This window comes from Crinia signifera, chromosome 12 (assembly GCF_055691185.1).
Source record: "Crinia signifera chromosome 12, ASM5569118v1, whole genome shotgun sequence".
Taxonomy (NCBI): Eukaryota; Metazoa; Chordata; class Amphibia; order Anura; family Myobatrachidae; genus Crinia; species Crinia signifera.
Window position 1 is genome coordinate 89766083 of NC_139228.1, and position 71012 is coordinate 89837094.

The following is a 71012-nucleotide window of genomic DNA, read 5'->3' on the forward strand; positions in this document are numbered from 1 at the left end:
GGGGACCCGGGAATACAGTCTCGGGTTGGTGTCTTTTACCCCTTTCACACTCGCAGAGCCGGGTCATACCCGGGAATGTGTTCCCAGATGCTTCCCGGGAATGTACCCTTTCACACTGCACTCAGACCTGGGATCGACCCTGGACAGCCCCATTCACACTGATCCCGGAAAATCCCTGCAAATACATATGCATGTCATTAGAAATGGACTACATCAGCATTTGTGAGCCCAAGAAAGCTCCAATCAGCAGCTTTTTTAAAGTTCCGTGTACCAAATCCCGGGTACGGGACCATTCACACTGACCGCATCCCGGATGTTCATCCCGGGATATTCTTTCAAGACCCTTTCGCACTGAGCTAAATCCCGGGTTGATGCGCGTTCATGTGCAAAAACCCGGGATATTTTTGCAAGTGTGAAAGGTTTATACCAGACAGAACAAAATCCTGGGTTGATGCACGTTCATGTCACAGGATTTTGGAGTATGTCTGACAGGGGTGTTAGTGAGCCTTGAGGACAGAGTTTGGTAAGCTCTCGTTCATAGAGTCTTCATTTTCTTCAGTATGAATTTACCAAGTTGTCTGGAAATCACCATTTGCTTTTTTTTTTTTAACTAACTTTGAGGAATACGCTACAAAAGAGATGTGACCAGTGCTGCAGCCAGGGACAGACTACGGCTGTTATACAGCAATTGCATGTAATTGTGCGGCCACCTCTGTCTCTCTGCGTGGGGCCGGATCTGCCAGATGGGCCGTTTGGTTCTGGGGCTTCATTTGTGAGCTACAATCCTCAACAAGGCCTTGACCAATCACAGCAAAGCCACTCTACTTACCGACTTGGCAAACCCGTATCAAAGGGTGTTTATGTAAATGGAATACGTTTGCAGCCCTCGCGGTGAGGGAGCCTATGGTCATAGGACTGAACCCGGCATCCCAGTAAGGAGAATCCCAACAGGGGCTCCGTAAGGGATCTAAATAGAGCGGCCAATCCCGGGATCGGCAGGATCCCGGGATTAGGCTCCAGAAACGCCGGGATTGGAGTTTCCAATTTAGGAATTAGTCTGGCTGTTCCTGATGCCCAGCCTGCGGTTCTGCACAGAGTGACAGTCAGAGGTCAAGCTGAACAGTCGCACCGCATCGCTCCCCGGCCCAACTCCAGCAACACTGCAGCTCTCCCCGGCTCTAATCCCAGAGGCTCCACCAGCACCGCATCCCTCCCCGGCCCAACTCCAGCAACACTGCAGCTCTCCCCGGCTCTAATCCCAGAGGCTCCACCAGCACCGCATCCCTCCCCGGCCCAACTCCAGCAACACTGCAGCTCTCCCCGGCTCTAATCCCAGAGGCTCCACCAGTACCGCATCCCTCCCCGGCCCAACTCCAGCAACACTGCAGCTCTCCCCGGCTCTAATCCCAGAGGCTCCACCAGTACCGCATCCCTCCCCGGCCCAACTCCAGCAACACTGCAGCTCTCCCCGGCTCTAATCCCAGAGGCTCCACCAGCACCGCATCCCTCCCCGGCCCAACTCCAGCAACACTGCAGCTCTCCCCGGCTCTAATCCCAGAGGCTCCACCAGTACCGCATCCCTCCCCGGCCCAACTCCAGCAACACTGCAGCTCTCCCCGGCTCTAATCCCAGAGGCTCCGTCAGCACCGCATCACTCCCCGGCCCAACTCCAGCAACACTGCAGCTCTCCCCGGCTCTAATCCCAGAGGCTCCGCCAGCACCGCATCACTCCCCGGCCCAACTCCAGCAACACTGCAGCTCTCCCCGGCTCTAATCCCAGAGGCTCCGCCAGCACCGCCTCACTCCCTGGCCCGGCTCACAGTCGCCCGCACGGCTCCCGGTCGCTCCCACCGCACCCAGCCATGAAGGTCAATATGTGGGGCGGCCTGGGACTGAAAAAATGCTCCGGGATTGGCTTCCCTAGATCTAACCTTCTCCCCCTACCCCCCCCCCCCCCAATCCTAGCCCTTACGATTGCAATGTGTGGTGCATTCCCATGAATATTTCTTACAGCCCGTAGCCCTTCCTAGGATCACATACGATACATTGTATGCAAAAGGACCAAATACAATGTATCATATGGATTTTACAATCTATCTGACTTTGCCCACACATTACAGATTTATTTCAGTGATCGGCAGATTTTTCCATCTAAAGATTGCATCTTCATATCTGGAAATTGCCCAATCGATTGTCATTTCAGCTGTTCATAATGTAAATAGATGAAGAAGACGAATTGGGAATGCCCACACATATAAAAAAGATCTGCAGATAATACCAGATTATTAAGCATGTTTAAAAACCTGATTAAGCAATCGATTGGCGATTTTGATTGGGATTGCCAAAAGGGGGAGCCCACGCATCTAAAATTCATTGTGGCAATCATCTCCATATCTGAAAATTGTCACAATTAATTGCTGATGTATGGGGCCCTTTACAGTCAGAAGTAGACAGTACACAGGTAAAGAAATAATACACGTGTTTGTTTGCACAATAGAAAGTTTTAGGGTCATCCTGTGTTTGTGTGGGAGGGGGGTTAAGGCCCAATCCACACAAACACAGGATGACCCTAAAACTTTCTATTGTGCAAACAAACACGTGTATTATTTCTTTACCTGTGTACTGTCTACTTCTGACTGTAAAGGGCCCCATACATCAGCAATTAATTGTGACAATTTTCAGATATGGAGATGATTGCCACAATTAATTTTAGATGCGTGGGCTCCCCCTTTTGGCAATCCCAATCAAAATCGCCAATCGATTGCTTAATCAGGTTTTTAAACATGCTTAATAATCTGGTATTATCTGCGGATCTTTTTTATATGTGTGGGCATTCCCAATTCGTCTTCTTCATCTATTTACATTATGAACAGCTGAAATGACAATCGATTGGGGCAATTTCCAGATATGAAGATGCAATCTTTAGATGGAAAAATCTGCCGATCACTGAAATAAATCTGTAATGTGTGGGCAAAGTCAGATAGATTGTAAAATCCATTTATCTGGCCAAAAAATCCCTGGATCTGGAAATCCATAAATTGTGATTGCTGATGTATGGGGCCCATAAGCTTTAACCAGTCGGTCCATTTATCACCTGTCCGTTTGCCTGCTGGCTTGTACAGCTATGCACAATATGCGGTCACTATAGAGGACACAGGAATAATGTAAGTGGTCATGGAGTTTGTTCACTACTAGCCTATGTACAAACTCGCTGTCCAAGGCTTGAGCAGTCACTGGTGGACTAATCGTGTATTTACTGGTGAGGGGGTTAACGTTCTATGAATGGATGAAGAGCCGTCATCTGCCAGAACACACTGTGAGTGGGAGGTTCATATGAAGTGGAAGTTGGCAGCTGAGCTTCATTTAATTAAAGTGGTCAGTGGGGAGCAGATGGGTAATTGTGCATAAATGCTGGATGCTCAACACAATTAAAGGAGGCTCACCCCTCTCCTAAACCCTCCCAGGGGGGCAGGATGCTAGTCTCTAGAACGTGTCCTTTTGATTACAGCGCCGTGTTCTTTAAATAAGGACATTCCAGAATGTCCTGCTGAGTTAATGACATATTAATATTCGATGCAGTTTACTCCAAAGAGCAATCGTGATTTGCAAGTTTAATCGGCTTCCCGTCTCCTGTGGAGTTTTTGGCCACCCAGGTGAAAGGTGACGGGGACTGTACTATGGGTGAAATGTAATAGGATGAGAGATTCAGAAAGTGAGAGATTCGGAAAGAAATCTCCAGTTTTTAAAAAGCGGTGATCATTTACACTGCAAAACCAGTTTGTTTTTGCAGTGTAAATGATTGCCACTTTTTAAAAAAAACTGGAGATTTCTTACAAAATCCCTCACTGTCTGAATCTCTCATCCTATTACATGTCACCCTATATTTTTACTATGAAATGACTGGAGGTATCATGTTCAGGGAACATTCTGTAGTTAGAGGTATACAAAGCCTTTCACTTATTCGGTATAAAGTCAGTACATTACATTACAATATAGTGTCCACACCACAGCAGACAGCGACACCCCAGGCAGGGAACAGGAACTGCATGGGTTTTCAAAGTTGGCGGGTGCTAGAATGAACACTAGAATATTCAGTACATGGGCGGTATAACATTTAAAGTGAAGGGAAGAGTCAGTCTTTATATTGCAATGTATACATCATTAAAATGGAAAATAAACCAGTAAATAATGGACAGACAATGCGGACAACTAGTGTTAAACATGTCAACCAAGGATGGGCAACAGGGCCGCTGGGGCATCTAATTACTTTGTGCCGGGGATTATTGGGCAGTGGAATCTGGCAGGCATGATCACTGTGGTGGGGAGAGGGGTTTATTTACTAATACCCCTTTCACACAGCAAATTAAATTCCCTGGTGAAGCAGTTCCGCCTGGGAATTTCATTAAATACACAGGTCATTTTTCTGTATGACAGGATCAATCCGGATGCCGCACACAGACATCCCTACCCCTCCTGGCTCCGAGGCTGTATGCGTCCCTTGTCCAACCTCTGGACTGACCGCAGGAAACTGCAGTCAGGAGGTATGGGCTCCCCCATTGGTGGAAATGGGTCCCAGGTTGGGTTCTGTTTTTACCCCATTTACACCAAGCAGTGACCCGGGTTAAGTCGGTAACAACCCAGATTATTGCTTCGGTGTAAAAGGGGTATAGAAAAGCTGTGGTTCCTCTGCCGTGTCTTTAAAACATCTGGGGAACTGGCTTTTAATTCACAGATGCTTAAGGGCAGTGATGAAGAACCTTGGCACTATAGCTGTTGAACTACACATCCCAGCATGCCCTGCGACAGTTTTAGCATTGCCAAATAGCAAATCTGTTGCAGGGCATGCTGGGATGTGTAGTTTAACAAAAGCTAGAGTGCCAAGGTTCCCTTTCCCTGATTTAGGCCTACTTTTACTGCACCCACTGCTGCCACTGTTTATTGCTCAGAGCCAGCAGGTATTGGGACCAGTGCGGCTCTCTCCAGAGGTCTGACCTCCGACATACACGAATGTGCATCTTTCTCTGGAGAACTGCCCCAGTGTTACTCCTCTATAACATGGCAATATGGGCGGTGTAATGGTTAGTATTACTGCCTCACAGCGCTGAGGTCATGGGTTCTATCCCCACCATGTGTTATATATACGGGGCAGTACGGATGGTGTAATGGTTAGCATTACTGCCTCACAGCACTGAGGTAATGGGTTCTATCCCCACCATGTGTTATATATACAGGGCAGTACGGACGGTGTAATGGTTACATTACTGCCTCACAGCACTGAGGTCATGGGTTCTATCCCCACCATGTGTTATATATACGGGGCAGTACGGACGGTGTAATGGTTACATTACTGCCTCACAGCGCTGAGGTCATGGGTTCTATCCCCACCATGTGTTATATATACGGGGCAGTACGGACGGTGTAATGGTTAGCATTACTGCCTCACAGCGCTGAGGTCATGGGTTCTATCCCCACCATGTGTTATATATACGGGGCAGTACGGATGGTGTAATGGTTAGTATTACTGCCTCACAGCACTGAGGTCATGGGTTCTATCCCCACCATGTGTTATATATACAGGGCAGTACGGACGGTGTAATGGTTACATTACTGCCTCACAGCACTGAGGTCATGGGTTCTATCCCCACCATGTGTTATATATACGGGGCAGTACGGACGGTGTAATGGTTACATTACTGCCTCACAGCGCTGAGGTCATGGGTTCTATCCCCACCATGTGTTATATATACGGGGCAGTACGGACGGTGTAATGGTTACATTACTGCCTCACAGCGCTGAGGTCATGGGTTCTATCCCCACCATGTGTTATATATACGGGGCAGTACGGATGGTGTAATGGTTACATTACTGCATCACAGCACTGAGGTCATGGGTTCTATCCCCACCATGTGTTATATATACGGGGCAGTACGGACGGTGTAATGGTTACATTACTGCCTCACAGCGCTGAGGTCATGGGTTCTATCCCCACCATGTGTTATATATACGGGGCAGTACGGACGGTGTAATGGTTACATTACTGCCTCACAGCGCTGAGGTCATGGGTTCTATCCCCACCATGTGTTATATATACGGGGCAGTACGGATGGTGTAATGGTTACATTACTGCATCACAGCACTGAGGTCATGGGTTCTATCCCCACCATGTGTTATATATACGGGGCAGTACGGATGGTGTAATGGTGACATTACTGCATCACAGCACTGAGGTCATGGGTTCTATCCCCACCATGTGTTATATATACACGGGGCAGTAAGGACGGGTAATGGTTACATTACTGCCTCACAGCACTGAGGTCATGGGTTCTATCCCCACCATGTGTTATATATACACGGGGCAGTAAGGACGGGTAATGGTTACATTACTGCCTCACAGCACTGAGGTCATGGGTTCTATCCCCACCATGTGTTATATATACGGGGCAGTAAGGACGGGTAATGGTTACATTACTGCCTCACAGCACTGAGGTCATGTGTTCTATCCCCACCATGTGTTATATATATACACGGGGCAGTACGGATGGTGTAATGGTTACATTACTGCCTCACAGCACTGAGGTCATGGGTTCTATCCCCACCATGTGTTATATATATACGGGGCAGTACGGATGGTGTAATGGTTACATTACTGCCTCACAGCACTGAGGTCATGGGTTCTTTTCCCACCATGTGTTATATATACGGGGCAGTACGGACGGTGTAATGGTTAACATTACTTCCTCACAGTGCTGAGGTCATGGGTTCTATCCCCACCATGTGTTATATATACGGGCAGTACGGCAGGGGCGAATTTAGGGATGAGGGCGCCCCTAGGCACAACAATAATGTTTACTAAGTAGGACAGTTTATAGGGGCAGTATCTGCATGTCCTATCCATTTACACTCTATTTAAGATGGAATATAGTACAGTACAGTGGATATTTTGCAGTAATTGGTACATTTTGGGCTGACAGTACTATCACAGGCATCCAAGTGCCGCCCCCAAACATGTGCCGCCCCTAGGCACGTGCCTCACGTGCCTAATGGGAAATTCGGCTCTGCAGTACGGATGGTGTAATGGTTACATTACTGCCTCACAGCGCTGAGGTCATGGGTTCTATTCCCACCATGTGTTATATATACGGGGCAGCACGGACGGTGTAATGGTTACATTACTGCCTCACAGCACTGAGGTCATGGGTTTGATTCCCACCATGACCTCAACTGTGTAAAGTTTGTATATTCTCCCCGTGCTTGTGTGGACCTCCTCCTGGTACTCCGGTTTCCTCCCACAAACCAAAAATATACTGGTAGGTCAAGTGGCTTCCAATAAAAATTAACCCTAGAATGTCTGTGTGTGTGTACATGTGGTAGAAAATATAGATTGTAAGCTCCACTGGGGCAGGGACTGATGTGAGTGTTCAATTATACTCTCTAAAGCGCTGTGGAATATGTGTGCGCTATAAAGGAAACTGATAAAAAAAAAAACCCCACAGGTAATCTGCATTATTGGATGGAGATTTCACATCGTTTGGTCTATAGCCTATGTAATTATTATTTCTTTGGTCTCTTCCCCGACCCCAAAATGGTGGTGTAACAAGTCCGTTTTCACAAATGGAGGCCGTTGCCACCACCAAAATGGCTTCAGACTGTCAATTACTGACAGTCTGTTGCCAGTCTGCTTACTACATCGCAAGACGATTTTTGTTTGTTCTGGCTTCCCGGGGGGGGGGGGGTTCAGGCCAAAACTAGTACTGTATACAGGGGTGGATCCAGGAGAAAATGACAGGGGAGGGGGGGCAGCATGATAGGAGAGGGTTTGGGACGGTGTTAGTGGTGCCAGTTTACATGCTAAGAGAGCGGCAGAGAGAGGGCGGGAATGGGATTAAAAATAGGCTGTGGTGTTTAAAGTACACAGGCCCACCATGGTGACAAAAGCGAAAGTTGTAGTTGTGCGCACACCGAAGGCGCGCTCCAGAAAAGGGGGTTTGGCCACTCAAAAGGGGGAGTGTCCTTGAGTGTAGTGTACAACACCGTATACAACTTCTACACATTATGCAACAAAATACTAGACCCCGTTACACATGATGCCACACGGATTGAGCCAAAACTCACATAATGCCACACGGATTGAGCCAAAATTCACATAATGCCACACAGATTAAGCCAAAATTCACAATACGCTTCATAAACAGGGACATTGCACGCCAAAGGCATGCATTAAAAATTGACACCATAATGCCCATTACATGTTAAGCCACACACCTTAATGTCCATTACATGTTAAGTTACACTCCATTATGTATTATGCCAAACACCATAATGCCTATTAAAAATGATGCTACATAAGTGCTGCTTATCTACATGCTCATTGCCAAGGGTTCCATGCTCATTGCCAGAGGTTCCATGCTCATTGCCAAGGGGGAATACATGCTCACGGTAACTGGGGGACAGCCGCCGCCGGGCAGAAGTGACACCTGGGCAGAGTTCGGGAGGCTGCAAGGCTGTATTCAGAGCACTGCAGGTCCCATCTATTTGACATAATACCCCTTACCAGAAAATGTAGGGACTTACCCAGGAATATGGTCCCAGGATCATGCAGGGACATTCCCGGGTTGGCCCCTTTTACACCAGCCTAGTCCCTGCATTTTCTGGTGTGAGGGGGAGAGAACCCCCCTTTAACCGGCTATATCGTTTAACAGGCTGTATCTTCCAAACCAACTGACCCATTTACATGAGACCAGTATCACATTGAAGAACTTTTGAGTGGGCTTGGAATGATTTTCCCGTGAAACTGGGCCATTTGGTTCCAGAGAAATCTGCCCTCAAAGAACATAAACAGTCATGAAATAAAATTTCAGAAATAAAAAAAATCGTTTTACCCTCAATATCTCTGGAACCAATTGACCATATAGACCAGCCTGGTATCGCATTGAAGGTCACGAGCTTCTGCGATTGGGGGGGGGGGGTCTGGGGTCTGGCAGCCATCGGAACCTACTTTACAGGGTTGCCTACTCTCCCGGATACCGCCGGACCCCCGCATCTCCCCGGTGAAAGAGTAAAATTGCCAAGATTCGCGGCTTTTGGGAGGGGGGGGGGGGGGGATTGTGCCCTTTTAGCCCCACCCTTCCCCCACCTTGAAGATCCGCAGAATGTGGTATTTGCATTACTGGGGCGGGGCTTGATGAGGTCAGGCCCCGCCTCCAGAAGTGCTGCTGACAGTCTCCTCGCCAGGGTTCTTCCGGAGAGGAGACTTTAAAAGTAGGCAAATATGATTTTAATAAAGGCTGTGGCCACGCGTCACTTGGATTCCCCACACACACACACACCTCCAAACCATTATACACGGATGCTCTCTGTGTTCCTGAGTATAACAAGCCAATATCACTCCATTGGTGGGTGGGTGGGGCAGTTGGGAGTCCCCACTATTTCCAGTTGCTCTGCTGAGAGAACAACAGGAAGAGATGCTGTGCACATAGCATCTATTCACAGCAGACAAGGGGCATGGCCAGCAGCTTACATAGAGCTGGCCATGCCCCACAGCGTCAAAAGTCTTGGACATCCCGCGAAGCCACGCCCATTTTCGCACCAGAGTCCCGACTGGGGACCTCTCAATGTTGAGAGGTATGGTGTTGCAATGGGCACGGCCACATTACACTGACATAATGGTGCCCTTTGAGCCACACAGTGATACCCCATGCACTATATTATGCCCCACACAGTAACGCCCCATGCACTATATTATGCCCCATGCACTATATTATGCCCCACACAGTAATGCCCCACACAGTATCGCCCCATGCACTATATTATGCCCCACACAGTAACGCCCCATGCACTATATCATGCCCTACACAGTAACACCCCATGCACTATATCATGCCCCACACAGTAACACCTCATGCACTATATCATGCCCCACACAGTAACACCCCATGCACTATATCATGCCCCACACAGTAACACCCCATGCACTATATCATGCCCCACACAGTAACACCCCATGCACTATATCATGCCCCACACATTAACACCCCATGCACTATATCATACCCCACACAGTATCGCCCCATGCACTATATTATGCCCCACACAGTAACGCCCCATGCACTATATTATGCCCCACACAGTAACGCCCCATGCACTATTTATGCCCCACACAGTAACGCCCCATGCACTATATTATGCCCCACACAGTAACGCCCCATGCACTATATTATGCCCCACACAGTAACGCCCCATGCACTATATCATGCCCCACACAGTATCGCCCCATGCACTATATTATGCCCCACACAGTAACGCCCCATGCACTATATTATGCCCCACACAGTAACGCCCCATGCACTATTTATGCCCCACACAGTAACGCCCCATGCACTATATCATGCCCCACACAGTAACGCCCCATGCACTATATTATGCCCCACACAGTAATGCCCCATGCACTATTTATGCCCCACACAGTAACGCCCCATGCACTATATTATGCCCCACACAGTAACGCCCCATGCACTATATTATGCCCCACACAGTAACGCCCCATGCACTATATCATGCCCCACACAGTATCGCCCCATGCACTATATTATGCCCCACACAGTAACGCCCCATGCACTATATTATGCCCCACACAGTAACGCCCCATGCACTATATTATGCCCCACACAGTAACGCCCCATGCACTATTTATGCCCCACACAGTAACGCCCCATGCACTATATCATGCCCCACACAGTAACGCCCCATGCACTATATTATGCCCCACACAGTAATGCCCCACACAGTATCGCCCCATGCACTATATTATGCCCCACACAGTAACGCCCCATGCACTATATCATGCCCTACACAGTAACACCCCATGCACTATATCATGCCCTACACAGTAACACCCCATGCACTATATCATGCCCCACACAGTAACACCTCATGCACTATATCATGCCCCACACAGTAACACCCCATGCACTATATCATGCCCCACACAGTAACACCCCATGCACTATATCATGCCCCACACAGTAACACCTCATGCACTATATCATGCCCCACACAGTAACACCCCATGCACTATATCATGCCCCACACAGTAACACCCCATGCACTATATCATGCCCCACACATTAACACCCCATGCACTATATCATACCCCACACAGTAACGCCCCATGCACTATATTATGCCCCACACAGTAACGCCCCATGCACTATATTATGCCCCACACAGTAACGCCCCATGCACTATTATGCCCCACACAGTAACGCCCCATGCACTATATCATGCCCCACACAGTATCGCCCCATGCACTATTTATGCCCCACACAGTAACGCCCCATGCACTATATTATGCCCCACACAGTAACGCCCCATGCACTATATCATGCCCCACACAGTAACACCCCATGCACTATATCATGCCCCACACAGTAACGCCCCATGCACTATATTATGCCCCACACAGTAACACCCCATGCACTACAGAAAAATACTAGCTAAGTTAATTTAACTGTAACGCTGCTTGTGCTCCACACCATGAAATGTGCGCATGCAGTGACCCAACTGGAACACATTGTCAGGTTGTATAATAATAAAGCAATTTTGAAAAGTGCCTGCACTTACCCGGATGGGGAAACCGCCTGGTCTCCTATACCCCGGCCCTGGTAACAGCACCCCCCCTTCTCTTCACTGGCCGCCCACAGGGTGTACTAGTGCATGTACTTACCCGGATGGGGAAACCGCCTGGTCTCCTATACCCCGGCCCTGGTAACAGCACCCCCCCTTCTCTTCACTGGCCGCCCACAGGGTGTACTAGTGCATGTACTTACCCGGATGGGGAAACCGCCTGGTCTCCTATACCCCGGCCCTGGTAACAGCACCCCCCCTTCTCTTCACTGGCCGCCCACAGGGTGTACTAGTGCATGTACTTACACAGATGGGGAAACCGCCTGGTCTCCTATACCCGGCCCTGGTAACAGCACCCCCCTTCTCCTCACTGGCCGCCCACAGGGTGTACTAGTGCATGTACTTACACAGATGGGGAAACCGCCTGGTCTCCTATACCCCGGCCCTGGTAACAGCACCACCCTTCTCCTCACTGGCCGCCCACAGGGTGTACTAGTGCATGTACCTACACAGATGGGGAAATCGCCTGGTCTCCTATACCCCGGCCCTGGTAACAGCACCCCCCTTCTCCTCACTGGCCGCCCACAGGGTGTACTAGTGCATGTACTTACACAGATGGGGAAACCGCCTGGTCTCCTATACCCCGGCCCTGGTAACAGCACCCCCCTTCTCCTCACCGGCCGCCCACAGGGTGTACTAGTGCATGTACTTACACAGATGGGGAAACCGCCTGGTCTCCTATACCCCGGCCCTGGTAACAGCACCCCCCTTCTCCTCACCGGCCGCCCACAGGGTGTACTAGTGCATGTACTTACACAGATGGGGAAACCGCCTGGTCTCCTATACCCCGGCCCTGGTAACAGCACCCCCCTTCTCCTCACTGGCCGCCCACAGGGTGTACTAGTGCATGTACTTACACAGATGGGGAAACCGCCTGGTCTCCTATACCCCGGCCCTGGTAACAGCACCCCCTTCTCCTCACTGGCCGCCCACAGGGTGTACTAGTGCATGCACTTACACAGATGGGGAAACCGCCTGGTCTCCTATACCCCGGCCCTGGTAACAGCACCCCCTTCTCCTCACTGGCCGCCCACAGGGTGTACTAGTGCATGTACCTACACAGATGGGGAAACCGCCTGGTCTCCTATACCCCGGCCCTGGTAACAGCAGCCCCTTCTCCTCACTGGCCGCCCACAGGGTGTACTAGTGCATGTACTTACACAGATGGGGAAGTCGCCTGGTCTCCTATACCCCGGCCCTGGTAACAGCACCCCCTTCTCCTCACTGGCCGCCCACAGGGTGTACTAGTGCATGTACTTACACAGATGGGGAAACCGCCTGGTCTCCTATACCCCGGCCCTGGTAACAGCACCCACCTTCTAGTCACTGGCCGCCCACAGTGTGTACTAGTGCATGTACCTACACAGATGGGGAAACCTCCTGGTCTCCTATACCCCGGCCCTGGTAATAGCACCCCCCCTTCTCCTCACTGGCCGCCCACAGGGTGTACTAGTGCATGTACTTACACAGATGGGGAAACCGCCTGGTCTCCTATACCCCGGCCCTGGTAATAGCACCCCCCTTCTCCTCACTGGCCGCCCACAGGGTGTACTAGTGCATGTACTTACACAGATGGGGAAACCGCCTGGTCTCCTATACCCCGGCCCTGGTAATAGCACCCCCCCTTCTCCTCACTGGCCGCCCACAGGGTGTACTAGTGCATGTACCTACACAGATGGGGAAACCGCCTGGTCTCCTATACCCCGGCCCTGGTAACAGCACCCCCTTCTCCTCACTGGCCGCCCACAGGGTGTACTAGTGCATGTACTTACACAGATGGGGAAACCGCCTGGTCTCCTATACCCCGGCCCTGGTAATAGCACCCCCCCTTCTCCTCACTGGCCGCCCACAGGGTGTACTAGTGCATGTACCTACACAGATGGGGAAACCGCCTGGTCTCCTATACCCCGGCCCTGGTAACAGCACCCCCTTCTCCTCACTGGCCGCCCACAGGGTGTACTAGTGCATGTACCTACACAGATGGGGAAACCGCCTGGTCTCCTATACCCCGGCCCTGGTAACAGCACCCCCTTCTCCTCACCGGCCGCCCACAGGGTGTACTAGTGCATGTACCTACACAGATGGGGAAACCGCCTGGTCTCCTATACCCCGGCCCTGGTAACAGCACCCCCCTTCTCCTCACCGGCCGCCCACAGGGTGTACTAGTGCATGTACCTACACAGATGGGGAAACCGCCTGGTCTCCTATACCCCGGCCCTGGTAACAGCACCCCCTTCTCCTCACTGGCCGCCCACAGGGTGTACTAGTGCATGTACTTACACAGATGGGGAAACCGCCTGGTCTCCTATACCCCGGCCCTGGTAACAGCACCCCCCTTCTAGTCAATGGCCGCCCACAGTGTGTACTAGTGCATGTACTTACACAGATGGGGAAACCGCCTGGTCTCCTATACCCCGGCCCTGGTAACAGCACCCCCCTTCTCCTCACTGGCCGCCCACAGGGTGTACTAGTGCATGTACCTACACAGATGGGGAAACCGCCTGGTCTCCTATACCCCGGCCCTGGTAATAGCACCCCCCCTTCTCCTCACTGGCCGCCCACAGGATGTACTAGTGCATGTACTTACACAGATGGGGAAACCGCCTGGTCTCCTATACCCCGGCCCTGGTAACAGCACCCCCCTTCTCCTCACTGGCCGCCCACAGGGTGTACTAGTGCATGTACCTACACAGATGGGGAAACCGCCTGGTCTCCTATACCCCGGCCCTGGTAACAGCACCCCCTTCTCCTCTCCGGCCGCCCACAGGGTGTACAAGTGCATGTACCTACACAGATGGGGAAACCGCCTGGTCTCCTATACCCCGGCCCTGGTAACAGCACCCCCCTTCTCCTCACCGGCCGCCCACAGGGTGTACTAGTGCATGTACTTACACAGATGGGGAAACCGCCTGGTCTCCTATACCCTGGCCCTGGTAACAGCACCCCCTTCTCCTCACCGGCCGCCCACAGGGTGTACTAGTGCATGTACTTACACAGATGGGGAAACCGCCTGTTCTCCTATACCCGGCCCTGGTAACAGCACCCCCTTCTCCTCACCGGCCGCCCACAGGGTGTACTAGTGCATGTACTTACACAGATGGGGAAACCGCCTGGTCTCCTATACCCCAGCCCTGGTAACAGCACCCCCTTCTCCTCACCAGCCGCCCACAGGGTGTACTAGTGCATGTACTTACACAGATGGGGAAACCGCCTGGTCTCCTATACCCCGGCCCTGGTAACAGCACCCCCTTCTCCTCACCGGCCGCCCACAGGGTGTACTAGTGCATGTACTTACACAGATGGGGAAACCGCCTGGTCTCCTATAACCCGGCCCTGGTAACAGCACCCCCCTTCTCCTCACCGGCCGCCCACAGGGTGTACTAGTGCATGTACTTACACAGATGGGGAAACCGCCTGGTCTCCTATACCCTGGCCCTGGTAACAGCACCCCCTTCTCCTCACTGGCCGCCCACAGGGTGTACTAGTGCATGTACCTACACAGATGGGGAAACCGCCTGGTCTCCTATACCCTGGCCCTGGTAACAGCACCCCCTTCTCCTCACTGGCCGCCCACAGGGTGTACTAGTGCATGTACTTACACAGATGGGGAAACCGCCTGGTCGCCTATACCCTGGCCCTGGTAATAGCACCCCCCTTCTCCTCACTGGCCGCCCACAGGGTGTACTAGTGCATGTACCTACACAGATGGGGAAACCGCCTGGTCTCCTATACCCTGGCCCTGGTAACAGCACCCCCTTCTCCTCACTGGCCGCCCACAGGGTGTACTAGTGCATGTACTTACACAGATGGGGAAACCGCCTGGTCTCCTATACCCCGGCCCTGGTAACAGCACCCCCCTTCTCCTCACTGGCCGCCCACAGGGTGTACTAGTGCATGTACTTACACAGATGGGGAAACCGCCTGGTCTCCTATACCCCGGCCCTGGTAACAGCACCCCCTTCTCTTCACTGGCCGCCCACAGGGTGTACTAGTGCATGTACTTACACAGATGGGGAAACCGCCTGGTCTCCTATACCCCGGCCCTGGTAGCAGCACCCCCCTTCTCCTCACCGGCCGCCCACAGGGTGTACTAGTGCATGTACTTACACAGATGGGGAAACCGCCTGGTCTCCTATACCCTGGCCCTGGTAACAGCACCCCCTTCTCCTCACTGGCCGCCCACAGGGTGTACTAGTGCATGTACTTACACAGATGGGGAAACCGCCTGGTCTCCTATACCCCGGCCCTGATAACAGCACCCCCCTTCTCCTCACTGGCCGCCCACAGGGTGTACTAGCTGCTCATTCTCAGGACAGTTTCCAATCTGATAACAGGTGATTAGTTCCCTGCTGTTAGGCATTAGCTGGCTGCAGGCTGCCATTAACTTGCTGATGATTCCTCAGATAGCCCAGCACAGGAGAGAATGATTGCACAGCTGATGTCCTTTATCAGCAGGCATCACAAATACAATAATCAGCCAAACAACTGTCTGGGAGAGGTCAGAGGTGGAGTGATGGAGAGACTGGGAAATCAGAGCACACTGACCCTGTGCACCGAGTACAGCTGGGTACACACTGGGTACACACTGACCCTGTGCCGCTTCCTTGTGCCTGCGCAAGCCGTTACAATTGTGAATCAGGCCCTATATAGCCATCGATGCACCGATACTGAAGCGATCTTTTAAATGTACGAAAGCTGACTCCGCGTAAAAATATAAAAATGGATCTGTCATATATGATGCGTGTTGCGTGTTCTACTTATGGTGTGAAACATACCCCCTGATTACACAGGAATGATCTGCGTTAGATAAATAGTTTAAAGCTGGATACACACTGACCCTGTGCATCGAGTACAGCTGGGTACACACTGACCCTGTGCATCGAGTACAGCTGGGTACACACTGACCCTGTGCATCGAGTACAGCTGGGTACACACTGACCCTGTGCATCGAGTACAGCTGGGTACACACTGACCCTGTGCATCGAGTACAGCTGGGTACACACTGACCCTGTGCATCGAGTACAGCTGGGTACACACTGGCCCTGTGCATCGAGTACAGCTGGGTACACACTGGCCCTGTGCATCGATTGTCATTTAGTAAAGGCTTGGCGTGCCCAGGACACGTGAGATTCAGGGTCTAATTCAAACCTGATTGCAGGGAACATTTTGCTTGCAAATGGACAAAACCATGTGCACTGCAGGTGGGGCAGATGTAACATGTGCAGAGAGATTTAGATATGGGTGGGGTTTGTACTTCAAACTGATATCTATATTTCAGTGTAAAATAAAGCAGTAAGTGTTTACACAGAAACAAAAAAAACTCACCCAAATCTCTCTGCACATGTTACATCTGCCTCACCTGCAGTGCAGCATGGTTTTGTCCATTTGCAAGCAAAATGTGCCCTGCAATCAGGTCTGAATTAGGCCCTGAATCCCAAGTGTCCTGGGCTACCCAAGCCTTCGACCTAAAGATGCTTTCACGCTCAGTCATGGCCAAACTGTGGCCCTCCAGTTGTTGTGAACTACACATCCCAGCATGCCTCGCAATAGTTTTAGCCTTCCCTAATAGCAAAACTGTGGCATGGCATGATGGGACTTGTAGTTTCACCACAGCTGGAGGGCCACAGTTTGGCCATGCCTGCACTAGATGAAATGCACCATAATATTGTTACCGATGGTTACCCTGTGTGTACGCACCTTTAGTTACAGTCTTGGCGTGCTCAGGACACTGAAGACTTTGGGGTAGATGTATTAATCCAGATGAAGTGGCTGGTATCACTGCCAATCAGCTTCTAACTGCATACCTCCCAGCATGCCCCTCTCCAGGAGGGACACATTGCTCTAATCCTGGACTGCCCTCTTCATTTATGATGACATCACCTGTGCTATAACAACTTTCTTATCAGTTACCCTGTTACACAGGTGACAGCAATCACACATTAAGAGGGAAGTCCAGAAACAGAGCATTGTGTCCCTACTGGAGAGGGGCATGCTGGGAGAATGTAACTGTTATTTGTCAAACCCAGCCTGTAACTTCACAATTTGGAAGCAATTGAGCCAGTGATTGTTATATTAATATTTATTAACAGTTTCTTATATAGCGCATACATATTCTGCAGCGCAGTACAGAGTATAGTTGTACAGTCACATCAGTCCCTGCCCCAGCGAAGCTCACAATCTATATTCCTTACCACATGTACGCGCGCGCACACACATTCTAGGGTTAATTTTGGTGGAAGCCAAGCCAGTCTGCCACTCACTCCATGGGCGCAGCTAACCTGCACCAGAGTGCTGCCCTCCAGTGGCCAATGCCCACAGCTGCCTAGTGGTGGCGCCGGCCCTGGTGTTACCAGTATTTTGAGGATTGGTCAGGCCCTGATACGAAGATAAAGACAATACATATGCTCCCTTGAGGGCTTAGTAATGCCTTTCCAACAAGCCTAAGCCCCTATTTGAGCACCCTTGATTGATCCATTACAAGGCAGGCTGCCTGTGGCTGCACATTACTTTGGATTGGACCCGGTCTGTACCAGCTGCCAACTGACATGTTACAGCAGTGGTCAGGGAACTCGGTCCTCATTACCCCACACAGTGCATGTTTGCTGGTAACCCAGCAGGTGCACAGGTGTACTAATTACTCACATACACATTTTATAAGGTCCGCAGGTGGAGTTAATTATTTCACTTGTGATTCTGTAAGGAGACCTGCAAAACATGCACTGCGTGGGGTAATGAGGACCGAGTTCCCTGACCACTGTGTTACAGGCTGTTTGAAAAAAGACAGTAGCTGATTAGCTCAGGGTTGCCTACCTGATCCTTCAGGGAGAACATGCTCTGTTCCTGGGCTTCCCTGGTAATGTATGATTGCCAGCACCTGTGGTGACAACTTTCTTATCAGTTACCTAGCTCCCCACAGGTGCTGGCAATCCTACATTATCCATAACTCCCAGCATGCCCCTCTCAGGGGACACAATGCTCTGTTCCTGGGCTTCCCTGGTAATGTATGATTGCCATCACCTGTGGTGACACCTTTCTTATCAATTACCCAGCTCCCCACAGGTGCTGGCAATCATACATTATCCATACCTCCCAGCATGCCCCTCTCCAAGAGGACACAATGCTCTGTTCCTGGGCTTCCCTGGTAATGTATGATTGCCATCACCTGTGTGGACACCTTTCTTATCAATTACCCAGCTCCCCACAGGTGCTGGCAATCATACATTATCCATACCTCCCAGCATGCCCCTCTCCAGGAGGACACAATGCTCTGCTCCTGGGCTTCCCTGGTAATGTATGATTGCCAGCACCTGTGCGACACCTTTCTTATCAGTTACCTTGCTCCCCACATGTGCTGGCAATCCTACATTATCCATAACTCCCAGCATGCCCCTCTCCAGGAGGACACAATGCTCTGCTCCTGGGCTTCCCTGGTAATGTAGGATTGCCAGCACCTGTGGTGACACCTTTCTTATCAGTTACCCAGCTCCCCACAGGTGCTGGCAATCATACATTATCCATACCTCCCAGCATGCCCCTCTCCAGGAGGACACATTGCTCTGCACCTGGGCTTCCCTGGTAATGTAGGATTGCCAGCACCTGTGGTGACACCTTTCTTATCAGTTACCTAGCTCCCCACAGGTGCTGGCAATCATACATTATCCATACCTCCCAGCATGTCCCACTACAGGAGGACACAATGCTCTGCTCCTGGGCTTCCCTGGTAATGTATGCAGTGACACCTTTCTTTATCAATGACCCAGCTCCCCACAGGTGCTGGCAATCCTACATTACCAGGGAAGTCCCGGAACAGAGCATTGTGTCCTCCTGGAGAGGGTCAGGTAGGCAACCCTGGATTAGCTGTAACTTTATCTCTCTCCAAGCCTTAGTACATATGCATCTTAATTAGTACCGCAGTTATTTTAATTTAACCATATGTGCTCTAACATGGATATCCTTAAAACCTGCTTTGTTAAATTGCCTCGAGGTGTTATTAATCCATAGACATCCCTTGTTAATTGCAGGAGCCCACTGACTGCCAGGCCTTTTCATTTACCTTTACCTTTGAAACGTATTTTTGAACAATCAAATTAATGTCCGGCCATCGCAGGTTAATGGATCAACCAGTTCCTATGATAATGGAGCCAAGCAGCCTGTGGCATTTTGGAGAATTATATTTGTTTACGCATTGACCGCAATTGAGACGAGTCATAAAACAAATAATGGAGCACTATGCGCCCCCCGGTGTCAATCAGATACTTCTCCCATTGTCTGCAATGCAAGTGACAGAAGCAGACAGTGCTGGGTGACACGGATGCTCTTCGGTGACTTGCACACATCTCTAGCTGTAATGAGTTATTAGCATGTCCCTCACTTCCCTAAAGCCATGGCAGTAACACAACATCTGAGGATCACCAGCCGCCCCAGACTGCCTCCTCCTTGTCACAGCTGGAGCCTCCTGATTTTCATAGGAGACAAGAAGCTATTAGCTGAGAGCAGCAGAGGTTTGGTGCTCTGTAAATGTGCAAATTGGGGTTTAAGCAGCATCTCCAGCTTCAGAAGACGCTCTGTGGGTGTATCCGGTCCTTCCAATGTCTACATTCCCAGCTTCCAAGTTTATCTACTGAAGCTTACAGAGAGTCTGGAAGGTGAAGAGTGATGGGCTCTGTTGTGTCAGGCTGGAGATGGCCACAAAGAACTTCTGTGGACCACGTAGCACCTGAACCCACGTTACCCACCTTTGACCTCTCTCTTCAGCAACGTCGCCTGCTGTCAGAATCGTGGGCACTTATTCAGCAAGATATCGCCAAAGTTGGAGTTATTCTGTTTGTCAGGTAAGGACCGAAGCCCTTGTCTTCTCCCTAAAGTATTCTCATTTATAGGATCCAAGATACCCAGTAGTATTGCTAGGGTGCAGTAGTGAAAGGGTTAATAAATAATGGCAGTCGTGTGATTTCAGGCTCTTTGAAACCCACCCGGAGTGTAAAGATGTGTTTTTCCTCTTCCGTGATGTGGATGATCTCCAGGAACTGACCCACAGTAAGGACCTGCGATTTCACGGACTCAGGTGACTCCCGCTGTCATGTGTCTTATTCACATTTCACTTATATATTACTGTGCGGTGCAGGGATGGATGTGGTCACCCGAGGACATCTGGGCACCAATAATGATTGCGCCTCTTTCAGCAACCTGAAACTGTTGACACTATGAAGGTCGACACATGATATACGTCGACATGACTAAGGTTGGAAGGTCGACAATGGGAAGGTTGATATTAGTTTTACTCTTTTTGTTATTCCCGAATGCTATGGGCGCGGTTCCTCGCTGCGATCCGCACACGATTATATTCTCCCTCCACGCCCTAGTGGATGGTAGGGTACGAAATATCGCCCGTATTGGAACATAATGTGTTCCATAGCCATGCACAGACGTACAGGAGAAGGCGCAGTGAGTGATACCTTTATATTAACATTACTTAGGTCAAATTGTTAAATAATTTACCAACATTGAAGCTAAACAATTACGTAAACTCTTTTTTGCCGTCTGATTTATCCAATAAGCTGAATTCACAGATTAGCATCTGTTCAGCTCGGTGTGACAAGAAAGGGAACGGAATTGTACTCCAGGATATTAATAAACTGCATTGCTCGTGTGAAGTTAATTTCACAGAGGTGCGTTACACCTCCCCCTCTTCTCTGCCACCTCACCCCGCTCTTCACTTGCTTTTTGCCTTCATAACAAAGATTTTAAATTGCCCAATGCAGGATGTATGTGCGCATTTAATACAAATCGAATTCATTTAATAGAAAAAGGTACGTGCAGAATTCCAAAGTGTTTCCACCCATTCCTTGTATCTCAGAGGTTTATTGTACACTCTCATTATATACACAAGACAATATTGAATACAGGTTAGAGGACTGATCAAAGCTACAGTACCACCTAGGAACTTTAGGGCGGATGTACTAACATTCTCTGCCCCACATTGCCGACATTCGCCGGGTACCGCACAGTTAATAATCGCATATGCGATTAGTAACACAAAGGACAGCTCTTGCAATATGAGCTGTCCTCTGCGAATCGGATCAGGTGATGGACTTCTGAGTCTGGTCCCAGGGTGTCCCTCTGAGCATGTACAGACAGGGCTGCCGACAGGTGGGTGCTGTGGGTACAGATGTCCCTGGCCCCGGCCTCTGGCAGCTCACTTTGCCCACCGCAACCCCCCGACTGCCTCCGCTGTGCTGCCTGCTTCTTCAATGCAGGACGCTGTCAGCCAATTAAAATGCTGCACCGGCTTTGGAGCCAATTAGAACTTGTGTACCATTAGCCAATCAGAGAGGCTGCCAGTACACAAGCTCTGATTGGCTCACCAGCCGGTGCTGAAGAAGCCTGTGTTTCGAGACCTGCAGCAGGAGTCAGGCGGTAAGTGAAGGGGAGGGGGGGCCTGGACTGGAAATCGGTCCAGGGCCCCAAAATTCCCAGTGGCAGCCCTGTGTACAGAGTGATGGCGCCCACCGTGGGGCATGCTGGAAGGGACCCGTGGCAGGTCCATAAAACACTCCAGTGGAGAGAAGCCCCTAGACTTGTATAATGACAGCTTTTTCTTGCGTTACTCTCTATTGCAAAAACACAATGATCAGGTTTTAGTACATGGGGGAAATGCAGTAACAACCCAGATAACCCACCATTGGTAGGAATGGTGGGATGCATTGCGTACAAAATACACTGCTAGATGAATCTCGCCACCTGCTGGTAAACAGCTTTAAGTTTTAACTAAGGGGGTTATTCTGGTTCACTCGCAAGGGCAAATTCCTTCTCAAATGGGCAAAACCATGTGCATTGCAGGTGGGGCAGATGTAACATGTGCAGAGAGAATTAGATTTGGGTGGGGTTTTACTTCAAAGTGAGATCTATATTGCAGTGTAAAAATAAAGCAGCCAGTATTTACCCTGCACATAAACAAAACAACTCACCCAAATCTAAATCACTCTGCACATGTTACATCTACCCCACCTGCACTACACATGGTTTTGTCCATTTGAGAATAAATTTGCCTGTGCGAGTGAACCAGAATAAGGGCCTAAATCCAGGGAAAATGTAGGAGTCTGGCAAGGAGCTGATTGGCTGGCTGTTTATCACTCTCCAGATTATCACTTATCAAGCTTAGTACATCTGACCCGGTGAGTGATCTATCATCCAGCGGCTGTTCTTTTGGGAGGGGGTGGGTGCGTGTGTACAAAAGATATGGCGTTCACAGACCTATCAGATTGGATCTGCAGCAGATATATTGGTGTATCTGGCAGTGTATACGGTCAGGACGACATAAAGGCCCTATCTGTAAATCTATATGCTCATCTGAATCGGCCACGACGACAGCATGACCGTGGGTCCGCCGACATGTCACTTTGGTGTGTGCCCTCAGGGGCAAACGCAGGATTTTCAGAAGGGGGTTTCCAGAGAGGGGCGGAGCAAAGCACCGAGATGAACACTTAGGTGACCCAGTATATGCCGAGTCAGTTAAAGTATTATAGATAGACCAAAATGTATATTAATAATAATAATAATATATATATATATACTGTACATATATATGCACACACACATATACATAACAGTAGTGTTGACCCCTGGGCATAGCAATGTATTGGGGCCCCTATCGATCCTCCAGCGGTAGGGGTGGGGGGTGCTATGAGCGGAAGCTTTGATGTCCCTGAATGAAGGGGTCCTGATACATAACTTCCAGGGTGGTAGAGGATGTTTAATATGCAGAGGAGGGGTGTATAGTGGAGTGGGCTTATTATTCATAATTTTCTGGTGGGAGGACAGCTTGCTTGACTGCAGATATCTCCAGATCCCAGAATTAAATTTCTTAGCTTTTATTGGAATTAAAAACTAGAGAATCCCACCTACCAAATGGTATTGGGGACTAGGGGATCCGAGTTCAGGAGGCAGAGCAATCTGCCAACCAAAGGTGGGTAACGTGGGTTCAGGTGCTGGGGAACCAGAGATATCTGACTTCTGATAACCAAACACTGGGCTGTCCTTCGTGCCGACACTGACCTAAAGGAAATCCTTTCTGAAAAACCTGCCCTGAGTTGGAGACGGTCCCCTAACCTTAGGGACAAACTAGTGCAGAGCCATTTTCAGAGAACAACTCAAAGAAAACCAAAACTGAGAGGAACATATCCGTGCAATACCTGCAAAGCATGCACTAACATCAAAAAAACTGATCAGATCATAGACAGATATGGCAAACAATATTCCATCAAACAGTTTATGAACTGCAGCACTACAGGATTGGTACACTGCCTGGAATGCCCCTGCAATTTACGCTACGTAGGGATGACAACTCGAGCTTTCAAACAAAGATTATTAGAGCACATTGGCAACATTCGTAATGCCAAAAAGGACCTCTCGAAACCAAGAAAGCTGACGTCAGTGGCTCGTCATTTTCTTTCCTTTCATCAAGGAAAATCAGAAGATCTCAAGGCTTTTGGGCTGGAACAGGTTAAACTCGGCATTAGAGGAGGCGATATCATGAAAGAACTTCTCCAAAGAGAAACAAAATGGATCTTCTATCTTAACACAGTCAGCCCACATGGCCTGAACGAGTACAATAATTACACCTCCTTTTTGGGTTAAACCAACCCCATGGAACGAACCATCCCAGTCCCAATCGACATAATACTATTTGAAAAGTTATAAAAAGTTAACAAATACAAGCCATATTTTAAGAAAAATCCTCTTTCCCTTGTTTTTTCAAACCCCAGAGACCCCTGAGGGAGCGCTAATCTTCAGCATCCTCAAAACGCACATGGAGTATACGCTAGCACCCATTCATCCTACTAGGAGGTGGTAAGATCCCCCTAGAGGGGAACACACAGATTTCTGTGTTCTGTCATATATTGCACTATCTGGTAATAGAGTCTATAGAAAGTCCAGATTAGGAGACCCCTGACTGTATTAATGACTAAACAATTATAGATGTTATGACTCAGTTTTTCTAGCTGGAAAATTATTGCATGATACCGTCAATTTATTAAATAAATCTTTATTTGTGGTATTGTCTTTTCTAAATTAATTCTTTTTTTCGGGGACACTTGAGACAAGACGCATCGCTCATCGCCCATCAATGCATACAGCACATGGGAGAAAGCAGCATGTGAGGAGTCTGTAGGTGTAACCAATCTAGTCTCTGTTCTATAATCACATTTTGGGTACACCCATTCGTGATTGAAGTGACGATTCCCTGCAAGGGTGGCAGCCAACCAGGGAGGTCTCTTCTCTAACATGAACAGGAGTAACCCACTGTTTTAATATCCATATCTGCAACTGTCACACGGATCCAACCCGCTCAATTGTGGGGATTGATAAAATCAATCCATCAAACGACAATCAGCAGCAGTTGCCGTGCAAACAATCACACTGCAGGGATATACTAACACATCTCTTTCTATATAAATCTATCTAACCCTCAAAACTCTAACTTATTTCTATTCAGACTACCACTCACCATTTGTCTTGTTGGTATAACACGTGCAAACCAGATTGTTACAGCCACAGAAATTACTCATGTGCATATGCTGAAAATCTCCCCCTATTTCTAAGTATACCAGGGGTACTCTGGATCTGTTTGTCAATGCCATAGACTGATATATAGCTTTGGAGATTATACATTGACAAACACAATAGAGTATATTCGCTAACTCACCCACAACATAGAGGTGTCCTCTAGTAAATTCCTTACCATTACCGCAAAATATAACAGTCTCGCTTTATTGATATTAATCAACCAGGGAATGTGACCCACAATACTAGCCAAACCCTGGGAAGGCAGACAATATTGTTTATACAAGGCGGGGATTTTGAACAAGGAACTTTTTTCATGTATATATGTTACGTGTGTCATGTATGTCCGATATCATGTTAAAATCACTTTTTAATGATTAATAATTAAACGTTAAGTTTTAACTAAAGTGTGCCCCCAAACAAAGAGAGTACTTTGCTTTTCTCTGTTTTGACCTTACCTTACTCTCTGGGGAGCACCTCCACACAGTTTATCTCTGTGCTGAGGCACATCTATTTAAAAAACCGTGGACACTTTATTGATGATATTTACCTATAAAACAACTATTGGTGGGTATTAGTGCATAGGTAAAACTATCCTATTCCCCTTTTCCCTATGTTTACACTTTTATTGGAATTAAAAACTAGAGAATCCCACCTACCAAATGGTATTGGGGACTAGGGGATCCGAGTTCAGGACGCAGAGCAATCTGCCAACGAGAATATAAAACTACATACCAGGTGTGTGGAGCTGGAGCAGTAACCAGGTGCTGGGAGGCTGATATCTCTGGTTCTGGGCAAAGTAGAGACAAACTCCTAGTGTGCGTCAAAGGGGAAGAGTCCCAGCTTTTGGAATATACCCTCAGAAAAACTGTAAGTCAGACAGAACCGGAAATATCTGACTGGGAAGAGCAATTAAAAGGCTTGGATGGGGACCACTGCTTTGAAGTCAGATATCTCTGGTTCCCCAGGGCCGATATTTTAAATTATTGTTCCCATGGAAAGAAGGAACCCTCAGCTTTCAGTCTAGGGCCCTTAGACTCCTGGGGGGTTTCTGGGTACTCAGAAACCCCCCTGCGTGCGCTACTGGCCCTGCTTAAGGTTAGTGCAGGCCTCGCTCATGAGAGCTTACAATCTAGAGCAGGCATTCCCAACCACGGTCCTCAAGGCACACCAACAGTACAGGTTTTGTAGATATCCAGGCTTGAGCACAGTTGACAATTAGTATCTGAGGGATTCTGATTAAACCATCTGTGCTGAAGCCTGGATATCACTAAAACCTGCACTGTTGGTGTGCCTTGAGGACCGTGGTTGGGAATGCCTTATCTAGAGATATTGATATTCTTACTCTGTGCTTTTGTCATTTTGATTAACCATTATGTTTCAGCAAGTATATTGCTAGGCCTGAGGCCGTTCCGGTTTCCTTGAGAACCGTGCTCTGCGTTATGAAGCTAAGGATAGATAGTTCAGTACAAAGCTCTACACATCATATTGCTGTATAATCATTGTGACATACCAGCGTACAGAGGCCCTTATTCTGGTTCACTCCCAAAGGAAAATTCCTTCTCAAATGGACAAAACCATGTGCACTGCAGGTGGGGCAGATGTAACTTGTGCAGAGAGGATTACATTTGGGTGAGTTATTTTGTTTCTGTGCAGGGCAAATACTGGCTGCTTTTTTTACACTGCAATATAGATCTCACTTTGAAGTAAATCCCCACCCAAATCTAACTCTCTCTGCACATGTTACATCTGCCCCACCTGTGGTGCACATGGTTTGAAAAGGAATTTGCCTTTGCGGGTGAACCAGAATAAGGGTATATATATATATATATATATATATATATATATATATATATAATGTGCTTCACCAATTCATACCTTATCATCAGGGTCCTGTCATTTGTGGAGAAGGTTGTTGCTCGGATGGATAATTCTGCCCGGCTGGAAGACCTCGCATTGGAACTTGGGAAGAGTCACTACAGATATAATGCAGCTCCTAAATATTATCAGGTGAGAAACCTCTTCCCCAATTTCTGTATGATGATGGCGCAGAACTCCTGCTGCTGGGATCAGTCAGTCTGTCTGTATTATTGGTGCTACTGACCTGTAATGGCCTAGTTTTGCAACAAGACAATGAGTAAAGGAGTATATGAGGATAGCAGCAACAGGATTTAAAGGAGCAATCATAAGTATAAGTTACAGCAGTGGTCAGGGAACTGGGACCTCATTACCCCACACAGTGCATGTTTTGCAGGTCTCCTCACAGAATCACAAGTGAAATAATTAACTCCACCTGCGGATCTTATATAATGTGTCTGAGTAATTAGTACACCTGTGCACCTGCTGGGTTACCAGCAAAACATGCACTGTGTGGGGTAACAGTGGCAAACGCAGGATTTTCAGGAGGGGGTTTCCAGAGGGGCGGAGTAAAGCACGGAGATGGACACTTAGGTGACCCAGTACCTATATACCTATAAGTATTATAGATAGACCAAATGTATATAAATAATAATAAAAAAAATAAAATATTTATATATATATATATATATATACACATACATACATACAGGGGCGTCAACAGCAGTGTAGACCCCTGGGCATAGCAATGTATTGGGGCCCCTACAGATCCCCCGATAGGGGTGGGGGGAAGCTTCTATGTCCCGCGGGTGGTAGGGGGTATTATATCAACCGCTCAGCATGTAGGGCCTGGATCAGTAATTTCCACGGTACTTATGTATTATCTGGGCTCCCATGTTAAATGCACCCCATTTTTTCATACCCCTACTATCCAACTACACATGGATTTGATTTTATATAGTGTGGCGAGCGCAGCGAGCCACCGTGCCCGAAGCGTGGTGAGTGGACGTGGTCTCATAAGAAAAACGGGAGCCCAGATATTACATAAGTACCATTTCCACTTTACTGCACAGATGGTGGGAGGTGGGAGAAGGGGGCATTGGGCTGAATGAAGGGGCCCTGATACATAACTTCCAGTGTGGTAGAGGATGTTTAATATGCAGAGTAGGGGTGTATAGTGGAGTGGGCTTATTATTCATAATTTTCAGGACAGCTTGCTTGACTGCAGATATATCCAGTTCCCTGAAATAGATTTTTTAGATTTTAATGGAATTAAAAACTAGAGAATCCCACCTACCAAATGGTATTGGGGACTAGGGGATCAGCATTCAGGAGGCAGAGCAATCTGCCAACAAGTATATAAAACTACATACCAGGTGTGTGGAGCTGGAGCAGTAACCAGCTGCTGGAAGGCTGATATCTCTGGTTCTGGCAACAGTAGAGACAAAAGTGTCCATCAAAGGAGGAGAGTCCCAGCTTTTGGAATATACCCTCAGAAAAGCTCTGTCAGAAAGAACCTGAAATATCTGACTGGGAAGAACAATTAACAGGCTTGGATGGGGACCACTGCTTTGAAGTCAGATATCTCCGGTTCCCAAGGGCCGATTTTTACATTTCTTGTACCCATGGAAAGAGGGGACCCTCAGCTTTCAGCCTAGGGCCCATAGACTCCTGGGGGGTTTCTGGGTATTCAGAAACCCCCCCTGTGTGCGCCACTGGGTAATGAGGACCGAGTTCCCTGACCACTGAGTTACAAAGTCATGTTTGAGAATTAATATTATTTTCCTTTTAAATTAAATGGGCCGAGAAGCAACTGATTAAAAAAAAAAAACCTTATTAAATTTACATTGGGTCACAATCTTGTCATATATGTAATGTCTATAGGGAGGATGTTATGTCGATATTGGTAGCATGTCAACATCGTAGGTGGCCTTCTTCAAAATGTGTCCCTAATACTACGGGTGGCCATACACTATGCTTTTGACCTCTTTTACACGTCATCCCCACCCAGTATAATGCCGGGCAGGTGATGTCACCAGAGGCGGGGCCTGTGAGGGAAATGGCAGATAACAGCATTTTCCAGTGCCCGCTTTTCCATTGCAGTGAACGGCTACAGGTCCCATCGACCCGGCTTACCTGTTTACATTGCACCCATGTTCAACCAGGAACTTTTGCGGAGTTGAAATCCTGGGTCTCCCGGCCTGGGTGAGAGCGTTTACACCGCCTGCAAACCTGGGTTTTTGCGCTCTCCCATGCCAAAACTTGGGTTATAAGGACTAAGAGCCGAATTCATTCTCGTCTGCGGTCCCGGCTCCCCTCCTGGCTCCCGCTGCTAATGAAAACTGACCCTCACTAAATGGCTGCCCATAAAAACAGACCATCTTTAAGGATGCTAGAGGACCGCAAACAAGTAACTCTGCAGGTCCCAGCCACAGACGCGGCAGGTCCAGGAAGGCGGCAGCGGCGTAACAATAGCCCCGCAGATCCCCAGCGCCTCCATGCCACCGCATGGTCTGCGGGGCTATTGTTACTACACTGGCCGAGGCGTTTGCAGATATCGGGGTGGGCAGGGGGCTGGCCATAGGGACACCCAACGGTGGGTGCACCCAGAACAATGCTGGCGTCCCTATGCGAACACAAGCGGGTCAAAGCGTGCACAGGGCAGGCGCCTGACAACACGTCGTGAGCACATGATGGTCAGAGACCACTGAATTTTATGGCCATATGCTCACATGCAAATGGAGGTGTGAGCATACACAGCCATTTGCATAGTGAAGGTCAGCAGCGATGCCAGGCGTTCATTCGTGAAAGACCACTAGTTAGTGAATCACCCCCACAGGGCTCTATCCCCTGCCAAGCGCTGATGCCCAACAACATGGCTCCTACCACCCAGTAGATACTCTGTTCCTTGATCTCAGTTTTAGGTAGCCGTCACCGGTGTTAAAATCGCCCTTCTCATTGGATAACTAGTAATTGGTGGCAGGTTTGTAGATGCATTTCCAGCTCTAACATTGTAATTTATGTTGTAGTATGTGGGCGCTGAATTCATTTCAGCTGTTCGACCAATACTGAAAGACCAATGGACACCGGAGCTGGAGAATGGGTGGAAGGTATGTAGCTTGTTCTAGCCAATTAAGAATCAATGATATTCCCATTCAGCACACTGTAATAATCTATATCTATGCCGACTTGAATCGTGAAGAATAAATCAGTTTAAAAACAAAGTAACGAAAAACTAACGACCGGATGACGGAACAATAAAGGTCCCCAGGAAATGTAGACTACTTGTAATTGTTATACATACACCCACACACCTGTTTGAGGCTGAAAGTATCCTGACCACTTGGCCCAAGCAGGGCAGCGGAGAGGAATCCCGGGCCCGGGTAATTAGTACCCCACCCCTCTCGGCTGCCCTGGGCCCAAGCACCACATAGCTGGATTATAGAGTAGATGTATGACGCAATGAAAAGAGTGGAGATGTGAGCCAGTGGAGACGTTACCATTGGCAACCAATCAGCTTTGAGGTAAAAGTTATCAAGCGCATTCTATAATATTATAGGTAGCAGTTCGGGTGGCCAATCCCGGGAACAGGATCGGCGGAATACCAGGAATTGGCCCCCAAAACGCTGGGATTTAAATCCCAGGATTGGAGTTTCAAATACCGGGATTTCAGGATTAGACCGTGCTACCCTCGCACCTCATCTATTGCATCCCGCACGGCTCCAGGACAACAACCCAACCACTTTCCGGCTCCATTGCCGCACCACACATGTACATAAATATGCGGGGCGGCTGAGGTGGGTTTTTTTTAATCAGGGAAGCCAATCCTGGGAATCCAGGGAAAAGGCATTTTTCAATCCCGAATTCAAGGATTTAAAAAAATGCCCCGGATTGGCATCCCTAGAAGCAGGTGATTGGTTGTCATGGGCAACTTCGGCACTCTTTTCACTGCTTCATACTGTACATCTCCCCCCATGACTATTGTTGCTCACTGACCGGTGGGGCTGTCACGCAGGCAGAGCTGTGGTACGCTGGCTCATGTGGTACACCGGCTCGTGTGACCAGTTTGCAGCTCTACAATATTTTCCTACATCAGAACTTGATCTTGTTTTTTATTCTTCTTGCCTCTTCAGGGTCTATTTTCCTATATATGTGCGGTGATGGAAAGAGGATACAAGGAGGAAGAAGCCAGAAGGGCCGATGACAGCAGCCGTAAATGACCACAGGGTCATGGCTGGGTAGTAAAGCTGCAATAAACAACCAATGGCATCGCACAGGGAGGTATACAGCCCAGTTTAGGCATTACCCACTCTGGGTGGGTGTTGGCTTTATAAAGTCTTTCTGCCAATCCTCCACGTTACTGAAAGGTTTGGCTAAGCCGTTTGACTATCTGGTGTCGTTCGCACTAATCAGTGTCTTCGGAGGCCGAAGTAATTGGCTCTGGGCCTATTTCAGAGCTGGACAGAAAATAAATACAGCTTTGCCTTGCCATCCAATTTGAAGGAGGAACATGCGGGAGATGGCTCAGTACAAGAGGTGCCTCCTGCATGTCACTGAAAATCCAGCAATGCGACCAACTCCGCCAGCTGGGATCCTGCGGTTACCATGTTCCACGCAGACCTCAAAGCCTTATGCAGCTGGCCAATGGAAAGAGGAGCTGCAAGGCCAGAAGTCTGCATGGTAAACAGCTGGTCTCTCCCCTCCCTCCGCCCCATCAGTGCCGCTGCCTGTCAATCAGGCGGTGTCAGTTGGGAACTATAAGCGACACAGCTGGTGCCTGTTCTAGGCATGCGCCTCGCCCAGCAGTAGATCCCTGATCATGGTCTGTCATAGGGAAATGGGTCATACAATATAGATCACCCCTCACTGGAAACACATTCCAGAGACCTTGTCTGTCTGTCTGATACAAAATCTAACAATAAACAGATCTGACATATTGGAATACACGTTCTTGATTGGTATGAATAGCGCCAACATTAGTCTCCATCTATATAGTATCTTCTAGAAAAAACCTACCATTTATGATCTAGCAAGAAGCGCCAATTGCTGGACTGTGTATTTATATGTAATATCCATAGAAACATGGGCCCTATAGCATTTATATAGTTGTGTTCTGAGACAAACATGCGATTGGATAACGTGCTTAGGTTATAGTAATATACAAGTTAGCTTAAACATTATAGTTATGATACAAAGTTTATAAGTGGCCCTTATTCAGATCTGATCGCAGTACAAATTTGTTCTCAAAATGGGCAAAACCATGTGCACTGCAGGTGGGGCAAATGTAACATGTGCAGAGAGAGTTAGATTTGGGTGGGGTGTGTTGAACTGAAAATATTGCAGTGTAAAAATAAAGCAGTCAGTATTTACCCTGCACAGAAACAAAATAACTCACCCAAATCTAACTCTCTCTGCACTTTTACATCTGCACATGGTTTTTCCACAAATTAAGAACAAATGTGGGTTCTTATGTAATATCTGGGCTCCCGTTTTTCTTATGAGACCGCGTGCGCTCGCCACGCTTCGGGCACGGTGGCTTGCTGCGCTCGCCACACTATATAAAATCAACTCCATGCGTAATTGGATAGTAGGGGTATGAAAAAATGGGGTGCATTTAACATGGGAGTCCAGATAATACATAAGTACCCAAATTTGTACTGCGATCAGATCTGAATAAGGGCCAGTGTGTGGTATGTAATGTGTTGTACCCTTTACATTTAGATCAATCACTAACTACTTCTAAATGTACCCAACTGCTGCCTCAGTACTCTGGAGATATAGAACATATTATTGGTAGGAGATGGTGGAATTGTAGGAAACCAGTGCCTGAAAGTTACCAGATAACTATGTGTGTAAAGCTGGGTGCACACAATACCATACGCGGCACCGATATCGATACCAATATCTGCAGTGCTGGTGGACCAAAGATCTAGCCGTAAACCACTGAACAATATTAATATAATATTACAATAATAATTATATGGAGTAGAGAACAATTAAATGTTGTATATAGTAAACAAGTCTTAAGCCTTGTCTGACGGACGGACAAAAGATTATTCTTATGCAATTCTCAAAAGTTTTGTAAAGTAAAAATGTAGCCAGGAAAGTCTTTAGCCCAGAGACATGGTAATCAGTGATGTGACTGTTGGTTTCTTTTTCTACGTTCCAATAAAAAAAAGCCTAATAGAACATTTGTGATTATTAATAAAAGTGTCACTTGCAATATTCCATTGCCTTTTATTGTGCATAAACCAGAATACAACAATATTCAGTCATACCCCCTTTCAGATATATGTGAAAATGCCATTTGTTTTTTCACATGCTCGCGAATCAACCCAGGACTAGCGTATGTCTAAAAGGGATATGCTCATTGGGGTACTTGTGTATTATCTGGGCGCCCGATGTTGAAATTGTATGCCACTACCTTAAGCATGCGATGCGATTTCCCTCGAAGAGAAAAATCGCGTCGCATTGTATGGTATACAATACGACGCGATTTTGGCTAAATGCCCATTTTTATATGTACAGACACCCAGATGCCTGTTTCATATGTGAAATGGCCCCCCAGACCCCTTTTTTAATTGTATACCCACCCTGATGGCCAAATGCCCCCCATTGTTAACGCCACCCCCACTATCAACGCCAACCCGAAGCGTGGCGAGCGGCAGCGGTACGCGTCCTCCGACCTTTTCATACCCCCACTATCCACGTTGGTGTGGAGTCGATTTCATATAGTGTGGCAAGCGCAGCGAGCCTCCGAGCCCGAAGCGTGGTGAGCGCAGCGAGGGGACACGTATTACTTCACATGTAATTCGCGTGCGCTCGCCACACTATATAATATCAACTCCACGCCGACGTGGATAGTGGGGGTATGAAAAGGTCGGATGACGCGTACCGCTGCGCTCGCCACGCTTCAGGTTGGCGTTGATAGTGGGGGTGGCATTAACAATGGGGGCATTTACCCATCAGGGTGGGTATACAATTAAAAAAGGGGTCTGGGGGACCATTTCACATATGAAACAGGCATCTGGGTGTCTGTACATATAAAAATTGCGTCAAATCGAATTGAATGCAATATGATTGTATGCGATGCAACGTGATTTTAAGGTGCGATGAAAAAAATCGGGCGCCCAGATAATACACAAGTTCCCTCATTGTGTCACCACCAAGTAGGTCGACAGGTTATTTTTTTACTGTTTTTTGAGCCGACATGCGGTATTTCATGCCACATACCATCCACTAGGGCAGTCATTCCCAACCACGGTCCTCAAGGCACACCAACAGTGCAGGTTTTGTAGATATCCAGGCTTGAGCACAGGTGACTTAATTAGTATCTGAGGGATTCTGATTAAACCATCTGTGCTGAAGCCTGGATATCACTAAAACCTGCACTGTTGGTGTGCCTTGAGGACCGTGGTTGGGAAAGCCTGTACTAGGGCATGGCGGGAGAATAAAATAATGTGCCGAGCGTAGCAAACACCGTGCAGTGGTACGTTTTAGTGTTTATGTTGACTGTGTCAACACAAGGGTAGAAAAAAAATCAGTCGACCCTATCTCCTGTTGACCTAATGACCCTGTCGACCTAGACGCATGTCGACCTAACGACTTTCTAACAACTTGTTGGTGACCAACTGATCCGCACCCGTCTAAAAGGGTCTTCCCGGGATTTCACTCCCGAATCCTAAGCACCTGCAATCGACCCGGGTCTCTAAAATCCCGGGTATGTCTGAAAAGGAGTAGGAGTCTCATATGGAGAGGAAAAAAATAAATCAATCCATCAATGCTTTGGCATATGTAATCCTAGATTTTACCACTCTCATTCATAGCGCATCTGAGAAAAAAAAAAAAAAAAAAAGATGTAAATGCTAAATATAATCTCTTATGGAGAACAGGGGTAAGATAGGGATACATGCGGTGACCAGTATTCGGGATGCTGGCATCTTCATCACTGTCGGCATTCCAGCACCAGGATCTAGCGGCTGTCGACATCCCGAGCACCAGGAGAATGAACGCATCCCAGTTATATATGTAGTGAGGAGTTATGTTTTCTTAAAAAAAAAAAAAAAACCTTTTCAAATATATTTTGCACTTACCAAAAAAAAAAAGACAGATCCTTCAAAATAATGTACTTTTGTTTATGTGCAGCACATACAAAGGCACCAGCACCCATCTGATAGCAATGCAGAGAGATCTGCATAGAAAAGCCAAGGAAAAAGGACAAACATTTTATCCAATATCATTACCCAGGGCAGGGAAAAGGTTCCATAAAGAGAAAGAAAAACACCTGGCAATACAAGGTTCCACTTACACAGTTCTGTATGTTATAAGTATACCCAGTTACATAAGCGCCAGCTTCAGACACCGCTGTGGAATTTAGCATCAGTTTAATAAAAGAACAATACTTGCCCTTCCCGGACACAGTCTGTACAACAAATAAAGAAAAAAGTGTCTTCCAATTCTGAAATAAAATGTAAAGCCGGCAGCGGAGCAGAGTGTGGATCCTGCTGTGGGGATTGGCCGGTGGTGGGATACAGCTGACACAGGCTGTGCTCTCTCACACTGCTCCTGGCTTTATATAACCGCATAGTCCATCACTGGGTGGCATTGCTTTTCTTCGTTTTACTTTTCTTATCCTTCTTTTTCAGACCATCCATATTTGCACGGAGTAGATTTGAATAAGCCTAAAAAACAGAATCATTTGATGTATTCCGCTGCGGTAATAGCCCAATACCAAATCCAACCAGACACATCCAGATCTTAGTTACTTATGTAGGAACTCAACAGCGTTCACTGGTAATGGCTAACCAGAAGGATCCCCACTATGGGGCCCCAATTCAGACCAGCCTGCTGAGCTGTGTGTGTTCGGAGCCCAGTGAGCAGGTTAACTTCGCCCTGCTGAATGCACACCCCTGTGCAGGACTGCAAACGGATGTGTACGGGTACACATCCGTTTGCTAGTGCCTGCACAGAGGTGAAAATCCTTCGATCTTTACTTACCATCGATGGATTTCTCCTTCTCTGGCAGGCACATGCAGCCGCCGCGTGACCCAGAAGTCTTTTGACAACTGCTTGCATGGTCGTGTCCATGCAAGCAGCCACCGAGTGACTCACTGAGGGTGCCGGCCAGAGGAGGCGCAGGTATGGAAATGCATGCGTTCACTGGGGCCTGCACAGCGTTTCTATGGGTGTGCCAACCGTTTTTGCAGCCACGCCCATGAAACCCCAAGGTTCCATCCAGGAATGCCCCTTGCCTTTCAGGCTGCCGAAGGCACTCAGAGCCTGCACATGCGCAGACCCCCCCCCCCATCAACAGAGGGGCTTAATTCGGACCTGCTGCAAACCTGAATTAGCTCCTATATACATAAGTCCGCCTGACTGCTCCACTTACCATTTGGAATTTGTTAACATCTTTGGAACTAACCTATTGGGAAAAAGGGGGAGAATGAAATCAGAAACATGTTCGTTACCAGTAAAGATATAGAAGGTGTATACGATTTACTGTCGGACCACTTACTACGGTGCTAATTTTCTTCTTGCCATCGGTGGCTCTCAGTAGACATTTATTCTCAGTTGGTTCGTTGCCTTCTGAATGGCCTTTACTCGGAGAAGGTCTTGTTCGACCATCATCTGTGAACATGGCCACGTAAGTGGTTAACTTGGAACACACCACTCAAAGCACACAGAAAATAACATACCATTGGGGGGGGATGCTCTAACATCTGCACCCCCTTACCGCCGCCCATCGCCGGCTACCACAAACATAATTATCGCATATGCTCCAACATATGCGATAATTATGAAAAAAGACAGCTATTGCGTTAAGAGCTGTCTTTTGTGTTGACCCGGCAATGATCAGGGGCTCCCCCCTCCCAGGACACAGCTGAGGGGGGGGTGCGGGCGGCGGGGGGTCACGTTAGAAGCCCATAGGCTTCTATGGGGCATCGCCAGAGTTTTCTGGCGGTAACCCGGCGGGGGATGCTTAGAGCATCCAAAAAAACCGGGGGGTTTTACAGCATTTTTAGTTTAGAGAAACTCCTCCCACTGTGTACTATTATAAGAAATCAATAATAGTTACAGCAACAATGCACACACCTGAGGCAGCAACAATGCACACACCTGAAGAGGTCAGAGGGCAGGTAGGAGATTTATTTGGGCTATACCAGAGCTGAACAACTGCACAGCCCTCAAGCGTCATAGTAATCCTGGTTTCATTGCAGGGCAACAAAGCAATACAGAGAAAGGTGTATTTGTGAGCAGTATAACCCTGCCTACGTCATCTCATTCATTATACTGTGTAGAGAATGCCCAGAAGCACGATGGTGGAGAGGGTAAAAACTATATAATAATCCTATCTCTAGTTAAACCTTTTTTGTGATTTAAGATTTTTTTTAAATAAAAGCAATTATTTTGGTGTTGTAAAGTTAATAATAAATCTGATTTTATTTTTATTGGAGTTTGTTTCGCAATGTACCTGAGTATCTAATCCTACTGAGCAGCGTTATATTCCAGAACCTCAGTATTATTGCGTTAGTGTTCATTCTAGCACCCACTATCTTTGAAAACCCCTGCAGTTCCTCTTCCTTGCCTGGGGTGTCGCTGTCTGCTGTAGTGCTTCTAGCACAGTGTGGTCTGTATATCAGCACTGATATGCAAACCAGACATGTGCTAGAAACACCAAAGCAGACAGCGACACCCCAGGCAGGGAACAGGAACTGCATTGGTTTTCAAAGCTTGCGGGTGCTAGAATTAACACAATTGCATGAATATAAATTACTTCTTTTAATGCATGCAATGCCAGCCACAATAATCTCTCCGTGCTCTGCTTCTTTCACATGTTCAACCTTTAAAGAGATAATGAACAATAGGGGAACTGGGCTGTATGGAATGACTCAGCTGCAGCATTATAATAGTACACACTGCAGATATCAGTACAGAAAGTGCAGACAATGGCTGTGTTGGTAGGACCCCTCACCCACCTACAGTATATATGAAGTCTGAGCAGAGGCCAGGCACCATGCAGAGCAGACCCGGTCCCCTATTAGACTGTAGCTGTACCAGCCCTCATAGCAGCACAGCAGGAACGCTGGTCTTCTGGTCAATGCCACCACCTTCCCATCACGAGCCCCCACCATGGCCAATTCAGAGCCACTCTTTGCCTTAACTTCTGACACTTTGCATGCCAAGGGCAACACTTCATTCCCAACAGCCAATCTTGCCCTCGGCTGTCATGGCAACATGCCAGCGAATCAGATTTACCAGTTTGTCCAATCAATGCGCATCAGATGGAAAGTGGTGACAACAGATTGACCAAGAGGCAGGCAGCCGTGGGGCCGCCAAGATCAGACTGAGATTAGTGGGGCATCGCAATAAGGGACAATAGGCACATTTCTAGAACGTTAAAAACAGGAAGGGTCGTAACATATTGCTAATACAGAAACGCTACTGTCTGATTATATTTTACTGCGCTTATTCATATGTTTTGCTATAATTTTCCTGCACAACACCAAAGATTCATTGTTTCACCACAAACGATGACAATTTTTTATTATTATTATTATTATTATTATTAAAATAACAGGTGGTAAAGCAAATCCAACAATACTGAAATTTCTCTCTCAGTATTCCGGTTACATAATACAAAAGAGCATAGATGCAAATTGAAGTAGAATTAGTACTAAGGCGAAGATCTATCACAGCTGCAAGACAGATAAAACTCCAACCAACTCTGGTCATTTTACAGGCTGCGTTTGAGAAATGACCGTAGCTGATGCGATACTGATAGTTTTGACATATACCCTCCTTAATCTGAACAGCAGCAGAATGGGTACTGTACTTACATTTCTTTAGGGTGATGAAGACACTTCCAGTTGTCCGGCATTTCTGGAACAATCGCGTTAGCTCAGTCAGAAACTGAAAATAGAGGAAGAGAGTCCACGTAATGTTAGAACCGATTACACAGACTGCGGCGAGAAAACGGAATGATGTAATCCAGGGACCAAATCCAACACAGACAAGATGCGAGGCGGTGTTTTATTGTGATATCATATTAAGGTTGGCAATAAGTGAGTGTCCGCTTGCCGGCGAGTGAGTGTGCTGGCGACTGCAGGTGAGTGAGTGTGCTGGCTGCTGGGGTGTGGTATAGGATCCCGACAGTCATTATCCCGACTGGCCGGACCCAGACAGCATGGTAAGCGCAACAAAGCCCCTTGCGGCTTCGCTGCTCTTGCCACGCTGCAGGCACTGTGGCTCGCTGCACTCACCACTTATTCTGTTGTCCCTCTAAGGGGGTCGTGGACCCCCACGAGGGAGAATAGCTGGTTGCCGTCGGGCCCCCGTGTGTCTGGGTTTTGACTGTCTGGACCCCGACGTCGGGTAAATGACTGTCGGGACCCCATCCGGCGTGCTGGCTGCTGCCAGTGAGTGCGTGCGTGCTGGCTGCTGCCGATGAGTGCGTGCTGGCTGCTGCCGGTGAGTGCGTGCATGCTAGCTGGCTGGCTGCTGCCGGTGAGTGCGTGCATGCTAGCTGGCTTGCTACCGGTGAGTGCGTGCTGGCTGGCTGCTGCCGGTGAGTGCGTGCTGGCTGCTGCCGGTGAGTGCGTGCTGGCTGCTGCCGGTGAGTGCGTGCGTGCTGGCTGGCTGCTGCCGGTGAGTGCGTGCGCGCTGGCTGCTGCCGGTGAGTGCGTGCGCGCTGGCTGCTGCCGGTGAGTGCGTGCGCGCTGGCTGCTGCCGGTGAGTGCGTGCGCGCTGGCTGCTGCCGGTGAGTGCGTGCGCGCTGGCTGCTGCCGGTGAGTGCGTGCGCGCTGGCTGCTGCCGGTGAGTGCGTGCGTGCTGGCTGCTGCCGGTGAGTGCGTGCTGGCAGGACTGTGCGCTTTAATAGTGCAGTCACTAAGCAAACACAAAGTGTTGGAGCCATTCCCAGGCGTTATCTGCTGCCCAGGACACTGCATGTACAGGCTGGTACAGGTGTATGCTGGTTCTGCCCATGGACACAGCCTGCCAACACGAAGGCCCCGGGTAGGACTGGCACAAGTGCAGGAAGCCGGTCTGTTACCTGGCTCCCAGCCTCTGTCACACGCACAGTTACATGGCGGACTCATTGCTATGTCCGCCTATACTATGGATGCCCCCAGCATCAGCATACCGCTCTCCCGGGGGACCGGGGCCCTCCCGCTCCTCACCTGCTCACTCTCCAGGAGAACCATCTTCTTCCCACCACAGAGCTGATCTCAGCACAAGCAGCAGCACCGGAAACACGTCACTGAGAGCCGCAGGGAGGCGGAGCATGTGCGTGTCAGCCGCAGCCAATCAGCCATAGAGCAGGAAACCATAGAGCTGTACTCTCTGATCAGGGCGGCGACACCTAGCGTCTGGAGGTGGGAAGGACTGGTCTAATAATACGTAGCAGTGGACGTATTAAAGGACAAATAATATCGATATGTTAGCAACACATCGGCTGGAGTATTGATGTTCGATATCCATCAGTGAAATAAAGAAGTGTCCCATCCTGATTACAGGCCTCTAATTTACGAAGATTGGAGTTTGATTTCACATGGGATGTTGCTATGGGCAACCAATAAGATGTTATCTATTATCTTCTAGATCTAGAAGGTGCTAAAAAAAAAAATAAGAAGTAGATTCTGATTGGCTGCCCACAGCAACATCCCATGTGAAATAGAACTCCCATCTTAGTACATTTCCCCCTATGCCCAACTCTACTACAGATGTAGCGCCTCTCTCCATTGCAGGGGCTGGCGGTGGCATTCTGTGGACCAGCGAATTGCGGTGTTTGCCTGCCATGGGGGTGAGGCTTGATGATGTCTGCTTCGCCCCGCCCCCTGACTAGGGTGACCAACTCATCCCTTTAATCCGGGACACATATTAATTACACAGGTTCTGTGGCTGGCTTTTACCTGGTTTTAAACTGCCACACCTCAAGACTCCATTTCACCTGGTTTTAAACTGCCACAGAACCTGTGTAATTAATATGTGTCCCGGATTAAAGGGATGAGTTGGTCACCCTACCCCTGACATACTACTCGGGTAGTTCGAGAGGAGAAAACAAATGTTGGCAACTATGTGCTAGACACAAGAGACACTTCTGGGTCGGCGGATGGTGCTGTGGTGAGCAGTCCATAGGCTACAATCGATTACTACCAATCTGCGATGGTGGTGGCTGTGGGGGCCAGTATCCCTCCTGCACCGCCGGCAGCTGCATCGCTCATAGGTTTCTATGGAGGATGCGATGCTGTCTGATGTATCAATATTGGGCAGCATTGCATTGAGTCCCTGGGCTACTGCCATTCTGATATGGCGGCAGCCCACTGTAGCCTATGGGCTACGATTATGCACTACACTGCCAACAGGGCCGGGGGGGGGGGGGGGGGGGGGCAGCGCTGACACCCTGGCACCCAGCGAAGCAGATCGCAGGGATGGGTTTGGGCCCCTTAGTGTATGACCCTCATTCAGCAGCCAATGTAGATCTGCACAAATCATGATCAACCTGGGCATGGCAGGGGGCTTAAGGGGGCCTGGACCCGCCCACTTCCGCTTTGGGGGCCAGCAACAGTTGCCAGGGCAACCCTGGGCATGGCAGGGGGCTTAAGGGGGCCTGGACCCGCCCACTTCCGCTTTGGGGGCCAGCAACAGTTGCCAGGGCAACCCTGGGCATGGCAGGGGGCTTAAGGGGGCCTGGGCCCGCCCACTTCCGCTTTGGGGGCCAGCAACAGTTGCCAGGGCAACCCTGGGCATGGCAGGGGGCTTAAGGGGGCCTGGGCCCGCCCACTTCCGCTTTGGGGGCCAGCAACAGTTGCCAGGGCAACCCTGGGCATGGCAGGGGGCTTAAGGGGGCCTGGACCCGCCCACTTCCGCTTTGGGGGCCAGCAACAGTTGCCAGGGCAACCCTGGGCATGGCAGGGGGCTTAAGGGGGCCTGGACCCGCCCACTTCCGCTTTGGGGGCCAGCAACAGTTGCCAGGCAACCCTGGGCATGGCAGGGGGCTTAAGGGGGCCTGGACCCGCCCACTTCCGCTTTGGGGGCCAGCAACAGTTGCCAGGGCAACACTGGGCATGGCAGTGGGCTTAAGGGCGCCTGGACCAGCCCACTTCCGCTTTGGGGGCCAGCAACAGTTGCCAGGGCAACCCTGGGCATGGCAGGGGGCTTAAGGGGGCCTGGACCCGCCCACTTCCGCTTTGGGGGCCAGCAACAGTTGCCAGGGCAACACTGGGCATGGCAGGGGGCTTAAGGGGGCCTGGACCCGCCCACTTCCGCTTTGGGGGCCAGCAACAGTTGCCAGGGCAACCCTGGGCATGGCAGGGGGCTTAAGGGGGCCTGGACCCGCCCACTTCCGCTTTGGGGGCCAGCAACAGTTGCCAGGGCAAACCTGGGCATGGCAGGGGGCTTAAGCGGGCCTGGACCCGCCCACTTCCGCTTTGGGGGCCAGCAACAGTTGCCAGGGCAACCCTGGGCATGGCAGGGGGCTTAAGGGGGCCTGGACCCGCCCACTTCCGCTTTGGGGGCCAGCAACAGTTGCCAGGGCAACCCTGGGCATGGCAGGGGGCTTAAGGGGGCCTGGACCCGCCCACTTCCGCTTTGGGGGCCAGCAACAGTTGCCAGGGCAACCCTGGGCATGGCAGGGGGCTTAAGGGGGCCTGGACCCGCCCACTTCCGCTTCGGGGGCCAGCAACAGTTGCCAGGGCAACCCTGGGCATGGCAGGGGGCTTAAGGGCGCCTGGACCCGCCCACTTCCGCTTCGGGGGCCAGCAACAGTTGCCAGGGCAACCCTGGGCATGGCAGGGGGCTTAAGGGCGCCTGGACCCGCCCACTTCCGCTTCGGGGGCCAGCAACAGTTGCCAGGGCAACCCTGGGCATGGCAGGGGGCTTAAGGGGGCCTGGACCCGCCCACTTCCGCTTCGGGGGCCAGCAACAGTTGCCAGGGCAAACCTGGGCATGGCAGGGGGCTTAAGGGGGCCTGGACCCGCCCACTTCCGCTTCGGGGGCCAGCAACAGTTGCCAGGGCAACCCTGGGCATGGCAGGGGGCTTAAGGGGGCCAGGACCCGCCCACTTCCGCTTCGGGGGCCAGCAACAGTTGCCAGGGCAAACCTGGGCATGGCAGGGGGCTTAAGGGGGCCTGGACCCGCCCACTTCCGCTTCGGGGGCCAGCAACAGTTGCCAGGGCAACACTGGGCATGGCAGGGGGCTTAAGGGGGCCTGGACCCGCCCACTTCCGCTTCGGGGGCCAGCAACAGTTGCCAGGGCAACCCTGGGCATGGCAGGGGGCTTAAGGGGGCCTGGACCCGCCCACTTCCGCTTCGGGGGCCAGCAACAGTTGCCAGGGCAACCCTACGCATGGCAGGGGGCTTAAGGGGGCCTGGACCCGCCCACTTCCGCTTCGGGGGCCAGCAACAGTTGCCAGGGCAACCCTGGGCATGGCAGGGGGCTTAAGGGGGCCTGGACCCGCCCACTTCCGCTTCGGGGGCCAGCAACAGTTGCCAGGGCAACCCTGGGCATGGCAAGGGGCTTAAGGGGGCCTGGACCCGCCCACTTCCGCTTCGGGGGCCAGCAACAGTTGCCAGGGCAACCCTGGGCATGGCAGGGGGCTTAAGGGGGCCTGGACCCGCCCACTTCCGCTTCGGGGGCCAGCAACAGTTGCCAGGGCAACCCTGGGCATGGCAGGGGGCTTAAGGGGGCCTGGACCCGCCCACTTCCGCTTCGGGGGCCAGCAACAGTTGCCAGGGCAACCCTGGGCATGGCAGGGGGCTTAAGGGGGCCTGGACCCGCCCACTTCCGCTTTGGGGGCCAGCAACAGTTGCCAGGGCAACCCTGGGCATGGCAGGGGGCTTAAGGGGGCCTGGACCCGCCCACTTCCGCTTTGGGGGCCAGCAACAGTTGCCAGGGCAACCCTGGGCATGGCAGGGGGCTTAAGGGGGCCAGGACCCGCCCACTTCCGCTTTGGGGGCCAGCAACAGTTGCCAGGGCAACCCTGGGCATGGCAGGGTGCTTAAGGGGGCCAGGACCCGCCCACTTCCGCTTTGGGGGCCAGCAACAGTTGCCAGGGCAACCCTGGGCATGGCAGGGGGCTTAAGGGGGCCTGGACCCGCCCACTTCCGCTTTGGGGGCCAGCAACAGTTGCCAGGGCAACCCTGGGCATGGCAGGGGGCTTAAGGGGGCCTGGACCCGCCCACTTCCGCTTTGGGGGCCAGCAACAGTTGCCAGGGCATCCCTGGGCATGGCAGGGGGCTTAAGGGGGCCTGGACCCGCCCACTTCCGCTTTGGGGGCCAGCAACAGTTGCCAGGGCAACCCTGGGCATGGCAGGGGGCTTAAGGGGGCCTGGACCCGCCCACTTCCGCTTTGGGGGCCAGCAACAGTTGCCAGGGCAACCCTGGGCATGGCAGGGGGCTTAAGGGGGCCTGCACCCGCCCACTTCCGCTTTGGGGGCCAGCAACAGTTGCCAGGGCAACCCTGGGCATGGCAGGGGGCTTAAGGGGGCCTGGACCCGCCCACTTCCGCTTTGGGGGCCAGCAACAGTTGCCAGGGCAACCCTGGGCATGGCAGGGGGCTTAAGGGGGCCTGGACCCGCCCACTTCCGCTTTGGGGGCCAGCAACAGTTGCCAGGGCAACCCTGGGCATGGCAGTGGGCTTAAGGGCGCCTGGACCCGCCCACTTCCGCTTTGGGGGCCAGCAACAGTTGCCAGGGCAACCCTGGGCATGGCAGGGGGCTTAAGGGGGCCTGGACCCGCCCACTTCCGCTTTGGGGGCCAGCAACAGTTGCCAGGGCAACCCTGGGCAAAGCAGGGGGCTTAAGGGGGCCTGGACCCGCCCACTTTCGCTTTGGGGGCCAGCAACAGTTGCCAGGGCAACCCTGGGCATGGCAGGGGGCTTAAGGGCGCCTGGACCCGCCCACTTCCGCTTTGGGGGCCAGCAACAGTTGCCAGGGCAACCCTGGGCATGGCAGGGGGCTTAAGGGGGCCAGGACCCGCCCACTTCCGCTTTAGGGGCCAGCAACAGTTGCCAGGGCAACCCTGGGCATGGCAGGGGGCTTAAGGGGCCTTGGACCCGCCCACTTCCGCTTTGGGGGCCAGCAACAGTTGCCAGGGCAAACCTGGGCATGGCAGGGGGCTTAAGGGGGCCAGGACCCGCCAACTTCCGCTTTGGGGGCCAGCAACAGTTGCCAGGGCAACATTGGGCATGGCAGGGGGCTTAAGGGGGCCTGGACCCGCCCACTTCCGCTTTGGGGGCCAGCAACAGTTGCCAGGGCAACCCTGGGCATGGCAGGGGGCTTAAGGGCGCCTGGACCCGCCCACTTCCGCTTTGGGGGCCAGCAACAGTTGCCAGGGCAACACTGGGCATGGCAGTGGGCTTAAGGGCGCCTGGACCCGCCCACTTCCGCTTTGGGGGTCAGCAACAGTTGCCAGGGCAACCCTGGGCATGGCAGGGGGCTTAAGGGGGCCTGGACCCGCCCACTTCCGCTTTGGGGGCCAGCAACAGTTGCCAGGGCAACACTGGGCATGGCAGGGGGCTTAAGGGGGCCTGGACCCGCCCACTTCCGCTTTGGGGGCCAGCAACAGTTGCCAGGGCAACCCTGGGCATGGCAGGGGGCTTAAGGGGGCCTGGACCCGCCCACTTCCGCTTTGGGGGCCAGCAACAGTTGCCAGGGCAAACCTGGGCATGGCAGGGGGCTTAAGCGGGCCTGGACCCGCCCACTTCCGCTTTGGGGGCCAGCAACAGTTGCCAGGGCAACCCTGGGCATGGCAGGGGGCTTAAGGGGGCCTGGACCCGCCCACTTCCGCTTTGGGGGCCAGCAACAGTTGCCAGGGCAACCCTGGGCATGGCAGGGGGCTTAAGGGGGCCTGGACCCGCCCACTTCCGCTTTGGGGGCCAGCAACAGTTGCCAGGGCAACCCTGGGCATGGCAGGGGGCTTAAGGGGGCCTGGACCCGCCCACTTCCGCTTCGGGGGCCAGCAACAGTTGCCAGGGCAACCCTGGGCATGGCAGGGGGCTTAAGGGGGCCTGGACCCGCCCACTTCCGCTTCGGGGGCCAGCAACAGTTGCCAGGGCAACACTGGGCATGGCAGGGGGCTTAAGGGGGCCTGGACCCGCCCACTTCCGCTTCGGGGGCCAGCAACAGTTGCCAGGGCAACCCTGGGCATGGCAGGGGGCTTAAGGGGGCCTGGACCCGCCCACTTCCGCTTCGGGGGCCAGCAACAGTTGCCAGGGCAACCCTGGGCATGGCAGGGGGCTTAAGGGGGCCTGGACCCGCCCACTTCCGCTTCGGGGGCCAGCAACAGTTGCCAGGGCAACCCTGGGCATGGCAGGGGGCTTAAGGGGGCCTGGACCCGCCCACTTCCGCTTCGGGGGCCAGCAACAGTTGCCAGGGCAACCCTGGGCATGGCAGGGGGCTTAAGGGGGCCTGGACCCGCCCACTTCCGCTTCGGGGGCCAGCAACAGTTGCCAGGGCAACCCTGGGCATGGCAGGGGGCTTAAGGGGGCCTGGACCCGCCCACTTCCGCTTCGGGGGCCAGCAACAGTTGCCAGGGCAACCCTGGGCATGGCAGGGGGCTTAAGGGGGCCTGGACCCGCCCACTTCCGCTTCGGGGGCCAGCAACAGTTGCCAGGGCAACCCTGGGCATGGCAGGGGGCTTAAGGGGGCCTGGACCCGCCCACTTCCGCTTCGGGGGCCAGCAACAGTTGCCAGGGCAACCCTGGGCATGGCAGGGGGCTTAAGGGGGCCTGGACCCGCCCACTTCCGCTTCGGGGGCCAGCAACAGTTGCCAGGGCAACCCTGGGCATGGCAGGGGGCTTAAGGGGGCCAGGACCCGCCCACTTCCGCTTCGGGGGCCAGCAACAGTTGCCAGGGCAACCCTGGGCATGGCAGGGTGCTTAAGGGGGCCAGGACCCGCCCACTTCCGCTTTGGGGGCCAGCAACAGTTGCCAGGGCAACCCTGGGCATGGCAGGGGGCTTAAGGGGGCCTGGACCCGCCCACTTCCGCTTTGGGGGCCAGCAACAGTTGCCAGGGCAACCCTGGGCATGGCAGGGGGCTTAAGGGGGCCTGGACCCGCCCACTTCCGCTTTGGGGGCCAGCAACAGTTGCCAGGGCATCCCTGGGCATGGCAGGGGGCTTAAGGGGGCCAGGACCCGCCAACTTCCGCTTTGGGGGCCAGCAACAGTTGCCAGGGCAACATTGGGCATGGCAGGGGGCTTAAGGGGGCCTGGACCCGCCCACTTCCGCTTTGGGGGCCAGCAACAGTTGCCAGGGCAACCCTGGGCATGGCAGGGGGCTTAAGGGCGCCTGGACCCGCCCACTTCCGCTTTGGGGGCCAGCAACAGTTGCCAGGGCAACACTGGGCATGGCAGTGGGCTTAAGGGCGCCTGGACCCGCCCACTTCCGCTTTGGGGGTCAGCAACAGTTGCCAGGGCAACCCTGGGCATGGCAGGGGGCTTAAGGGGGCCTGGACCCGCCCACTTCCGCTTTGGGGGCCAGCAACAGTTGCCAGGGCAACACTGGGCATGGCAGGGGGCTTAAGGGGGCCTGGACCCGCCCACTTCCGCTTTGGGGGCCAGCAACAGTTGCCAGGGCAACCCTGGGCATGGCAGGGGGCTTAAGGGGGCCTGGACCCGCCCACTTCCGCTTTGGGGGCCAGCAACAGTTGCCAGGGCAAACCTGGGCATGGCAGGGGGCTTAAGCGGGCCTGGACCCGCCCACTTCCGCTTTGGGGGCCAGCAACAGTTGCCAGGGCAACCCTGGGCATGGCAGGGGGCTTAAGGGGGCCTGGACCCGCCCACTTCCGCTTTGGGGGCCAGCAACAGTTGCCAGGGCAACCCTGGGCATGGCAGGGGGCTTAAGGGGGCCTGGACCCGCCCACTTCCGCTTTGGGGGCCAGCAACAGTTGCCAGGGCAACCCTGGGCATGGCAGGGGGCTTAAGGGGGCCTGGACCCGCCCACTTCCGCTTCGGGGGCCAGCAACAGTTGCCAGGGCAACCCTGGGCATGGCAGGGGGCTTAAGGGGGCCTGGACCCGCCCACTTCCGCTTCGGGGGCCAGCAACAGTTGCCAGGGCAACACTGGGCATGGCAGGGGGCTTAAGGGGGCCTGGACCCGCCCACTTCCGCTTCGGGGGCCAGCAACAGTTGCCAGGGCAACCCTGGGCATGGCAGGGGGCTTAAGGGGGCCTGGACCCGCCCACTTCCGCTTCGGGGGCCAGCAACAGTTGCCAGGGCAACCCTGGGCATGGCAGGGGGCTTAAGGGGGCCTGGACCCGCCCACTTCCGCTTCGGGGGCCAGCAACAGTTGCCAGGGCAACCCTGGGCATGGCAGGGGGCTTAAGGGGGCCTGGACCCGCCCACTTCCGCTTCGGGGGCCAGCAACAGTTGCCAGGGCAACCCTGGGCATGGCAGGGGGCTTAAGGGGGCCTGGACCCGCCCACTTCCGCTTCGGGGGCCAGCAACAGTTGCCAGGGCAACCCTGGGCATGGCAGGGGGCTTAAGGGGGCCTGGACCCGCCCACTTCCGCTTCGGGGGCCAGCAACAGTTGCCAGGGCAACCCTGGGCATGGCAGGGGGCTTAAGGGGGCCTGGACCCGCCCACTTCCGCTTCGGGGGCCAGCAACAGTTGCCAGGGCAACCCTGGGCATGGCAGGGGGCTTAAGGGGGCCTGGACCCGCCCACTTCCGCTTCGGGGGCCAGCAACAGTTGCCAGGGCAACCCTGGGCATGGCAGGGGGCTTAAGGGGGCCTGGACCCGCCCACTTCCGCTTCGGGGGCCAGCAACAGTTGCCAGGGCAACCCTGGGCATGGCAGGGGGCTTAAGGGGGCCAGGACCCGCCCACTTCCGCTTCGGGGGCCAGCAACAGTTGCCAGGGCAACCCTGGGCATGGCAGGGTGCTTAAGGGGGCCAGGACCCGCCCACTTCCGCTTTGGGGGCCAGCAACAGTTGCCAGGGCAACCCTGGGCATGGCAGGGGGCTTAAGGGGGCCTGGACCCGCCCACTTCCGCTTTGGGGGCCAGCAACAGTTGCCAGGGCAACCCTGGGCATGGCAGGGGGCTTAAGGGGGCCTGGACCCGCCCACTTCCGCTTTGGGGGCCAGCAACAGTTGCCAGGGCATCCCTGGGCATGGCAGGGGGCTTAAGGGGGCCTGGACCCGCCCACTTCCGCTTTGGGGGCCAGCAACAGTTGCCAGGGCAACCCTGGGCATGGCAGGGGGCTTAAGGGGGCCTGGACCCGCCCACTTCCGCTTTGGGGGCCAGCAACAGTTGCCAGGGCAACCCTGGGCATGGCAGGGGGCTTAAGGGGGCCTGCACCCGCCCACTTCCGCTTTGGGGGCCAGCAACAGTTGCCAGGGCAACACTGGGCATGGCAGGGGGCTTAAGGGGGCCTGGACCCGCCCACTTCCGCTTCGGGGGCCAGCAACAGTTGCCAGGGCAACCCTGGGCATGGCAGGGGGCTTAAGGGGGCCTGGACCCGCCCACTTCCGCTTCGGGGGCCAGCAACAGTTGCCAGGGCAACCCTACGCATGGCAGGGGGCTTAAGGGGGCCTGGACCCGCCCACTTCCGCTTCGGGGGCCAGCAACAGTTGCCAGGGCAACCCTGGGCATGGCAGGGGGCTTAAGGGGGCCTGGACCCGCCCACTTCCGCTTCGGGGGCCAGCAACAGTTGCCAGGGCAACCCTGGGCATGGCAGGGGGCTTAAGGGGGCCTGGACCCGCCCACTTCCGCTTCGGGGGCCAGCAACAGTTGCCAGGGCAACCCTGGGCATGGCAGGGGGCTTAAGGGGGCCTGGACCCGCCCACTTCCGCTTCGGGGGCCAGCAACAGTTGCCAGGGCAACCCTGGGCATGGCAGGGGGCTTAAGGGGGCCTGGACCCGCCCACTTCCGCTTCGGGGGCCAGCAACAGTTGCCAGGGCAACCCTGGGCATGGCAGGGGGCTTAAGGGGGCCTGGACCCGCCCACTTCCGCTTCGGGGGCCAGCAACAGTTGCCAGGGCAACCCTGGGCATGGCAGGGGGCTTAAGGGGGCCTGGACCCGCCCACTTCCGCTTTGGGGGCCAGCAACAGTTGCCAGGGCAACCCTGGGCATGGCAGGGGGCTTAAGGGGGCCAGGACCCGCCCACTTCCGCTTTGGGGGCCAGCAACAGTTGCCAGGGCAACCCTGGGCATGGCAGGGTGCTTAAGGGGGCCAGGACCCGCCCACTTCCGCTTTGGGGGCCAGCAACAGTTGCCAGGGCAACCCTGGGCATGGCAGGGGGCTTAAGGGGGCCTGGACCCGCCCACTTCCGCTTTGGGGGCCAGCAACAGTTGCCAGGGCAACCCTGGGCATGGCAGGGGGCTTAAGGGGGCCTGGACCCGCCCACTTCCGCTTTGGGGGCCAGCAACAGTTGCCAGGGCATCCCTGGGCATGGCAGGGGGCTTAAGGGGGCCTGGACCCGCCCACTTCCGCTTTGGGGGCCAGCAACAGTTGCCAGGGCAACCCTGGGCATGGCAGGGGGCTTAAGGGGGCCTGGACCCGCCCACTTCCGCTTTGGGGGCCAGCAACAGTTGCCAGGGCAACCCTGGGCATGGCAGGGGGCTTAAGGGGGCCTGCACCCGCCCACTTCCGCTTTGGGGGCCAGCAACAGTTGCCAGGGCAACCCTGGGCATGGCAGGGGGCTTAAGGGGGCCTGGACCCGCCCACTTCCGCTTTGGGGGCCAGCAACAGTTGCCAGGGCAACCCTGGGCATGGCAGGGGGCTTAAGGGGGCCTCGACCCGCCCACTTCCGCTTTGGGGGCCAGCAACAGTTGCCAGGGCAACCCTGGGCATGGCAGGGGGCTTAAGGGCGCCTGGACCCGCCCACTTCCGCTTTGGGGGCCAGCAACAGTTGCCAGGGCAACCCTGGGCATGGCAGGGGGCTTAAGGGGGCCTGGACCCGCCCACTTCCGCTTTGGGGGCCAGCAACAGTTGCCAGGGCAACCCTGGGCAAAGCAGGGGGCTTAAGGGGGCCTGGACCCGCCCACTTTCGCTTTGGGGGCCAGCAACAGTTGCCAGGGCAACCCTGGGCATGGCAGGGGGCTTAAAGGCGCCTGGACCCGCCCACTTCCGCTTTGGGGGCCAGCAACAGTTGCCAGGGCAACCCTGGGCATGGCAGGGGGCTTAAGGGGGCCAGGACCCGCCCACTTCCGCTTTAGGGGCCAGCAACAGTTGCCAGGGCAACCCTGGGCATGGCAGGGGGCTTAAGGGGGCCTGGACCCGCCCACTTCCGCTTTGGGGGCCAGCAACAGTTGCCAGGGCAAACCTGGGCATGGCAGGGGGCTTAAGGGGGCCAGGACCCGCCAACTTCCGCTTTGGGGGCCAGCAACAGTTGCCAGGGCAACACTGGGCATGGCAGGGGGCTTAAGGGGGCCTGGACCCGCCCACTTCCGCTTTGGGGGCCAGCAACAGTTGCCAGGGCAACCCTGGGCATGGCAGGGGGCTTAAGGGCGCCTGGACCCGCCCACTTCCGCTTTGGGGGCCAGCAACAGTTGCCAGGGCAAACCTGGGCATGGCAGGGGGCTTAAGGGGGCCTGGACCCGCCCACTTCCGCTTTGGGGGCCAGCAACAGTTGCCAGGGCAACCCTGGGCATGGCAGGGGGCTTAAGGGGGCCTGGACCCGCCCACTTCCGCTTTGGGGGCCAGCAACAGTTGCCAGGGCAACCCTGGGCATGGCAGGGGGCTTAAGGGGGCCTGGACCCGCCCACTTCCGCTTTGGGGGCCAGCAACAGTTGCCAGGGCAACCCCTGGGCATGGCAGGGGGCTTAAGGGGGCCAGGACCCGCCCACTTCCGCTTTGGGGGCCAGCAACAGTTGCCAGGGCAACACTGGGCATGGCAGGGGGCTTAAGGGGGCCTGGACCCGCCCACTTCCGTTTGGGGGCCAGCAACAGTTGCCAGGGCAACACTGGGCATGGCAGGGGGCTTAAGGGGGCCTGGACCCGCCCACTTCCGCTTTGGGGGCCAGCAACAGTTGCCAGGGCAACCCTGGGCATGGCAGGGACTTAAGGGGGCCTGGACCCGCCCACTTCCGCTTTGGGGACCAGCAACAGTTGCCAGGGCAACCCTGGGCATGGCAGTGGGCTTAAGGGCGCCTGGACCGGCCCACTTCCGCTTTGGGGGCCAGCAACAGTTGCCAGGGCAACCCTGGGCATGGCAGGGGGCTTAAGGGGGCCTGGACCCGCCCACTTCCGCTTTGGGGGCCAGCAACAGTTCCATTTCCGCTTTGGGGGCCAGCAACAGTTGCCAGGACAACCCTGGGGATAGCAGGGGGCTTAAGGGGGCTGGACCCGCCCACTTCCGCTTTGGGGGCCAGCAACAGTTGCCAGGGCAACCCTGGGCATGGCAGGGGGCTTAAGGGGGGCTGGACCCGCCCAGTTCCGCTTTGGGGGCCAGCAACAGTTGCCAGGGCAACCCTGGGCATGGCAGGGGGCTTAAGGGGGCCTGGACCCGCCCACTTCCGCTTTGGGGGCCAGCAACAGTTGCCAGGGCAACCCTGGGCATGGCAGGGGCTTAAGGGGGCCTGGACCCGCCCCTTTGGGGGCCAGCAACAGTTGCCAGGGCAACCCTGGGCATGGCAGGGGGCTTAAGGGGGCCTGGACCCGCCCACTTCCGCTTTGGGGGCCAGCAACAGTTGCCAGGGCAACCCTGGGCATGGCAGGGGGCTTAAGGGCGCCTGGACCCGCCCACTTCCGCTTTGGGGGCCAGCAACAGTTGCCAGGGCAACCCTGGGCATGGCAGGGGGCTTAAGGGGGCCTGGACCCGCCCACTTCCGCTTTGGGGGCCAGCAACAGTTGCCAGGGCAACCCTGGGCATGGCAGGGGGCTTAAGGGGGCCTGGACCCGCCCACTTCCGCTTTGGGGGCCAGCAACAGTTGCCAGGGCAACCCTGGGCATGGCAGGGGGCTTAAGGGGGCCTGGACCCGCCCACTTCCGCTTTGGGGGCCAGCAACAGTTGCCAGGGCAACCCTGGGCATGGCAGGGGGCTTAAGGGGGCCTGGACCCGCCCACTTCCACTTTGGGGGCCAGCAACAGTTGCCAGGGCAACCCTGGGCATGGCAGTGGGCTTAAGGGCGCCTGGACCCGCCCACTTCCGCTTTGGGGGCCAGCAACAGTTGCCAGGGCAACCCTGGGCATGGCAGGGGGCTTAAGGGGGCCTGGACCCGCCCACTTCCGCTTTGGGGGCCAGCAACAGTTGCCAGGGCAACCCTGGGCATGGCAGGGGGCTTAAGGGGGCCTGGACCCGCCCACTTTCGCTTTGGGGGCCAGCAACAGTTGCCAGGGCAACCCTGGGCATGGCAGGGGGCTTAAGGGCGCCTGGACCCGCCCACTTCCGCTTTGGGGGCCAGCAACAGTTGCCAGGGCAACCCTGGGCATGGCAGGGGGCTTAAGGGGGCCAGGACCCGCCCACTTCCGCTTTGGGGGCCAGCAACAGTTGCCAGGGCAACCCTGGGCATGGCAGGGGGCTTAAGGGGGCCTGGACCCGCCCACTTCCGCTTTGGGGGCCAGCAACAGTTGCCAGGGCAAACCTGGGCATGGCAGGGGGCTTAAGGGGGCCAGGACCCGCCCACTTCCGCTTTGGGGGCCAGCAACAGTTGCCAGGGCAACACTGGGCATGGCAGGGGGCTTAAGGGGGCCTGGACCCGCCCACTTCCGCTTTGGGGGCCAGCAACAGTTGCCAGGGCAACCCTGGGCATGGCAGGGGGCTTAAGGGCGCCTGGACCCGCCCACTTCCGCTTTGGGGGCCAGCAACAGTTGCCAGGGCAACCCTGGGCATGGCAGGGGGCTTAAGGGCGCCTGGACCCGCCCACTTCCGCTTTGGGGGCCAGCAACAGTTGCCAGGGCAACCCTGGGCATGGCAGGGGGCTTAAGGGGGCCAGGACCCGCCCACTTCCGCTTTAGGGGCCAGCAACAGTTGCCAGGGCAACCCTGGGCATGGCAGGGGGCTTAAGGGGGCCTGGACCCGCCCACTTCCGCTTTGGGGGCCAGCAACAGTTGCCAGGGCAAACCTGGGCATGGCAGGGGGCTTAAGGGGGCCAGGACCCGCCCACTTCCGCTTTGGGGGCCAGCAACAGTTGCCAGGGCAACACTGGGCATGGCAGGGGGCTTAAGGGCGCCTGGACCCGCCCACTTCCGCTTTGGGGGCCAGCAACAGTTGCCAGGGCAACCCTGGGCATGGCAGGGGGCTTAAGGGGGCCAGGACCCGCCCACTTCCGCTTTGGGGGCCAGCAACAGTTGCCAGGGCAACCCTGGGCATGGCAGGGGGCTAAAGGGCTCCTGGACCCGCCCACTTCCGCTTTGGGGGCCAGCAACAGTTGCCAGGGCAACCCTGGGCATGGCAGGGGGCTTAAGGGGGCCTGGACCCGCCCACTTCCGCTTTGGGGGCCAGCAACAGTTGCCAGGGCAACCCTGGGCATGGCAGGGGGCTTAAGGGGGCCTGGACCCGCCCACTTCCGCTTTGGGGGCCAGCAACAGTTGCCAGGGCAACCCTGGGCATGGCAGGGGGCTTAAGGGGGCCAGGACCCGCCCACTTCCGCTTTGGGGGCCAGCAACAGTTGCCAGGGCAACCCTGGGCATGGCAGGGGGCTTAAGGGGGCCTGGACTCGCCCACTTCCGCTTTGGGGGCCAGCAACAGTTGCCAGGGCAACCCTGGGCATGGCAGAGGGCTTAAGGGGGCCTGGACCCGCCCACTTCCGCTTTGGGGTCCAGCAACAGTTGCCAGGGCAACCCTGGGCATGGCAGGGGGCTTAAGGGGGCCTGGACCCGCCCACTTCCGCTTTGGGGGCCAGCAACAGTTGCCAGGGCAACCCTGGGCATGGCAGGGGGCTTAAGGGGGCCTGGACCCGCCCACTTCCGCTTTGGGGGCCAGCAACAGTTGCCAGGGCAACCCTGGGCATGGCGGTGGGCTTAAGGGCGCCTGGACCGGCCCACTTCCGCTTTGGGGGCCAGCAACAGTTGCCAGGGCAACCCTGGGCATGGCAGGGGGCTTAAGGGGGCCTGGACCCGCCCACTTCCGCTTTGGGGGCCAGCAACAGTTCCATTTCCGCTTTGGGGGCCAGCAACAGTTGCCAGGACAACCCTGGGGATGGCAGGGGGCTTAAGGGGGGCTGGACCCGCCCACTTCCGCTTTGGGGGCCAGCAACAGTTGCCAGGGCAACCCTGGGCATGGCAGGGGGCTTAAGGGGGGCTGGACCCGCCCACTTCCGCTTTGGGGGCCAGCAACAGTTGCCAGGGCAACCCTGGGCATGGCAGGGGGCTTAAGGGGGCCTGGACCCGCCCACTTCCGCTTTGGGGGCCAGCAACAGTTGCCAGGGCAACCCTGGGCATGGCAGGGGGCTTAAGGGGGCCTGGACCCGCCCACTTCCGCTTTGGGGGCCAGCAACAGTTGCCAGGGCAACCCTGGGCATGGCAGGGGGCTTAAGGGGGCCTGGACCCGCCCACTTCCGCTTTGGGGGCCAGCAACAGTTGCCAGGGCAACCCTGGGCATGGCAGGGGGCTTAAGGGGGCCTGGACCCGCCCACTTCCGCTTTGGGGGCCAGCAACAGTTGCCAGGGCAACCCTGGGCATGGCAGGGGGCTTAAGGGGGCCTGGACCCGCCCACTTCCGCTTTGGGGGCCAGCAACAGTTGCCAGGGCAACCCTGGGCATGGCAGGGGGCTTAAGGGGGCCTGGACCCGCCCACTTCCGCTTTGGGGGCCAGCAACAGTTGCCAGGGCAACCCTGGGCATGGCAGTGGGCTTAAGGGGGCCTGGACCCGCCCACTTCCGATTTGGGGGCCAGCAACAGTTGCCAGGGCAACCCTGGGCATGGCAGGGGGCTTAAGGGGGCCTGGACCCGCCCACTTCCGCTTTGGGGGCCAGCAACAGTTGCCAGGGCAACCCTGGGCATGGCAGGGGGCTTAAGGGGGCCTGGACCCGCCCACTTTCGCTTTGGGGGCCAGCAACAGTTGCCAGGGCAACCCTGGGCATGGCAGGGGGCTTAAGGGCGCCTGGACCCGCCCACTTCCGCTTTGGGGGCCAGCAACAGTTGCCAGGGCAACCCTGGGCATGGCAGGGGGCTTAAGGGGGCCAGGACCCGCCCACTTCCGCTTTGGGGGCCAGCAACAGTTGCCAGGGCAACCCTGGGCATGGCAGGGGGCTTAAGGGGGCCTGGACCCGCCCACTTCCGCTTTGGGGGCCAGCAACAGTTGCCAGGGCAAACCTGGGCATGGCAGGGGGCTTAAGGGGGCCAGGACCCGCCCACTTCCGCTTTGGGGGCCAGCAACAGTTGCCAGGGCAACACTGGGCATGGCAGGGGGCTTAAAGGCGCCTGGACCCGCCCACTTCCGCTTTGGGGGCCAGCAACAGTTGCCAGGGCAAACCTGGGCATGGCAGGGGGCTTAAGGGGGCCTGGACCCGCCCACTTCCGCTTTGGGGGCCAGCAACAGTTGCCAGGGCAACCCTGGGCATGGCAGGGGGCTTAAGGGGGCCTGGACCCGCCCACTTCCGCTTTGGGGGCCAGCAACAGTTGCCAGGGCAACCCTGGGCATGGCAGGGGGCTTAAGGGGGCCTGGACCCGCCCACTTCCGCTTTGGGGGCCAGCAACAGTTGCCAGGGCAACCCTGAGCATGGCAGGGGGCTTAAGGGGGCCAGGACCCGCCCACTTCCGCTTTGGGGGCCAGCAACAGTTGCCAGGGCAACCCTGGGCATGGCAGGGGGCTTAAGGGGGCCTGGACCCGCCCACTTCCGCTTTGGGGGCCAGCAACAGTTGCCAGGGCAACACTGGGCATGGCAGGGGGCTTAAGGGGGCCTGGACCCGCCCACTTCCGCTTTGGGGGCCAGCAACAGTTGCCAGGGCAACCCTGGGCATGGCAGGGGGCTTAAGGGGGCCTGGACCCGCCTACTTCCGCTTTGGGGGCCAGCAACAGTTGCCCGGGCAACCCTGGGCATGGCAGGGGGCTTAAGGGGGCCTGGACCCGCCCACTTCCGCTTTGGGGGCCAGCAACAGTTGCCAGGGCAACCCTGGGCATGGCAGTGGGCTTAAGGGCGCCTGGACCGGCCCACTTCCGCTTTGGGGGCCAGCAACAGTTGCCAGGGCAACCCTGGGCATGGCAGGGGGCTTAAGGGGTCCTGGACCCGCCCACTTCCGCTTTGGGGGCCAGCAACAGTTGCCAGGGCAACACTGGGCATGGCAGGGGGCTTAAGGGGGCCTGGACCCGCCCACTTCCGCTTTGGTGGCCAGCAACAGTTGCCAGGGCAACCCTGGGCATGGCAGGGGGCTTAAGGGGGCCTGGACCCGCCCACTTCCGCTTTGGGGGCCAGCAACAGTTGCCAGGGCAACCCTGGGCATGGCAGGGGGCTTAAGGGGGCCTGGACCCGCCCACTTCCGCTTTGGGGGCCAGCAACAGTTGCCAGGGCAACCCTGGGCATGGCAGTGGGCTTAAGGGCGCCTGGACCCGCCCACTTCCGCTTTGGGGGCCAGCAACAGTTGCCAGGGCAACCCTGGGCATGGCAGGGGGCTTAAGGGGGCCTGGACCCGCCCACTTCCGCTTCGGGGGCCAGCAACAGTTGCCAGGGCAACCCTGGGCATGGCAGGGGGCTTAAGGGGGCCTGGACCCGCCCACTTCCGCTTTGGGGGCCAGCAACAGTTGCCAGGGCAACCCTGGGCATGGCAGGGGGCTTAAGGGGGCCTGGACCCGCCCACTTCCGGTTTGGGGGCCAGCAACAGTTGCCAGGGCAACCCTGGGCATGGCAGGGGGCTTAAGGGGGCCTGGACTCGCCCACTTCCGCTTTGGGGGCCAGCAACAGTTGCCAGGGCAACCCTGGGCATGGCAGGGGGCTTAAGGGGGCCAGGACCCGCCCACTTCCGCTTTGGGGGCCAGCAACAGTTGCCAGGGCAACTCTGGGCATGGCAGGGGGCTTAAGGGGGCCAGGACCCGCCCACTTCCGCTTTGGGGGCCAGCAACAGTTGCCAGGGCAACCCTGGGCATGGCAGGGGGCTTAAGGGCTCCTGGACCCGCCCATTTCCGCTTTGGGGGCCAGCAACAGTTGCCAGGACAACCCTGGGGATGGCAGGGGGCTTAAGGGGGGCTGGACCCGCCCACTTCCGCTTTGGGGGCCAGCAACAGTTGCCAGGGCAACCCTGGGCATGGCAGGGGGCTTAAGGGGGGCTGGACCCGCCCACTTCCGCTTTGGGGGCCAGCAACAGTTGCCAGGGCAACCCTGGGCATGGCAGGGGGCTTAAGGGGGCCTGGACCCGCCCACTTCCGCTTTGGGGGCCAGCAACAGTTGCCAGGGCAACCCTGGGCATGGCAGGGGGCTTAAGGGGGCCTGGACCCGCCCACTTCCGCTTTGGGGGCCAGCAACAGTTGCCAGGGCAACCCTGGGCATGGCAGGGGGCTTAAGGGGGCCTGGACCCGCCCACTTCCGCTTTGGGGGCCAGCAACAGTTGCCAGGGCAACCCTGGGCATGGCAGGGGGCTTAAGGGCGCCTGGACCCGCCCACTTCCGCTTTGGGGGCCAGCAACAGTTGCCAGGGCAACCCTGGGCATGGCAGGGGGCTTAAGGGGGCCTGGACCCGCCCACTTCCGCTTAGGGGGCCAGCAACAGTTGCCAGGGCAACCCTGGGCATGGCAGGGGGCTTAAGGGGGCCTGGACCCGCCCACTTCCGCTTTGGGGGCCAGCAACAGTTGCCAGGGCAACCCTGGGCATGGCAGGGGGCTTAAGGGGGCCTGGACCCGCCCACTTCCGCTTTGGGGGCCAGCAACAGTTGCCAGGGCAACCCTGGGCATGGCAGGGGGCTTAAGGGGGCCTGGACCCGCCCACTTCCGCTTTGGGGGCCAGCAACAGTTGCCAGGGCAACCCTGGGCATGGCAGGGGGCTTAAGGGGGCCAGGACCCGCCCACTTCCGCTTTGGGGGCCAGCAACAGTTGCCAGGGCAACACTGGGCATGGCAGGGGGCTTAAGGGGGCCTGGACCCGCCCACTTCCGCTTTGGGGGCCAGCAACAGTTGCCAGGGCAACCCTGGGCATGGCAGGGGGCTTAAGGGCGCCTGGACCCGCCCACTTCCGCTTTGGGGGCCAGCAACAGTTGCCAGGGCAACCCTGGGCATGGCAGGGGGCTTAAGGGGGCCTGGACCCGCCCACTTCCGCTTTGGGGGCCAGCAACAGTTGCCAGGGCAACACTGGGCATGGCAGGAGGCTTAAGGGGGCCAGGACCCGCCCACTTCCGCTTTGGGGGCCAGCAACAGTTGCCAGGGCAACACTGGGCATGGCAGGGGCTTAAGGGGGCCTGGACCCGCCCACTTCCGCTTTGGGGGCCAGCAACAGTTGCCAGGGCAACCCTGGGCATGGCAGGGGGCTTAAGGGGGCCTGGACCCGCCCACTTCCGCTTTGGGGGCCAGCAACAGTTGCCAGGGCAACCCTGGGCATGGCAGGGGGCTTAAGGGGGCCTGGACCCGCCCACTTCCGCTTTGGGGGCCAGCAACAGTTGCCAGGGCAAACTTGGGCATGGCAGGGGGCTTAAGGGGGCCTGGACCCGCCCACTTCCGCTTTGGGGGCCAGCAACAGTTGCCAGGGCAAACCTGGGCATGGCAGGGGGCTTAAGGGCGCCTGGACCCGCCCACTTCCGCTTTGGGGGCCAGCAACAGTTGCCAGGGCAACCCTGGGCATGGCAGGGGGCTTAAGGGGGCCTGGACCCGCCAACTTCCGCTTTGGGGGCCAGCAACAGTTGCCAGGGCAACCCTGGGCATGGCAGGGGGCTTAAGGGGGCCTGGACCCGCCCACTTCCGCTTTGGGGGCCAGCAACAGTTGCCAGGGCAACCCTGGGCATGGCAGGGGGCTTAAGGCGGCCAGGACCCGCCCACTTCCGCTTTGGGGGCCAGCAACAGTTGTTAGGGCAACCCTGGGCATGCCACTTAAGGGGGCCTGGACCCGCCCACTTCCGCTTTGGGGGCCAGCAACAGTTGTCAGGGCAACACTGGGCATGGCAGGGGGCTTAAGGGGGCCTGGACCCGCCCACTTCCGCTTTGGGGGCCAGCAACAATTGCCAGGGCAACCCTGGGCATGGCAGGGGGCTTAAGGGCGCCTGGACCCGCCCACTTCCGCTTTGGGGGCCAGCAACAGTTGCCAGGGCAACCCTGGGCATGGCAGGGGGCTTAAGGGGGCCAGGACCCGCCCACTTCCGCTTTGGGGGCCAGCAACAGTTGCCAGGGCAAACCTGGGCATGGCAGGGGGCTTAAGGGTCCTGGACCCGCCCACTTCCGCTTTGGGGGCCAGCAACAGTTGCCAGGGCAACCCTGGGCATGGCAGGGGGCTTAAGGGGGCCTGGACCCGCCCACTTCCGCTTTGGGGGCAAGCAACAGTTGCCAGGGCAACCCTGGGCATGGCAGGGGGCTTAAGGGGGCCTGGACCCGCCCACTTCCGCTTTGGGGGCCAGCAACAGTTGCCAGGGCAACCCTGGGCATGGCAGGGGGCTTAAGGGGGCCTGGACCCGCCCACTTCCGCTTTGGGGGCCAGCAACAGTTGCCAGGGCAACCCTGGGCATGGCAGTGGGCTTAAGGGCGCCTGGACCCGCCCACTTCCGCTTTGGGGGCCAGCAACAGTTGCCAGGGCAACCCTGGGCATGGCAGGGGGCTTAAGGGGGCCAGGACCCGCCCACTTCCGCTTTGGGGGCCAGCAACAGTTGCCAGGGCAAACCTGGGCATGGCAGGGGGCTTAAGGGTCCTGGACCCGCCCACTTCCGCTTTGGGGGCCAGCAACAGTTGCCAGGGCAACCCTGGGCATGGCAGGGGGCTTAAGGGGGCCTGGACCCGCCCACTTCCGCTTTGGGGGCAAGCAACAGTTGTCAGGGCAACACTGGGCATGGCAGGGGGCTTAAGGGGGCCTGGACCCACCCACTTCCGCTTTGGGGGCCAGCAACAGTTGCCAGGGCAAACCTGGGCATGGCAGTGGGCTTAAGGGCGCCTGGACCCGCCCACTTCCGCTTTGGGGGCCAGCAACAGTTGCCAGGGCAACCCTGGGCATGGCAGGGGGCTTAAGGGGGCCTGGACCCGCCCACTTCCGCTTTGGGGGCCAGCAACAGTTGCCAGGGCAAACCTGGGCATGGCAGGGGGCTTAAGGGGGCCAGGACCCGCCCACTTCCGCTTTGGGGGCCAGCAACAGTTGCCAGGGCAACACTGGGCATGGCAGGGGGCTTAAGGGGGCCTGGACCCGCCCACTTCCGCTTTGGGGGCCAGCAACAGTTGCCAGGGCAACCCTGGGCATGGCAGGGGGCTTAAGGGGGCCTGGACCCGCCCACTTCCGCTTTGGGGGCCAGCAACAGTTGCCAGGGCAACCCTGGGCATGGCAGGGGGCTTAAGGGCGCCTGGACCCGCCCACTTCCGCTTTGGGGGCCAGCAACAGTTGCCAGGGCAACCCTGGGCATGGCAAGGGGCTTAAGGGGGCCAGGACCCGCCCACTTCCGCTTTGGGGGCCAGCAACAGTTGCCAGGGCAAACCTGGGCATGGCAGGGGGCTTAAGGGGGCCTGGACCCGCCCACTTCCGCTTTGGGGGCCAGCAACAGTTGCCAGGGCAACCCTGGGCATGGCAGGGGGCTTAAGGGGGCCTGGACCCGCCCACTTCCGCTTTGGGGGCCAGCAACAGTTGCCAGGGCAACCTTGGGCATGGCAGGGAGCTTAAGGGGGCCTGGACCCGCCCACTTCCGCTTTGGGGGCCAGCAACAGTTGCCAGGGCAACCCTGGGCATGGCAGGGGGCTTAAGGGGGCCTGGACCCGCCCACTTCCGCTTTGGGGGCCAGCAACAGTTGCCAGGGCAACCCTGGGCATGGCAGGGGGCTTAAGGGGGCCTGGACCCGCCCACTTCCGCTTTGGGGGCCAGCAACAGTTGCCAGGGCAACCCTGGGCATGGCAGGGGGCTTAAGGGGGCCTGGACCCGCCCAATTCCGCTTTGGGGGCCAGCAACAGTTGCCAGGGCAACCCTGGGAATGGCAGGGGGCTTAAGGGGGCCTGGACCCGCCCACTTCCGCTTTGGTGGCCAGCAACAGTTGCCAGGGCAACCCTGGGCATGGCAGGGGGCTTAAGGGCGCCTGGACCCGCCCACTTCCGCTTTGGGGACCAGCAACAGTTGCCAGGGCAAACCTGGGCATGGCAGGGGGCTTAAGGGGGCCTGGACCCGCCCACTTCCGCTTTGGGGGCCAGCAACAGTTGCCAGGGGAACCCTGGGCATGGCAGGGGGCTTAAGGGGGCCTGGACCCGCCCACTTCCGCTTTGGGGGCCAGCAACAGTTGCCAGGGCAACCCTGGGCATGGCAGGGGGCTTAAGGGTGCCTGGACCCGCCCACTTCCGCTTTGGGGGCCAGCAACAGTTGCCAGGGCAACCCTGGGCATGGCAGGGGGCTTAAGGGGGCCTGGACCCGCTCACTTCCGCTTTGGGGGCCAGCAACAGTTGCCAGGGCAACCCTGGGCATGGCAGGGGGCTTAAGGGGGCCAGGACCCGCCCACTTCCGCTTTGGGGGCCAGCAACAGTTGTCAGGGCAACACTGGGCATGGCAGGGGGCTTAAGGGGGCCTGGACCCGCCCACTTCCTCTTTGGGGGCCAGCAACAGTTGCCAGGGCAACCCTGGGCATGGCAGGGGGCTTAAGGGGGCCTGGACCCACCCACTTCCGCTTTGGGGGCCAGCAACAGTTGCCAGGGCAACCCTGGGCATGGCAGGGGGCTTAAGGGGGCCTGGACCCGCCCACTTCCGCTTTGGGGGCCAGCAACAGTTGCCAGGGCAACGCTGGGCATGGCATTGGGCTTAAGGGCGCCTGGACCCGCCCACTTCCGCTTTGGGGGCCAGCAACAGTTGCCAGGGCAACCCTGGGCATGGCAGTGGGCTTAAGGGCGCCTGGACCCGCCCACTTCCGCTTTGGGGGCCAGCAACAGTTGCCAGGGCAACACTGGGCATGGCAGGGGGCTTAAGGGGGCCTGGACCCGCCCACTTCCGCTTTGGGGGCCAGCAACAGTTGCCAGGGCAACCCTGGGCATGGCAGGGGGCTTAAGGGGGCCTGGACCCGCCCACTTCCGCTTTGGGGGCCAGCAACAGTTGCCAGGGCAAACCTGGGCATGGCAGGGGGCTTAAGGGCGCCTGGACCCGCCCACTTCCGCTTTGGGGGCCAGCAACAGTTGCCAGGGCAACCCTGGGCATGGCAGGGGGCTTAAGGGGGCCTGGACCCGCCAACTTCCGCTTTGGGGGCCAGCAACAGTTGCCAGGGCAACCCTGGGCATGGCAGGGGGCTTAAGGGGGCCTGGACCCGCCCACTTCCGCTTTGGGGGCCAGCAACAGTTGCCAGGGCAACCCTGGGCATGGCAGGGGGCTTAAGGGGGCCAGGACCCGCCCACTTCCGCTTTGGGGGCCAGCAACAGTTGTTAGGGCAACCCTGGGCATGCCACTTAAGGGGGCCTGGACCCGCCCACTTCCGCTTTGGGGGCCAGCAACAGTTGTCAGGGCAACACTGGGCATGGCAGGGGGCTTAAGGGGGCCTGGACCCGCCCACTTCCGCTTTGGGGGCCAGCAACAGTTGCCAGGGCAACCCTGGGCATGGCAGGGGGCTTAAGGGGGCCTGGACCCGCCCACTTCCGCTTTGGGGGCCAGCAACAGTTGCCAGGGCAACCCTGGGCATGGCAGGGGGCTTAAGGGGGCCTGGACCCGCCCACTTCCGCTTTGGGGGCCAGCAACAGTTGCCAGGGCAACCCTGGGCATGGCAGGGGGCTTAAGGGGGCCTGGACCCGCCCACTTCCGCTTTGGGGGCCAGCAACAGTTGCCAGGGCAACCCTGGGCATGGCAGTGGGCTTAAGGGCGCCTGGACCCGCCCACTTTCGCTTTGGGGGCCAGCAACAGTTGCCAGGGCAACCCTGGGCATGGCAGGGGGCTTAAGGGGGCCTGGACCCGCCCACTTCCGCTTTGGGGGCCAGCAACAGTTGCCAGGGCAACCCTGGGCATGGCAGGGGGCTTAAGGGGGCCTGGACCCGCCCACTTCCGCTTTGGGGGCCAGCAACAGTTGCCAGGGCAACCCTGGGCATGGCAGTGGGCTTAAGGGCGCCTGGACCCGCCCACTTCCGCTTTGGGGGCCAGCAACAGTTGCCAGGGCAACCCTGGGAATGGCAGGGGGCTTAAGGGGGCCAGGACCCGCCCACTTCCGCTTTGGGGGCCAGCAACAGTTGCCAGGGCAAACCTGGGCATGGCAGGGGGCTTAAGGGTCCTGGACCCGCCCACTTCCGCTTTGGGGGCCAGCAACAGTTGCCAGGGCAACCCTGGGCATGGCAGGGGGCTTAAGGGGGCCTGGACCCGCCCACTTCCGCTTTGGGGGCAAGCAACAGTTGTCAGGGCAACACTGGGCATGGCAGGGGGCTTAAGGGGGCCTGGACCCGCCCACTTCCGCTTTGGGGGCCAGCAACAGTTGCCAGGGCAAACCTGGGCATGGCAGTGGGCTTAAGGGCGCCTGGACCCGCCCACTTCCGCTTTGGGGGCCAGCAACAGTTGCCAGGGCAACCCTGGGCATGGCAGGGGGCTTAAGGGGGCCTGGACCCGCCCACTTCCGCTTTGGGGGCCAGCAACAGTTGCCAGGGCAAACCTGGGCATGGCAGGGGGCTTAAGGGGGCCAGGACCCGCCCACTTCCGCTTTGGGGGCCAGCAACAGTTGCCAGGGCAACACTGGGCATGGCAGGGGGCTTAAGGGGGCCTGGACCCGCCCACTTCCGCTTTGGGGGCCAGCAACAGTTGCCAGGGCAACCCTGGGCATGGCAGGGGGCTTAAGGGGGCCTGGACCCGCCCACTTCCGCTTTGGGGGCCAGCAACAGTTGCCAGGGCAACCCTGGGCATGGCAGGGGGCTTAAGGGCGCCTGGACCCGCCCACTTCCGCTTTGGGGGCCAGCAACAGTTGCCAGGGCAACCCTGGGCATGGCAGGGGGCTTAAGGGGGCCAGGACCCGCCCACTTCCGCTTTGGGGGCCAGCAACAGTTGCCAGGGCAAACCTGGGCATGGCAGGGGGCTTAAGGGGGCCTGGACCCGCCCACTTCCGCTTTGGGGGCCAGCAACAGTTGCCAGGGCAACCCTGGGCATGGCAGGGGACTTAAGGGGGCCTGGACCCGCCCACTTCCGCTTTGGGGACCAGCAACAGTTGCCAGGGCAACCCTGGGCATGGCAGTGGGCTTAAGGGCGCCTGGACCGGCCCACTTCCGCTTTGGGGGCCAGCAACAGTTGCCAGGGCAACCCTGGGCATGGCAGGGGGCTTAAGGGGGCCTGGACCCGCCCACTTCCGCTTTGGGGGCCAGCAACAGTTCCATTTCCGCTTTGGGGCCAGCAACAGTTGCCAGGACAACCCTGGGGATGGCAGGGGGCTTAAGGGGGGCTGGACCCGCCCACTTCCGCTTTGGGGGCCAGCAACAGTTGCCAGGGCAACCCTGGGCATGGCAGGGGGCTTAAGGGGGGCTGGACCCGCCCAGTTCCGCTTTGGGGGCCAGCAACAGTTGCCAGGGCAACCCTGGGCATGGCAGGGGGCTTAAGGGGGCCTGGACCCGCCCACTTCCGCTTTGGGGGCCAGCAACAGTTGCCAGGGCAACCCTGGGCATGGCAGGGGGCTTAAGGGGGCCTGGACCCGCCCACTTCCGCTTTGGGGGCCAGCAACAGTTGCCAGGGCAACCCTGGGCATGGCAGGGGCTTAAGGGGGCCTGGACCCGCCCACTTCCGCTTTGGGGGCCAGCAACAGTTGCCAGGGCAACCCTGGGCATGGCAGGGGGCTTAAGGGCGCCTGGACCCGCCCACTTCCGCTTTGGGGGCCAGCAACAGTTGCCAGGGCAACACTGGGCATGGCAGGGGGCTTAAGGGGGCCTGGACCCGCCCACTTCCGCTTTGGGGGCCAGCAACAGTTGCCAGGGCAAACCTGGGCATGGCAGGGGGCTTAAGGGCGCCTGGACCCGCCCACTTCCGCTTTGGGGGCCAGCAACAGTTGCCAGGGCAACCCTGGGCATGGCAGGGGGCTTAAGGGGGCCTGGACCCGCCCACTTCCGCTTTGGGGGCCAGCAACAGTTGCCAGGGCAACCCTGGGCATGGCAGGGGGCTTAAGGGGGCCTGGACCCGCCCACTTCCACTTTGGGGGCCAGCAACAGTTGCCAGGGCAACCCTGGGCATGGCAGTGGGCTTAAGGGCGCCTGGACCCGCCCACTTCCGCTTTGGGGGCCAGCAACAGTTGCCAGGGCAACCCTGGGCATGGCAGGGGGCTTAAGGGGGCCTGGACCCGCCCACTTCCGCTTCGGGGGCCAGCAACAGTTGCCAGGGCAACCCTGGGCATGGCAGGGGGCTTAAGGGGGCCTGGACCCGCCCACTTCCGCTTCGGGGGCCAGCAACAGTTGCCAGGGCAACCCTGGGCATGGCAGGGGGCTTAAGGGGGCCAGGACCCGCCCACTTCCGCTTCGGGGGCCAGCAACAGTTGCCAGGGCAACCCTGGGCATGGCAGGGTGCTTAAGGGGGCCAGGACCCGCCCACTTCCGCTTTGGGGGCCAGCAACAGTTGCCAGGGCAACCCTGGGCATGGCAGGGGGCTTAAGGGGGCCTGGACCCGCCCACTTCCGCTTTGGGGGCCAGCAACAGTTGCCAGGGCAACCCTGGGCATGGCAGGGGGCTTAAGGGGGCCTGGACCCGCCCACTTCCGCTTTGGGGGCCAGCAACAGTTGCCAGGGCATCCCTGGGCATGGCAGGGGGCTTAAGGGGGCCTGGACCCGCCCACTTCCGCTTTGGGGGCCAGCAACAGTTGCCAGGGCAACCCTGGGCATGGCAGGGGGCTTAAGGGGGCCTGGACCCGCCCACTTCCGCTTTGGGGGCCAGCAACAGTTGCCAGGGCAACCCTGGGCATGGCAGGGGGCTTAAGGGGGCCTGCACCCGCCCACTTCCGCTTTGGGGGCCAGCAACAGTTGCCAGGGCAACACTGGGCATGGCAGGGGGCTTAAGGGGGCCTGGACCCGCCCACTTCCGCTTCGGGGGCCAGCAACAGTTGCCAGGGCAACCCTGGGCATGGCAGGGGGCTTAAGGGGGCCTGGACCCGCCCACTTCCGCTTCGGGGGCCAGCAACAGTTGCCAGGGCAACCCTACGCATGGCAGGGGGCTTAAGGGGGCCTGGACCCGCCCACTTCCGCTTCGGGGGCCAGCAACAGTTGCCAGGGCAACCCTGGGCATGGCAGGGGGCTTAAGGGGGCCTGGACCCGCCCACTTCCGCTTCGGGGGCCAGCAACAGTTGCCAGGGCAACCCTGGGCATGGCAGGGGGCTTAAGGGGGCCTGGACCCGCCCACTTCCGCTTCGGGGGCCAGCAACAGTTGCCAGGGCAACCCTGGGCATGGCAGGGGGCTTAAGGGGGCCTGGACCCGCCCACTTCCGCTTCGGGGGCCAGCAACAGTTGCCAGGGCAACCCTGGGCATGGCAGGGGGCTTAAGGGGGCCTGGACCCGCCCACTTCCGCTTCGGGGGCCAGCAACAGTTGCCAGGGCAACCCTGGGCATGGCAGGGGGCTTAAGGGGGCCTGGACCCGCCCACTTCCGCTTCGGGGGCCAGCAACAGTTGCCAGGGCAACCCTGGGCATGGCAGGGGGCTTAAGGGGGCCTGGACCCGCCCACTTCCGCTTTGGGGGCCAGCAACAGTTGCCAGGGCAACCCTGGGCATGGCAGGGGGCTTAAGGGGGCCAGGACCCGCCCACTTCCGCTTTGGGGGCCAGCAACAGTTGCCAGGGCAACCCTGGGCATGGCAGGGTGCTTAAGGGGGCCAGGACCCGCCCACTTCCGCTTTGGGGGCCAGCAACAGTTGCCAGGGCAACCCTGGGCATGGCAGGGGGCTTAAGGGGGCCTGGACCCGCCCACTTCCGCTTTGGGGGCCAGCAACAGTTGCCAGGGCAACCCTGGGCATGGCAGGGGGCTTAAGGGGGCCTGGACCCGCCCACTTCCGCTTTGGGGGCCAGCAACAGTTGCCAGGGCATCCCTGGGCATGGCAGGGGGCTTAAGGGGGCCTGGACCCGCCCACTTCCGCTTTGGGGGCCAGCAACAGTTGCCAGGGCAACCCTGGGCATGGCAGGGGGCTTAAGGGGGCCTGGACCCGCCCACTTCCGCTTTGGGGGCCAGCAACAGTTGCCAGGGCAACCCTGGGCATGGCAGGGGGCTTAAGGGGGCCTGCACCCGCCCACTTCCGCTTTGGGGGCCAGCAACAGTTGCCAGGGCAACCCTGGGCATGGCAGGGGGCTTAAGGGGGCCTGGACCCGCCCACTTCCGCTTTGGGGGCCAGCAACAGTTGCCAGGGCAACCCTGGGCATGGCAGGGGGCTTAAGGGGGCCTCGACCCGCCCACTTCCGCTTTGGGGGCCAGCAACAGTTGCCAGGGCAACCCTGGGCATGGCAGGGGGCTTAAGGGCGCCTGGACCCGCCCACTTCCGCTTTGGGGGCCAGCAACAGTTGCCAGGGCAACCCTGGGCATGGCAGGGGGCTTAAGGGGGCCTGGACCCGCCCACTTCCGCTTTGGGGGCCAGCAACAGTTGCCAGGGCAACCCTGGGCAAAGCAGGGGGCTTAAGGGGGCCTGGACCCGCCCACTTTCGCTTTGGGGGCCAGCAACAGTTGCCAGGGCAACCCTGGGCATGGCAGGGGGCTTAAAGGCGCCTGGACCCGCCCACTTCCGCTTTGGGGGCCAGCAACAGTTGCCAGGGCAACCCTGGGCATGGCAGGGGGCTTAAGGGGGCCAGGACCCGCCCACTTCCGCTTTAGGGGCCAGCAACAGTTGCCAGGGCAACCCTGGGCATGGCAGGGGGCTTAAGGGGGCCTGGACCCGCCCACTTCCGCTTTGGGGGCCAGCAACAGTTGCCAGGGCAAACCTGGGCATGGCAGGGGGCTTAAGGGGGCCAGGACCCGCCAACTTCCGCTTTGGGGGCCAGCAACAGTTGCCAGGGCAACACTGGGCATGGCAGGGGGCTTAAGGGGGCCTGGACCCGCCCACTTCCGCTTTGGGGGCCAGCAACAGTTGCCAGGGCAACCCTGGGCATGGCAGGGGGCTTAAGGGCGCCTGGACCCGCCCACTTCCGCTTTGGGGGCCAGCAACAGTTGCCAGGGCAAACCTGGGCATGGCAGGGGGCTTAAGGGGGCCTGGACCCGCCCACTTCCGCTTTGGGGGCCAGCAACAGTTGCCAGGGCAACCCTGGGCATGGCAGGGGGCTTAAGGGGGCCTGGACCCGCCCACTTCCGCTTTGGGGGCCAGCAACAGTTGCCAGGGCAACCCTGGGCATGGCAGGGGGCTTAAGGGGGCCTGGACCCGCCCACTTCCGCTTTGGGGGCCAGCAACAGTTGCCAGGGCAACCCTGGGCATGGCAGGGGGCTTAAGGGGGCCAGGACCCGCCCACTTCCGCTTTGGGGGCCAGCAACAGTTGCCAGGGCAACACTGGGCATGGCAGGGGGCTTAAGGGGGCCTGGACCCGCCCACTTCCGTTTGGGGGCCAGCAACAGTTGCCAGGGCAACACTGGGCATGGCAGGGGGCTTAAGGGGGCCTGGACCCGCCCACTTCCGCTTTGGGGGCCAGCAACAGTTGCCAGGGCAACCCTGGGCATGGCAGGGGACTTAAGGGGGCCTGGACCCGCCCACTTCCGCTTTGGGGACCAGCAACAGTTGCCAGGGCAACCCTGGGCATGGCAGTGGGCTTAAGGGCGCCTGGACCGGCCCACTTCCGCTTTGGGGGCCAGCAACAGTTGCCAGGGCAACCCTGGGCATGGCAGGGGGCTTAAGGGGGCCTGGACCCGCCCACTTCCGCTTTGGGGGCCAGCAACAGTTCCATTTCCGCTTTGGGGGCCAGCAACAGTTGCCAGGACAACCCTGGGGATAGCAGGGGGCTTAAGGGGGGCTGGACCCGCCCACTTCCGCTTTGGGGGCCAGCAACAGTTGCCAGGGCAACCCTGGGCATGGCAGGGGGCTTAAGGGGGGCTGGACCCGCCCAGTTCCGCTTTGGGGGCCAGCAACAGTTGCCAGGGCAACCCTGGGCATGGCAGGGGGCTTAAGGGGGCCTGGACCCGCCCACTTCCGCTTTGGGGGCCAGCAACAGTTGCCAGGGCAACCCTGGGCATGGCAGGGGGCTTAAGGGGGCCTGGACCCGCCCACTTCCGCTTTGGGGGCCAGCAACAGTTGCCAGGGCAACCCTGGGCATGGCAGGGGGCTTAAGGGGGCCTGGACCCGCCCACTTCCGCTTTGGGGGCCAGCAACAGTTGCCAGGGCAACCCTGGGCATGGCAGGGGGCTTAAGGGCGCCTGGACCCGCCCACTTCCGCTTTGGGGGCCAGCAACAGTTGCCAGGGCAACCCTGGGCATGGCAGGGGGCTTAAGGGGGCCTGGACCCGCCCACTTCCGCTTTGGGGGCCAGCAACAGTTGCCAGGGCAACCCTGGGCATGGCAGGGGGCTTAAGGGGGCCTGGACCCGCCCACTTCCGCTTTGGGGGCCAGCAACAGTTGCCAGGGCAACCCTGGGCATGGCAGGGGGCTTAAGGGGGCCTGGACCCGCCCACTTCCGCTTTGGGGGCCAGCAACAGTTGCCAGGGCAACCCTGGGCATGGCAGGGGGCTTAAGGGGGCCTGGACCCGCCCACTTCCACTTTGGGGGCCAGCAACAGTTGCCAGGGCAACCCTGGGCATGGCAGTGGGCTTAAGGGCGCCTGGACCCGCCCACTTCCGCTTTGGGGGCCAGCAACAGTTGCCAGGGCAACCCTGGGCATGGCAGGGGGCTTAAGGGGGCCTGGACCCGCCCACTTCCGCTTTGGGGGCCAGCAACAGTTGCCAGGGCAACCCTGGGCATGGCAGGGGGCTTAAGGGGGCCTGGACCCGCCCACTTTCGCTTTGGGGGCCAGCAACAGTTGCCAGGGCAACCCTGGGCATGGCAGGGGGCTTAAGGGCGCCTGGACCCGC

General features: G+C 56.7%; 2 protein-coding genes across 2 annotated transcripts; one reads left to right on the forward strand and one right to left on the reverse strand.

The window, feature by feature from the left end:
- The first annotated feature begins 19976 nt into the window (after positions 1 to 19976).
- LOC146049856 (neuroglobin-like) lies at positions 19977 to 33322 on the forward strand. The gene is made up of 5 exons (XM_083166509.1): positions 19977 to 20513; positions 20639 to 20746; positions 27135 to 27255; positions 30132 to 30212; positions 31236 to 33322. Exons 1-5 carry the CDS (start codon positions 20338 to 20340, stop codon positions 31320 to 31322), a joined length of 573 nt encoding a protein of 190 aa, XP_083022635.1. The 5' UTR covers positions 19977 to 20337; the 3' UTR covers positions 31323 to 33322.
- Positions 33323 to 35469: 2147 nt separating this feature from the next.
- SRP14 (signal recognition particle 14) lies at positions 35470 to 40413 on the reverse strand. The gene is made up of 5 exons (XM_083166206.1): positions 40281 to 40413; positions 38940 to 39012; positions 36617 to 36729; positions 36491 to 36523; positions 35470 to 35783 (listed from the first exon to the last, which is right to left on the reverse strand). The coding sequence occupies exons 1-5, from the start codon at positions 40302 to 40304 to the stop codon at positions 35694 to 35696; spliced, it is 333 nt and encodes a 110-aa protein (XP_083022332.1). The 5' UTR covers positions 40305 to 40413; the 3' UTR covers positions 35470 to 35693.
- Between the last annotated feature and the right edge of the window lie 30599 nt (positions 40414 to 71012).

Coding starts and splice junctions, on each gene's coding strand:
- LOC146049856 (XM_083166509.1), top strand. CDS start 20,338: ATGGGCTCTGTTGTGTCAGGCTGGAGATGGCCACAAAGAACTTCTGTG. Junction 27,256..30,131: donor CAGCTCCTAAATATTATCAG/GTGAGAAACCTC, acceptor TTTATGTTGTAG/TATGTGGGCGCTGAATTCAT. Junction 30,213..31,235: donor AGCTGGAGAATGGGTGGAAG/GTATGTAGCTTG, acceptor TTGCCTCTTCAG/GGTCTATTTTCCTATATATG.
- SRP14 (XM_083166206.1), bottom strand. CDS start 40,304: ATGGTTCTCCTGGAGAGTGAGCAG. Junction 39,013..40,280: donor TTCTCCTGGAGAGTGAGCAG/GTGAGGAGCGGG, acceptor CTCTATTTTCAG/TTTCTGACTGAGCTAACGCG. Junction 36,730..38,939: donor CTTCATCACCCTAAAGAAAT/GTAAGTACAGTA, acceptor CCATGTTCACAG/ATGATGGTCGAACAAGACCT.